General features: G+C 43.8%; 3 protein-coding genes across 3 annotated transcripts in view; 1 reads left to right on the forward strand and 2 right to left on the reverse strand.

The window, feature by feature from the left end:
• Positions 1 to 12,600: 12,600 nt before the first annotated feature.
• Positions 12,601 to 42,326, reverse strand: MRPL37 (mitochondrial ribosomal protein L37). The gene is made up of 7 exons (XM_082264891.1): positions 41,964 to 42,326; positions 38,779 to 38,962; positions 37,219 to 37,334; positions 31,945 to 32,130; positions 27,295 to 27,449; positions 18,970 to 19,173; positions 12,601 to 12,737 (listed from the first exon to the last, which is right to left on the reverse strand). Exons 1-7 carry the CDS (start codon positions 42,292 to 42,294, stop codon positions 12,660 to 12,662), a joined length of 1,254 nt encoding a protein of 417 aa, XP_082121017.1. The 5' UTR covers positions 42,295 to 42,326; the 3' UTR covers positions 12,601 to 12,659.
• Positions 42,327 to 44,360: 2,034 nt separating this feature from the next.
• CYB5RL (cytochrome b5 reductase like) lies at positions 44,361 to 66,752 on the forward strand. The gene is made up of 6 exons (XM_082264924.1): positions 44,361 to 44,525; positions 46,267 to 46,415; positions 50,492 to 50,579; positions 61,273 to 61,377; positions 63,072 to 63,275; positions 66,266 to 66,752. The coding sequence occupies exons 1-6, from the start codon at positions 44,385 to 44,387 to the stop codon at positions 66,467 to 66,469; spliced, it is 891 nt and encodes a 296-aa protein (XP_082121050.1). The 5' UTR covers positions 44,361 to 44,384; the 3' UTR covers positions 66,470 to 66,752.
• Positions 66,753 to 70,974: 4,222 nt separating this feature from the next.
• Positions 70,975 to 72,089, reverse strand: part of LOC309561909 (dynein light chain Tctex-type 5-B-like) — a 32,755-nt gene continuing 31,640 nt past the window's right edge. Inside the window, exon 5 of the mRNA XM_082265972.1 lies at positions 70,975 to 71,499. Within this exon, the coding sequence (XP_082122098.1) occupies positions 71,152 to 71,499 (348 nt within the window). The 3' untranslated portion in view covers positions 70,975 to 71,151. The remainder of the gene's footprint in view (positions 71,500 to 72,089) is intronic.

The raw sequence follows: 72,089 nt of genomic DNA on the forward strand, positions 1-72,089 counted from the left end.
AGTAAGTGCATTTGATATGCTCCATTATTCATGTCCACAAGTGCCCGCCAATAGCAGAGAAGCTTGGGGGCACTTTCCACCGCATGTAAAGGAGATCAGCTGGGGATCCCTGTTCATGAGGGCACTTGGGTGTTTCTACAACCCCACTAAAACAGCTTAAGTGGGGTTCAATAGACCCTGTGGATGATAAATTAAGATAGTTGCTGGGAAGGAGTTAAAGACACTAGGGGCACTTGTTCTAAGAGATTCTGCCAGGAATCATTGGCTACGATTCCCAGGTCCCTTTCTCACCCTCCTTGACCTGGGAGTACAAACCACTTTTATGTAATTTCTTTGCTCATTTAGTTCTAAGGGAAGGTAATGGCATAGATTATACAATAAAGTGTTACTAAACCCAGGACCCCCCTGCATTCACTAAATCTGGTCTCCCACGGTAGACGGAACATGGAAATTAAGTTTTTTATTAACCATAAATTGCTAAATACTGCTTCTCATCAGCAGTATATAGCAGTCTTGTGACTTCTATCAGTGTCTGATAAAGCTTGTAGGAGGAGTTTTCCCCTGATTGTCCTATGAGACTTCAGGACCCCTGACCCTGTCTGTACAGTGTTGATTGGCCCTGAGCTGACGCACCAAACTGAGCACATGCAGTCTGACTCCATAGACTGTGCTATCAGGAAATTATCAGGGGACAGTGGAAATGGGGGAGGTTTAGAGAAGACAGGATCAAACACCCTTTTTACACAATGCAGAGGATTACCCCTTAAATTCCACAGTGAGTATAACAAGCATGCTTTACTGCATATACACCCTGATTTTACTGTTGTGGGTTTAGTAACACTTTAAGTTTTATTTTCTACGATTTCATGGCCAGTGCATGCCTATTTGGGGATACTAGAAAAGCGTGAATAGGAAAAGCTGGCAATAAGTTTCTTTGAAGATCCTGGTTAGTGGGTATATATCTGGGTCACAACCCATATTCCTTTGGTATACCAGTATCCAAATCCCTCTAATTTGCAAAGTTCCTATTGGTGTCCATTTATGAAACTGAATTTTTTTCACCGTTCACTTCTCGGCAGTTCTCCGGGGAAAATTATCATCTCTGGCACCCTTTTTATGAAGCAGTGAACTTCAGTTCTCACAGGGTGAACAGAGGAGAAGTTTTTCCTTGGAGAACGGCTGAGATCTGTATAGAAGTGAATGGGCCGCCTGTAATCTTGTGAGACAAATCGAGATTACAGTACGAGAAACCATGTAAAAAGCAGTGATAGATTATCACTGCTGAGTACAAGTGGGCTCGATCCCCACTAATGTTAATAAAAAAATTAGTCCCCCTACATACATATACTGCAAAAGCTGGCAATAAGTTTCTTTGAAGATCCTGGTTAGTGGGTATATATCTGGGTCACAACCCATATTCCTTTGGTATACCAGTATCCGAATCCCTCTAATTTGCAAAGTTCCTATTGGTGTCCATTTATGAAACTGAATTTTTTTCACCGTTCACTTCTCGGCAGTTCTCCGGGGAAAATTATCATCTCTGGCACCCTTTTTATGAAGCAGTGAACTTCAGTTCTCACAGGGTGAACAGAGGAGAAGTTTTTCCTTGGAGAACGGCTGAGATCTGTATAGAAGTGAATGTGCCGCCTGTAATCTTGTGAGACAAATCGAGATTACAGTACGAGAAACCATGTAAAAAGCAGTGATAGATTATCACTGCTGAGTACAAGTGGGCTCGATCCCCACTAATGTTAATAAAAAAATTAGTCCCCCTACATACATATACTGCATACACACATACATTTTATATATACACACATGAAATATATAAATGTATGTGTATATATACATAAATATGGCTATGGGGACATAATTACTGTGTTGGGGGGGTCTGAACAAGGAAGAAGGAAGTCGATAATCTTCCTCCTTCCCCCTCAGTTCTCCCCTGATTCACCACCTTCAGGCTGGTGAATCCGGGAGTGTGAATTCTGAAAAGGATCACCAGTGAAGTGCAGAGATCGCAGCTTCATAACCTGGCCATTTCTGTGTCTGTCAATGACAGATTCTCCGTGTGTAGAGATGATCAGCGGAGAACATGTTCTCCCCTGATCATCTGTTTCATAAACCAATAAAGATCGGAAATGAGCTGCGATCAGCAGGATCACTGCTCATCTCAGTTTCATAAAAGGACACCTTAATCTGGGATTGTCTCATAGGGACTTGTATACTGAAAGGCAATTATAGTTCATGATACGTTTCATTTCTTCTCAAACCCTTTGATGCCAACTTGGGCCCAACATTATTGGTAATACAGACCCAAATGTGCCGGAAGACTGTACCTAAAAGAGTCTGTCAACAGGATGGCTTGGATAGGAGTGGCTAAATTCCCAACATCCCAGCCTGCAAAATGTTGCAACTGAGCCTCCAACAAGCAAACTATAGGATGAGGGACAGCCAAGCCGCCCTCCGTTTTAGGCAATTGTAAAATTGGTAATTTGATTTGCAAAGGCCAAAGCCCTAGAATCAGTGCGAAAGATATATTTTTCTAAACCACTTATATGGTATCCAAATCAGAGGCGTAATTAGAACCTTCAGGGCCCCAGTGCAAGAAACCATAAAGGGCCATTCCCACTGATCCTGGGGCCCTTTACTCTCGTTGCAGGGTCCTTTCACAAGTTCTGCAGTGGGCCTCCTTCTTGCCATCTTGGGGCCTCCCCACGGTGGTGGAATGCCAGGGCTTGGTCACGAGTGTGACCTTTGTGATCCTGGAAGTTCACCCACTGGGGTCAGTAGTTTTTATTTTTTGGTATTTTAATTGTATTATTATTATGTTTTTTACAATATCACTATGTATGACTGTCCATTCAGAAAAAGGAGCTGGTAAATTAAATTTCTCTTACGTCCTCCGACAGTCGCCGCCCCTCATAAGTCATCACTATTGGGTATTGACTTCCGCTCCGCAGGAGTAACTAGGCATAAGACTTAGTCAAAAGAACAAAAGCATTTAGCATAGACACACCCATGGGGGCTGTCCCACTGGTCAATACCCCCCTGCAGTAATCCCTCCCAACTCAGTTTGTGTCTGCCTAGCATCAGGAGTAGTCAGGCTTCCCTGTGCTGGGGCTTCGGTCTCAGCCTTTCTAATCTTTTCTTTGATTTTTATTTGCAAAATGTCAGTTTTTTCTTTGCTTTACTAGCTGTTTAGGATCTTCAGATGAAGATGGATCATGCGGAGCTGGGAATCGGACTGGCCGCCCTGGCTCTCCAGGGCAGAGGGTCAGATGGATCCCCAGCCTGCCATCGAGCGTTCGGCTATGGTTCGCCCTGGCGCTATGAACGACCCATCCCTGCTCGCAGCAGGGATGCAGCCTGTGAGGTGGCTACCTCACTGGACACATCTGCGGTTCTGTGCTGCAGTGTCCTGTGTTTTTGGCTGAAGGCATTCCCTGTCATCTGACAGAGGCTTTCCGTTCATAGAGGCACCCCACACCATCTGGTACAGGTAAGTACTTTCTGTGTGGGGACCTCTGTCTGGGGTGGCAGTCCTGTGTTGCTGTGTGTTCCCCATGTCTGTGCGTTTGTGGGGCTCCCTGATGCGATCCCTGCGGGGGTCTTCTTTAATACACTGCTGGCACTGTGTGGTGTGGGGGCCCCTCTCCTGTGTCACTTAGTGTTTGGGAGGTGCAGACTGTATGTGAGGTGACCGCTGCGGCTAAAAACAGCGCGGTCCGCCATTTTGGATGTGGGCAGCATGTCTGGCTTCACTGTGGATTTTGCTATAGCTTGCTATGTAGTGATTTTGGCGCCATCTTGTGTGTGGCAGAACGATCGTTCCGAGCACATGTCGGCGGCCATCTTGCCGAAGCCTTCCATTCATTCCTATGGGCAGCCATTTTCCCTGGGCCTTGCAGCTTATAGTTCAGCTTCTGGTGACCTCACTTCCTTTTCCTCTGGAGCAGCGATCGGTGTGGTAACACTCTGTGGGGCTCTGCAGACTGTCTCTTCCATATCTCTCTGTTCTATCCTACCTGGCTCAGTTTTGTCCCTTTTGGGGGGGTCTGTGTACACTGTGTTTATAGCGGTGGGCTGCGCTATCCGCAGCGCTTTTAAAGGGCCAGTACTTTTACAATTTTTTTTTTTTTTTTTTTGCAATGGACTCTCAGGACAGCAAATTCCCCCCAGCCTTGGTGGGGACCCCAGTTCTGCTGAACCCCCCGTTATACCTAATTTGGCCGCTGTGGTGGCGTCTTTGGTGTCAAAAATGGAGGTGCTGATGGCTGAACGTGCTGCTAGGAAAAGGCCCAGATTATCTTTCTCCTCTGATTCAGATGGTGATGTGGCTGGCGTGCCCTTGTCAGGGTCTCGCTCGTCCCTGGACCCTCTGGGGTCTGAGGGGGAGGCAGAGGTGGAGGGGGTTGAGGAATCTTCCCCGGGGTCGCCTGAGGAACGCGCACACATGGATGATTTGATTTCTTCTGTGAAAGAAACACTGCATTTGGAGGATGAGCCCACTCCTCCGGCCGTTGTGTCCTCATTTGGTACACATAGGGCACGCAAGTCGGCGCAGGTTTTTCCCTGTCCCGCTGAGTTTCATCACACAGTGAATGAACAATGGCGCAGTTTAAAACGCCCCTTCACGGTGCCTAGTCGGTTTAAACTGCTGTACCCCTTTGCGCCTTCTACGGATGCGCGCTGGTGCGTGGCTCCCAAGGTGGATCACGCTGTGGCCGTGTTGAACAAGGTTACTCTGGTTCCCATTGAGGATACCCCGGTGTTCCGGGATCCTACGGATAGGAGTTTGGAGTCTCTTGCCCACAATGCCTATACGGTGGCGGGTTCCATGCTCAACCCTATTTTTGCTTGTCATGGTGGCTCAGGCGGTGGCGGACTGGACTAAGGTGCTTAGACGCACACTAGTGTCTGATTCTGCCCCACCTGCTGCGCTGGAAATGATGGACCAAATTCATCAAGGGGTATTTTTGTGCGATGCGGCCTTAAATGAGGCCCCTTTAGCTGCACGCCTGTCTAGTGTCGCGGTGCTAAACCGTCGACTGAACTGGCTGAAGAGCTGGTCGGCTGACCAGATGTCACGGAAAACGGTGGCTGATTTTCCCCTATGCTGGGTCTCGCCTTTTTGGCGAGGCCTTGGATACTTTGGTGAAAGTAGTCACTGGGGGCAAGAGCACTCTGCTGCCCCAGAATCCGAAGAACAAGTCCTTTCGCGGCAAGCGGGGTCCCGCCTTTAGACCCACTCAGGGGTTCTTTTGTGCCTTTAAGTCACAATTCAAGGGCAAGCCTTTCAAGGGCCAAGGTGGCCAGAAGAAGCCCTGGGCGGGTAAGCAAAAGTCTGGCCATGCCGGCACGGCGGCTCAGCCTGCCTCTGCCTGAAGGGGTGCCCTCACCCGTTTCAGGGGTGGGGGGACGTTTGCGCGGTTTCCTCCAACCTTGGCTGCTCTGTATTCTGGACAGGTGGGTTCAGGAAATCATTCGATCACGATACAAGATCGAATTCCTTTCCCGGCCGGCGGACAGATTATTTCCCTCAAATCTTCATTTGACCCCAGGGCGTTTACAGGACCTGCATCAAGCAGTGCAGGACCTCTTGGTCCAGGGGGTAATTGTCCCGGTGCCTCATCGGGACAGGTTTTGGGGGTTTTACTCCAATCTGTTCACTGTGCCCAGAAAGGAGGGCAAGGTGCGTCCTATCCTGGACTTAAAAGCTTTGAACCGCTTTGTGCGCGTTCGGAAGTTCTGCATGGAATCCCTCTGCTCAGTGGTGGCCTCCCTGAGTCCAGGGGAATTCCTGGCCTCTATCGACCTGAAGGATGCGTATCTGCACATCCCCATTTTCGAGGGTCATCGGAGGTACCTTCGGTTCGCCATTGCGGAGGACCATTATCAGTTTGTAGAGTTACCTTTCGGTCTCGCTTCGGTTCCAAGGGTCTTTACCAAAGAGCTGGCGCCTGTTCTGGGCCTGTTGAGGGCACAGGACATTGCGGTCTTGGGATATCTAGACGATCTTCTGTTAAGATCGAGTGCCAGTCAGAACCTGACGTGCGATCTGTCGACTACGGTACAGACGCTACAGGAGTTTGGTTGGACCATCAACGTTCAGAAGTCGACTTTGTCTCCTTCGGTTCGTCTTCCCTATCTGGGAATGGTTCTGGACCTTGAGTGAAGGTTTTTCTGCTGAAGGACAAGCTCCGGACCCTTCAAAACGAGGTCAGGTCCCTCAGGGACAACCAGTCCTCGTCGCTCAGGACCTGTAGGCGGTGCCTGGGGTTGATGGTATCAGCCTTCGAGGCGATTCCATTTGCTCAGTTTCACACTCGGTCTCTCCAAGCAGAGATCTTGGCCAGGTGGGACAGGCTTCCTCAGTCCTTGGATCTGAGGGTTTCGTTGAGTCACCAGACCAGAATGGATCTTCTGTGGTGGCTTCAGTCCCCGGCTGTGTCAGAAGGAAAATCCTTCTGTCCGTTGCTGTGGACCGTGATTACCACAGATGCCAGCCTTTCGGGCTGGGGTGGAGTCCTGGGCAACCTGTCTGCCCAGGGCACTTGGTCGGAGGAGGAATCCTCCCTTCCAATCAACATATTGGAATTGAGAGCGATCAAACTCTCTCTTCCAGTGGTCGGATCGACTTCGGGACCGTTCTGTTCGGGTACAGACGGACAATGCTACTGCGGTGGCTTACATCAACCACCAAGGGGGCACCAGGAGTGCCCGGGCGGCCCGGGAGCTGACCAACATTCTGTCTTGGGCCGAGACTCATGTCCCGGCAATAGCAGCAGTTCATATTCCGGGTGTGGAGAATTGGCAGGCCGACTATGAGTCGCCAGACCCTGGACCAGGGGGAATGGTCCCTACACCCGGAGGTCTTCCAAATGCTGTGTGCGAAGTGGGGATCCCCGGACGTGGATTTGTTCGCGTCTTGGCTAAACCACAAGGTGGAAAGTTTGTGGCAAGAACGCGCGATCCGCGGGCGGATGCCTCGGATGCGTTGGTGGCCCCTTGGCATCAGTATCGTCTGATGTATGCCTTTCCTCAGATTCAGTTGTCCAGGTTCCTTCGCAGGCTAACCTCGGAACTGCACTTGGTGATCCTAGTGGCGCCGTACTGGCCACGCCGGTCCTGGTATGCCGACGTTGTTCACCTGGCGGTCGAGCCTCCTTGGCGGCTGTCACTGTGGGAAGATCTACTGTCTCAGGGACCGATCTTCCATCCTGCTTTACAGTCGCTGGCTTTAACGGCCTGGCTGTTGAAAGCCCGGTCCTGAGAGACAGGGGGCTCTCCCCAGAGGTCATTCCTACTTTAATCAAGGCTAGGAAAGCCTCGTCTGGTAAGATCAATTACCGTACATGGAAAGCTTATTTTGCCTGGTGTGAGTCCAGGGGGTTTTCTCCTCGCTCATACTCGGTGATGAGTGTTGGCTTTCCTTCAGACTGGTGTGGACCAGCGCCTGGTGCTGGCCACGATAAACGGCCAGGTTTCTGCACTGGCTGTTCTTTTTCAACGCCCTGTGGTGTCTGATTCCTTAATTCGCACCTTTATTCAAGGTGTGCGACATTTGGCTCCTCCCCGGAGGGAGCCTTTACCTCCATGGGACTTGAACTTGGTTCTGTCTGTATTACAGCGTTCTCCCTTTGAAAACATCCGGGAGATATCGTTACCTCTGCTGTCTAAAAAGGTTGCCTTTCTAGTGGCGATCACTTTGGCTCGCAGGGTGTCAGAGTTGGTGGTGTTGTCTTGCTGCTCTCCTTATTTGGTGGTTCACAAGGATAAGGTGGTCTTGCAACCTCATTTGTTTTTTTCTCCCTAAGGTGGTCTCTGATTTTCACCTTAATGAAGACATTGTTTTGCCTTTGCTCTGTGCAAAGCCTAAGCATCCTAAGGAGGTTGCGTTGCATTCTTTGGATGTTGTCAGGGCGATCAGGGTATACCTGTCGTCCACTGAATCCTTTCGGAAATCGGATTCCCTCTTAGTCCTTCCTGAGGGACCTCGGAAGGGCATGGCTGCGTCTGCGGCGACCATTGCCAAATGGATCAGATAGACCATTGAACAGGCCTATGCTTTGAGGGAACGGGTTCCACCCTTTCCTGTTAAGGCGCACTCTACCAGATCATTGTACGTCCTGGGCCTACCGGCATCAGGCCTCGGTGGCCCAGGTGTGCAAGGCTGCGACTTGGTCGTCGGTGCACACCTTTTCCAAATTCTATACGGTAGATGTTCTGGCATCAGCTGATGCCTCCTTTGGGCGCAAAGTTCTCAGTGTGGCAGTGCCATAGGGGACCCTTGTTTTTTTTGTGGGTTCCTGGCTGTTGGGGTTGTTTATCCCCTGGGTTATTTGCTTTTCTGGGTTGTTGCTCCTGTTGAGCACTTTTCTGTTGCCCAGAAGGTTCTCTTACTGTGCGTGTAAGGTTCCTTTCTCTGATGTGGGTACTGCGTTGCCCACCCCTCATGTCTACACTGCTTTGGGACATCCCAACAGTGATGACTTTATGAGGGGCGGCGACTGTCAGAGGACATCAGAGAACAGAATTTTTGTAAAATGTTACCGTAAAATTCCTCTCTCTGAGTCCTCTGACAGTCCCCGCCCCTCTTTTGGGGGTTTTTCTTGTACACCTACAGCTATTCTACCAAACTGAGTTGGGAGGGATTACTGTAGGGGGTATTGACCAGTGGGACAGCCCCCATGGGTGTGTCTATGTTAAATGCTTTTGTTCTTTTGACTAAGTCTTATGCCTAGCTACTCCTGCGGAGTGGAAGTCAATACCCAATAGTGATGACTTATGAGGGGGCGGCGACTGTCGGAGGACTCAGAAAGTTGGCTAGCCTGACCTCCTTCATAAACCTTTTACACCATAAACATAGATTGGGTGGGTAAACACCAAGATTAGTGAGGATGTTACTGGCAGAGAGATCATAGGTGCTTGCCATGTGTAATCCACAACTAAAAAAGCTTTACAAATCTCAAGATGAACACTGAGGCCACTATGGGATTAAATATATCTCAAATGTACAATGTATGAATTGCCCTGTACTGCAAATTTCTGTTATTTGTAGATCAGGCATGTAGCAGCAGCACAGCTGGGTCTGGTTGACGTCTTTGTTTGCTTAACCAACCAAGTTGATTTCTATGTACTATTCCACTCATTGGGCCCAAAAGACTATTGCTGACTAAAAAATAGTGGCATATAAAAATATTTACACTGTAACAATTATATGCCAAATAGACTGTTTAGAATGGGAAACATTCCTTCATCTATTTGTCACAGCTCAGTCAACCAAACCTTTTTCCACATTATATGGCATTGCAGGGGCAGGGGGCAGCATGTAGAGAAATCACTGTCCTCCTTTTTCCTCCTGTAGCGGCAGGAGGAAAATGGAGGAGATTGGTTCCTCTGTATGCTACCCCCACCACTCCTCCTATCCAGTTCACTTGTGTTCTGCTGCATGGGATGTGTCACAATAGAGAACCAGGAAGGGGTCAGTAAATAACAGAATTTTTGTAAAATTCCTTTTGTGCTGTTGGCATGTTGTTAGCTACTCAATTGGTCCATGCACATTGGTGACTTTCCTCTGAATCTATGTAGTAGAACTCCAATTCAAAAAAAAAAAATAAAAAATAAGGACGCTGTGTAAAATCTACATAAAAGCAGAAGGCAATGATTCGAAAATCTCAAAAAACTCATTCACAATAGAAAACATATCAAATGTTTAAACGGAGAAATTGTACTTTTTGAAGGAAAAAAAAAATATCCAGGTTTTAGAGCAGCATATGCTCCCATCCAGATGCTGTTTTTTTTTTTCTTTTTCTCCAATAGAATAATGCTAAACTGCATCTATGACAACAAAGTGGCTTTCTAGTAGAAGAGGCCAGGTGCTTAACTGGCCTGTCTACAGTCCAGACTTTAAGAGCCGGTTCACACTACTTGGTCGCCTGACAAGTAGCTTCCAATGCTGTGCAATGGAACCGTTCTAATCAGAGCGACTCAAGTTGCTCCGACTTAGAAAAAGGTTCCTGCACTATTTTTTGGCTAAGTTGGAGCGACTTGCATTGACTTTCATTATGAGAAGTCCTTTGCAAGCCGCGATGAAGTGGTGCTGCACGGGCGACTTCAAAGTCGGGCGACTTCAAAGTCGGGCGACTGAGTTGGATTAGTGTGAACCAGCTCTTATAGTTAGTTTTGAAACTAGACTATATATATATATATATATACATACACACACACACATACATATATACACACACTACCCTCATGTTTGAATAGGGGATGTTTTGATTCAGCAGCACACTGTAACATTTTCAATTTTTTTTTTTTTTGTGGGGAGAATGGCTATTTAACTGGTAGCATTTTCAAGTCTAATGAACTCTAAACAATTGTATAAAGCAGGGGTCTCCTAACATTCTAAACAAAGGACCACTGTCCAGTCGTTAGTGTTACAAGGTCTTAGGTGTGAATGGGGAGCAGGTGTGTTAAATTTGGTGTTATCACTCTCATTTTCTCATACTGGTCACTGGAAGTACAACATGGCACTTCATGGCAAATAACTCTCTAAGGATCTGAAAAAAAAAAAAAAAACTGTTCTCTACATAAAAATGGCCTAGGCTATAAGAAGATTGCCAAGACCCCGAAACTGGGGGCCAAAACCATACAGCAGTTTAACAGGACAGGTTCCACTCCGAACAGGCCTTGCCGTGGTCGAGCAAGGAAGTTGAGCGCATGTGCACAGCATCATATCCAGAGGATGTCTTTAGGAAATAGATGTATGAGTGCCCGTTGCTGCAGAGGATGAAGATGGTTCAGATGGTGTCACGTGTGTGTGGCGGCAACCAGGTGAGGAGTACAAAGACAAGTGTGTCTTGCCTACAGACAAGCATGGTGGTGGGACTGTCATGGTCTGGGGCTGCATGAGTGCTGACGGCACTGGGGAGCTACAGTTCATTGAGGGAACCATGAATGCCAACATGTACTGTGACATACTGAAGCAGACCATTTGGAGACTGGGCCCCAGGGCAGTAGTCTAACATAATGACCCCAAACACACCTTCAAGATGACCACTGCCTTGCTAAAGAAGCTGAGGGTAAAGGTGATGGACTGGCCAAGCATATCTCCAGACCTAAACCCTATTGAGCATCTGTGGGGCATTCTCACTTTTGTTGCCAGCAGTTTAAAAATTAATGGCTGTGTGTTGAGTTATTTTGAAGGAACAGCAAATTTACACTGTTAGCTGTACACTCACTACTTTACATTGTAGCAAAGTGTCATTTCTTCAGTGTTGTCACATGAAAAGATATAATAAAATAGTTACAAAAAAAATGAGAGGTGTACTCACTTTTGTGAGATACTGTAGCTCCTGAATAAAAATTGGCCCTAGTGTGTATGCATGTGAGTTAGGGACCTTAGATTGTAAGCCCCTTGAGGGCAGGGACTGATTTGAATATACAATTTATATGTGTAAAGCACTGCATAAACTGACAGCTGTTGATACAACAGAATATTAGAATGCAGTTTATTCCTAACTGCATACAGCTGTTTCACACTTGCTGGCCATCTTCAGTGCAGTACACGAAAACAGTGTCCATTGGGTAGGGTTTGAGGACCAACAAAGATGTATACCCAGACTGGTCCGGTTATACTTTGTCACTGGTTCCCACGCTGCAGCCCACAGGCCAGATGCGGAACTTTGCTTTAACTGAGCCTAGGGGCACTATTCTTCTTACTTATACCAAATTGGGACACTATTGGTTCCACTGACAGCAACAATAAGGTACTATTCCTCCCACTGACACCCAATATTGAAGCACTATTTCTTTCTTTAACACCCAACGATGGGGCATTATTCCTCTCATCAACACATAAGATGGGGCACTATTCCTCCCACAGACACCAATGAGGGGGCACTATTCCTTTCAGGGACATTAATCCACTTGCTGATCGAGCAATGTAGTTTTACATGATTCTGCACACCTGGGTAGGGGGTGCACCAGCCCACCCGGCTGTACTTTCCCACAGCACATGCTGATTCACTGGGTCCCGGCCAATGATAAACTGCCAGCACCCAGTGATCGGCTCTGTGCTTCCCCGAACACAGCTCTGTGAATGTAAACAACACAGAGCTGTGTTCAGTGACCGTATTTTCTACTCCTACTAGCAACAGCATGGTTCCCCTATGGTCAGTGATCATCTGGTCATTTGTTTAGAAAGTTCAAGGACCCGTGCCCTACTCTATAAAACCTGCAATTTCCATGCACAGCACTTATGCTAGCAACAAGTCTGAAACAGCTGCTGTTTGAAGACAAAAAAAAACAAAAGGTCAAGCTGTACCAGCAGTTATGAAGTACAGTTGGCCAAGGGACATAGGGGAATTATGACCATGCCCACTATCCTAAAATGAGAAAAACAACCCTTATTATGGGGATTTATGATGGAATGGGGCATGTAGATTTTATGTTCCAAGAAGGCGGTACTGTGCACCATATTGGTTAATTGAAGGGCCTTTTTGGTTCCTTAGCCTAAAATTATCTCTCATGAAAAACGTATTTCAAGCTATACATCTCCCAATTAGATGTTGGAAAATAAGAGATGACACAATGTTATATAAATATCTAATTTTTATTCCATAACCGGTATGTACAGATATCTTCCTGCTCATCTAGACTGCCCCATGCAGGTACATTGCCCAAAACTTCTGAAATGTTTCTGGTTTGAGTCCAGAGACTCCAGCAGGTACCTGAAAGAAGAAAAGGAAACATTATCACTACATCCAAAATATTTTTCTAGTTGTCCGCACAGTTCAGCTAATTTATATATTAACTAGCTCCTGCCAAAATAGTGTGGAAGTTGTTAACCACTTGCCAACCGCCGCAAGTACATATACTGCGGTGGTCAGCCCCGGCCAGGGAAAGTGACGTACCGGTACGTCACTCGCCTGCGAGCCGATAGGGGGCGAGCGTGCACTGCCGGAGGCACTCTCCCGCCACCACTCGCTCACTCACTCTGATCCCCGCGCGTGTGACCGGCGGGCTCGATGTCCGCCGGTCACTCGCGATCGTCAGTTACAGAGGGAGAAAGGTAGGCGGCTAATGTAAACAAAGCCGCCTGTCACTCTCCCTTGTGTAACAGCAGAGATCATACGGTCCTGCTATGTAGGATCGTAGATCTCTGCCGTTACATGAAAAGCCACATCCCTGCACAGTTAGAAGCACGCCCCTAGGGACACACTTAACCCCTCCTTCTCCAATAAAGTTAACCCCTTCCCTGCCAGTGTCATTTTTACAGTAACAGTGCATATGTATAGCACTCATTACTGTAGTAATGTCACTGGTACCCCCAAAAGTGTCAAAAATGTCAGTCAAGGGTCCGATCTGTCCGCCGCAATGTCGCAGTCCCGCAAGAAAAAAAAAAAAAAAATCGCAGATCACCGCCATTACTCGTAAAAAAAAAAAAACAAGAATTACAAAAATCTTTTCCTTAGTTAGTAAACGCAATAACTTTTGCGCAAACCAATCAAAATACGCTTTTTGCGATTTTTTTTTACCAAACATATGTAGCAGAAAACAAATTGGCCTAAAATATTAGAAAATTTTGATTTTTACATTTTTTTTGGGGGAATTTCATATAAAAAAAAATGTGAAAAATATTGTTATTTTTGCAAAATTGTCGCTCTTCTTTTGTTTATAGCGCATGATCAAAAAATCGCACAGGTGATCAAATACCACCAAAAGAAAGCTATGTTTGTGGGGAAAAAAAGGACGTCAATTTCATTTGGGTACAGCGCCGCACGACCGCGCAATTGTCCGTTAAAGTCACGCAGTACCGAATCTCAAAATACCCCCTGGTCAGGAAGGGGGTAAAATCCTCCGGGGCTTAAGTGGTTAACAGGCAACACCACTATAACACAAAGGAACTCCATACAAACTCTGTATTTCCAAAACTCACTTATCAAAATGCGTTTGCCAATAGCAACAAGTTTCTCCCTTTAAGTGTCAAGCTTGTAATTAATAAAAAGCACAGACAGTTCTACTCCCAGACAATGTGATTACCAATGCCCATGGTGATCGCAGGGCACCACAACTACATGGTAACTGTTTGTCTGTGATTGGAGCTAATAACTGGAAGTGTTGCTTGTGGGCATTGATAGATGGAAATAATCCAATAAACTTTCGCTGTAAATTGCTGCTGAATAAGTTAGTGCCATAAAATGCACTAATCAATGAAATATGAGCCCGTCTGCAGCATTGTTTCTCGGTGGTTAGCACGGATACCTCGGATCAATCCTCGCAAGGCCAATAATAAAGGAGATTGTATGTGAGAATTTCCTCCCACACCATATTATAAGCGGCTACTGGCCCTAATGTGTTGTTTGTGTATAGAGACAACAGGCCGAACGCTCTTTCGGGGGCTGAGAGGAATGAGAATGATTTAATGTACTCTGTAAAGAGTACATTGGAGCTATAGAGACAAAATTAGATACGTGACCCTCAAAGCTCTTTTTTTCATACTTCATACATATTTATACCTCCGGTTGGGCTATCTGCGCACATAGTGCGAGCTGTGAGACAGAAACCAGTAACAAAAAAAAAAAAAAAAATGAGCAAATTCTATTCCAACCAAATGCCCCAGCTAACCAGGTACAGCCATGTTCTCATTATAAAGCTTTCCATGGAGATTTTCTACCCAGTTGTGCATTCTGTATGGGATGTACGGGCACACAAATACACGGACAGTGTGCAGGAGACCTGCATGGCATCAGCGATCTGCTGATGGCTGGTGAAATGCTTTACAGGCTCCTACTACAAAAAATAATACATTTATTTTTTTTTTAGAAAAGTGAACTTATCCTTTAACCACTTCCGTACCGGGAGATTTCTGGCACTCCGCTCCTACATGTAAAAATCATCATTTTTTGCTAGAAAATTACCCGGAACCCCAAAACATTATATATTTTCTTTTTAGCAGAGACCCTAGGGAATAAAATAGCGGTCATTGCAACTTTTCATGTCACATGATATTTTCGCAGAAATTTTTCAAACGTGTTTTTTTTGGAAAAGAAACTGTGAATTAAAAAAAAAAAAAAAACACTAAAGTTAACACAATATTTTTGTATAATGTGAAAGATGATGTTACGCCGAGTAAATAGATACCTAACATGTCACGCTTTAAAATTGCGCACACTCGTGGAATGATGGCAAACTTCAGTACATAAAAATCACTATAGGGGCCGCTTTAAACATTTTTACAGCTTACTAGTTTAGAGTTACAGTGGAGGTCTTGGGCTATAATTGTTGCTCTCGCTCTAATGTTTGCGGCGATACCTCACATGTATGGATTGAACATGAACATATGTGGCCGTGATATACGCATGTGTTCTGCGTGCGGGGACGGGGGCACTTTAATTTTATTTTATTGTTTATTTTATTTTTTTATTTTTACACTTTCCCTTTAATTTTTTTTGTAAACATCCCTTGTAATAGGATCAGTGAATGACAGGTCCTCTTTATGGGGATATCTGGGGTCAATAAGACCTCAGATCTCTCCTACAGGCTAGAAAACCTGAAATTTAAAAAAAAAAAAAAAAAGAAATAAAAAACAAAAAAAAAACAAAAACAACAAAAGATCTCAGCTGAATGCCAAGATCAGTGCAGTATTGAAACTGCCAGGCCGGGCGTGACGTCATCACGTCGCGCCCGGGCATCCGAGAGTCATAGAGACTGCCAAGGACCATCTGGTCCTCGCAGTCTGTATGGTGACACTTCTGCTGGCGGCCGATTCCTTTTCCGGCTCGCCGCTCGCACGGGCAAGCCGGTAGAAGCACCGGAGGGTGGCGGGAGGGGGGGCGCCTGTAAGAACGATCAAGCAGCTGTTCAGCCGCTATGATTGTTCTTATGTTGAAGGGAATTGCCAGGGGAAAAAAATTATATCTGAATGATGCCTGCAGCTGCACCCATCATTCAGATATCCCCACTTAAACCCCAGGACGTCATATGACTTCCACCTAAGGGGAAGTGGTTAACACAGTAGTAAACTTTAAAAAAAAAAAAAAAAAAGATTTCCCCCTGCAAGGTAAAGGCATAATGTGCTAGTATTCATACCATACTAGCACCTTATGAAAGACATACCTTGCAACAAAGCCCTCCAGTGGCACGCTGTCGCCGCTGCAGAGGCTTCCATTTTCATCTGGTCTTCCTTCTGGGTTGTGGCCACTTGACTGGCTGAGCCGCGATGATGTCACTCCCACGCATGTGCGCAGGAGTCACGGCTGTAGCACAGAGCTCTGAAGGATTGACATGGGTTTGTCATTCCTGGGGAGTGCATGCGCTGGTGACATCACTGGCTGCTGCTCACTAGAATATCTCCTAATCAGTGCAGGTTTTGGAGATATTCATTTAACCTACTGGTAAGCTTTATTATAAGCTTACCTGTAAGTAAAAATAAAAAAGTACAGTTTACTACCACTTTAAAGTGACCCCTAAATAAATCCATAACCTGAGGGCCCTCTGCAAAAGAAGAAGTAAATAATTACTCTCCCGCTGCCCACACCTCCAATCTGAATCAATGGAAACTAGCAGCTAAATCATTTTTAGAAACTGACACTGCCAGAAGTGTCAGATCCCTGGTCCCTGCTGAGCTTGATGGTTCCCCCTGTTAATACCTACATCACTAATGCTGGCCATACACGTATAGATTTTCATTTGGAATTTTTCATTTTAAGAAAATTTGTTTGATTTTCTAATCGTTAGTGGGGTCAATTGGATGTCCGTTTTCGACTGCAGTGACAGGAAAATTCGAAAGGGCAGGAACTTTTCTCAGAAACTTTTCTCGATCAACTCATTTTCGGCCAGTGTATGTGGCTATCGCTCAGAAATTACATTCATTTTAAAATTGAATGTTAAAAGCAAAAGACAATTTGACGACATTTGGTCATTTATCGAATGTTCAAAGACTTTTCGTACGAACATTCTTGTCCAAAAATCTATACGTGTATGGCCAGCATAAGGCCGGGATCACACAGATGTGGCCGTGGGTTCATGCATGGGATCTGTTGCCTCCCTGTTCACCGTTTCAGATGCAAATTATATGCAAATTCTTGCCTGAATTCGAACCGCAAATGGAGCCAAAGACGCACTCCATTAAGAGCCGGTCACACTCTCCTGTCATGCAAATTGGATGCGGAAACCGGTATCCAATCCGCATCAGTGTGAGCCCAGCCTTAACCACTTTAAGACTGGAAGCATTTGCCCCCCTTAATGACCAGGCCACTTTTTTCAACTTGGTGTGACTTTAACTGACAATTGTGCGGTCGTGCAACACTGTACCCAAACAAAATTTATGTCCTTTTATTTCCCCACAAATAGAGCTTTCTTTTGGTGGTATTTGATCACTTGTGCGATTTTTATTTTTTGCGCTATACACAAAAAAAGAGCGACAATTCTGAAAAAAAAATCTATATTTTTCACATTCTGCTATATAACATTCCCAAAAAAAAAAAAAAAAATTAAAAATCAATATTTTAGGTCAATCTGTTTTCTGCTACATATTTTTGGTAAAAAAAAAAAAATCGCAATAGGCGTATTTTGATTGGTTTGCGCAAAAGTTACTGCATCTACTAACTAAGGGAAAGATTTATGTCATTTTTATTACTAGTAATGGCGGCGATCTGTAAATTTAGCAGGACTGCGACATTGCGGTGGACAGACCGGACCCCTAACTGACATTTTTTACACTTTTGGGGGGACCAGTGACATTACTACAGTAATCAGTGCTAAAAATATACTGTAATAATGACACTGACAGGGAAGGGGTTAACATTGTGAATGATCAAGGGGTTAAATGTAAGCCTAGGGGAGTGATTCTAACTGTGGGGGGGTGTGGCTTGTGGAATGACCATAGAGACCTGTGATCCTATATAGAAGGATCACAGGGGCTCTGTGATCATTCCAGGGAGAAGAACGGTCAGCTGTGTTTACAACTTCTCTCTCAGCGGGGAACGATCGCCGGGTGTAAGGCAGCAATCGGAGACACCTGCCTGCTGCATCGGCTTCCCCGCTGACGAGCGGGGGCGGAAGTGGGTGGTTGAAAAGTGGTTAAAGAACAATTCCAGGGAAAAGGTTTTTCTTGCATGCAGTGGCACGTTGTCCACACTGCATGGGTTAACTTCTTGTTTTTGTCTAGGGGTGAGGAGAGCAGAGATATACTTACCTAATCCATTGATCCTCCTAGCGCAAGACCAGTACTTGCTGCTCCAGCCCCCCCTCCCCCCTGCGCATGCTAGCATGGACTGCTCCTGATGTCATAACGCCCATTGACCAGCTCTGGACATAAGGACAGCAGAAACAGTCTACCGCTGGATGTGGGGGAGAGCTGTTTTCTGGAGGATCAAGTATAGCCTTTCTGTGCGCCCCAAGACAAAAACGAGCAGCTAAGCCATGCAGTGTTTCTTTCTCGGAGTTCTGCTTCAAGGAAACAGTAGTAAAGTAAGGCCAGTGGGAGGATCCACTGAGTACAGCAGGAGACCCAGAAATTCAACATACCAAAAAAGTGTCAGATTCGGAGAGCAGTCATTTCCTATGACCATAGCAGTGATGGCTGACACAGGAGGTTGGAGGAAGAGTATCTGCTCCCTTCTTTTGCAGGGGTCACTTTAACTGTTCCAGTCCGCTGCCAATTCCTGCTTTTGTTTCTGCCCACATTAGAGTAATGGTTTTACTTTTATTCAGAATGAACCATAATATAAGATATAATAAAATTCAGGAGGAGAGTAAGAACGCCTATGGATGGATGGATGGATGGATGTGGCATGTGTGCAGCTTTGGGAACTCAAACTACGCAGGCTGATCTGAATGATAAAGGCAGCCCACAACCTATAGGAACCACCAACATAAATGCATGAGACATGGGTTTGGATCATAAACTCTCCCCCTCTATTGTGGTAATAGCATTACAACCTCCTCAACACTACTTACCACAACCACTTTCCTTTTGATTTTCGCTTTGCCTGCCACGGTATCATACAATGCCTGGTCTCCATCCATCCAGACAATATTCTTTATGCCATCACTAGACTCTAAATCCAGCGTGTTCAGTTGCAGAACCATAAAGTGGAAGAGCTGTCCGTCTGTACCTATGCTCTGTACCACAATGGGCTTCTCCAAATTCTTCACATCCTCCTGAAAAAAGCAGAGAACAATATTAGAGAAGCTATGTTAATCAAAGCCTGTGCATCACTGTTATTTTAAAGTGTATGTCAGCGCTGCACGATTAATCGTTAAAAAAAGAGCCGTTCTCTGCAAAGAAGAAAAAAAAAACGGCCGGAAAAGTTTATCACAACATTGCTCAGGGCTGAGAGATAAAGAGAAACGTATCATTTTGTTCTTTTAGTTTAAAGGGATGAACTTCGGTCTGTAAATGAGGAAAGTTTAACTACTAAAGCAGTTGTATACTCAAAAAAAAAAAAAAAAAACCCTGCAAGACAAAGGCATAATGAGCTAGTATGCATCGCATACTAGCTCATTATGAAATACTTACCTTAGAACAAAGCCCCGACACAGTCGCCCGGACACCGCCGTAGGAGCGGACAAGATCCCTCGGCATCTCTTCCGGGTTCGGCGGATCCGGCGCTGTGAGTGGCCGGAGTCGCGATGACGTCACTACCGCGCATGCGCACGGGGGATTAACTTCCCGGCAAGGAACTCTGAAGGTCCGCCTTGCAGGTTGAATATCTCCTAAACCGTGCAGGTGTAGGAGATATTAATTTTACCTACAGGTAAGCCTTATTATAGGCCTACCTGTAGGTAAAAGTCACAAAAATTAGTATACTACCGCTTTAAAGACTAAGCCCATTTCTGACAATTGTTGCTTACAAGTTAAAGTCAGTATTTTTTGCTAGAAAATTAATTAGAACCCCCAAACATTATATTCAGTGGATATAAAAAGTCTACACACCCCTGTTAAAATGTAAACATCCTTTGTGACAGTAATAGGCAATGACAGATACTCTTTATGGGTAGATTGGGGGTCTAAAAGACCCCAAACCTCTCCTCTGCATTTAAAAGCATTCAAAACGCCAAGTTGGCCTGTTTTAAATGCTGTAATTTTTTTCTAAAATCTGGCGCCTTTAAGGCTCCAGTACCCAGAAATGATGTCATGACATTGCTTCCGGGTTTTTACTTAGGAGACCCGATCAGAGCCAAATGAGGCTTTGTTTGGGTCTTCAGCCAGCCGGCAGACGTGGCGGCTGGTTGCTCGGGTCTCCCGTGGGATAGGAGACCCAGGTGAGCCATGGGAGGGGGCATCCACTCTTTGTAATGACAATCAAGCAGCTGCTCAGCCGCATTGGTTGTCATTACAAAAAAGCCAGCCAATCGTATCGGCAGGTTTTGATCGATACTTAAAAAAAAAAAAAATAAAGGAATATCGGCCTCCGATTAATGGCCTCATCAATAATCGGTCGATCCCTATTGCCAAGTCAAGATGTGTCATGCTGATAGACTCATACCCAAAAAGAGTGCTGGAATAAAATCAAAAGGTGCTTCAACAAAGTATTAGTTTAAGGGTGTGCACACTTATGCAACTACATTATTTTAGTTTTCTATTTTCATTTCCTTCCCCTAAAATATTTTCTGCTTTTTTTTTCAACTGAGATGATTTAGCTTTGTCTCATTATTTTACAGTGTGTAGACTTTTTATATTCACTGTATATATATATATATATATATATATATATATATATATATATATTTTTTTTTTTTTTTTCAGCAGAGACTTTAGAGAATAAAATAGTGGTCGTTGTAATATTTTATGTCACACTGTATATACGAACGCAATTTTTGGGGAAAAAATACACTTAGATGAATTAACAAAAACTAAAAAGTAAAATTAGCCCAATTTTTTTGTATAATGTGAAAGATGATGTTACGCCAAGAATCGTGATTTTTTATTTTAAGCAAAAGAATTGTGATTCTCATTTTACCCAGAATCGTGCAGCTCCTGTGTAATTTCTAACCATAAACAAAAAAAAAAAAAACCTGTTAATCTTGCCTGAAATCTTGTGAACTGATGACTCCCTGAGCCCTCTGTCTCTGTTGAGTGTTGGCATTATCTCTGCACACTACAGAGCACCTCCCCCCATGTTATGGAAGGAATTGGGAGGTATAGTCTTGTCCTGATGGGACTTCACTGCTCCTCAGTGCACATTGTATGGCAAGCGAGCATTGTCCCTCAAGGACAGGAAGTGTATTACTGACAGAATGCCAAAAGAAAAAAACAAAAAAGCGTGGAAAAAAGTTAATGCAGTCACCTCCACACCTAAGGACAGGTAAACTGCAATATGTTAAAGTGATTGTAAAGGCAAAAAAGTCAAGGCTCTTAACCATTCTAAGTTCCATCCAAATAAAAAAGTAAATTTGGGTTTACATACACTTTAAATTAGTGTTCCTAGGTTTAGATACACTTTACCTGTCACAAAAAAAATACAGTGGATACTATTGCTGACCTCCTTACATATTATTATTATACAGGATTTATATTGCGCCAACAGTTTGCGCAGCGCTTAACAAAATGAAGGCAGACATTACAGTTACAATACAATTTGGAACAAAAGATTATTACAGATGATAGACTCAAAAGCATGAAAGCTGGAGTATCAGCATGCAGCCAGATGACTAGAATTTTCATATAAATAAATTTGCAATGCCAGACTCCATGTTTTTCCTATGACAACGTTTCCTTTGAATGTGTATTATCATCAGGCACGTGTAATAGACTTCAGCCTTTTCAGAACACAAGGGAGATAAAGTTGTTAGTGACAAGATGTGGAAATTGGGTGGAGAGTAACTATCTATCAAAGAAAAATGCCGGCACAGTCCCCTGAGAATAAAATGGCAAAAGTAAACCAAGTCCTACAGGTGGACCCTGTGGACGAGGATTTTAGTGTGCCCAAGAGTATCAATTAGATAAAATACAGATTATAAAAATATAAATTTTAGTGAAGGTAAGATAGTAAAAACATCATGTGAGAATACAGTATCTAGAAGGTGTATTGCAGCACATCTTTTAATGTGATGGATCGACGCGTTTCACCCACACTTTGGGCTTCCTCAGGATCCAGATGTGTTGCAGGCTTTCTCAAAGTATATATATATATATATATATATATATATATATACACACATACACACCCCCAATAGAAACACCAAACTAAAATTCAACAGCCATGCCATAGAGCATGTATTGAGATTGTCAAAAATGTACACTGCGTATGCGCAGAGAGAAGAAGCTCACAGGCCCCCTCAAATAAAAAAATACCAATAGACCATAAGTGCAAGACACACAAGGTTCAAAAAACACATAGCTACCAAGAATCATCTCTGGTTAGAGCTACATGTCAAAAAGAAGGAATATTTTCATATAAAGGAAACACACTGTTCAGCATCCATGCTGACAGCAAGCTGGCCGAAAATTGAGGGTATGTATAAATATATATGTGTGTACTTTGAGACAGCCTGCAACACATCAGGATCCTGAGTAAGCCCAAAGTGTGGGTGAAATGCGTTGATCCATCGCTTTCAGCATGGGCTGCAATACACTTTCTAGATACTGTATTCTTGTATGATGTTTTTACTATCTTGCCTTCAATAAAATTTATATTTTTATAATCTGTATTTTATCTAATTGATACACTTGGGCACACTAAAATTCCCTTTCCACCTCATCCACAGGGTTCACCTGTAAGACTTGGTTTACTTTTGCCTCCTTGTTAGTGAGAAGAGACATTTTCCTTACCATGGTGGACTTTCTGTAAGGTATTCTCACTGAGTGCCGGTTCACACTTGTGCGATGCGGGAACGCTGCAAATATGCAGCGTGTTCCCGCATCGCATCCGCACATCTGGCAGTTCACACTGCCATATGCGATACGCAGGGGGTGTCAATTAAATGTTAACGACACCCCCAGTTTGATCGCATATCGTAGTGCGATCTGACAGTTCGCACAGAATCGGATCGCACTAGTGTGAACCACTGTGCGATCCGATTCTGATGCGGCTGAAAAAATGCCTCATGTGCGTCTTTGGTGCGGATACAGTGCGAATTCAGCCATACAAAGTGTATGGCTGAATTTGCATCCGCACATGAGATCGCATGTAATGAAGGAGCAGTGCACTCCGAATTACATGCGATCTTGCAAGCCGCAAAAATGTGAACCGGCACTGATGGAGAACGCTGGAAACTTCTATAGAGAGAAATATGAAGGCTGCCATTCCCATCCTTCCAGGGAGAAGGTTGGATGCTGATCTTTGCTTTCAAGGCAGAACTTCTGATCTTTGTTCTTCCTCCAGGCCAGTAATGTAGGAGCTACTGAATCCATTAGATCAGCAGCAAGTAGGATTTTCAGGAAGAAGGGTCAGCAATGGCAGCCTGCAGATTTGTATCTATATTTCTCTATGGTTTCTTTGCAATGGCTGATGGAGACCCGACCTTGCCCAATGCACTTTGTATTAATATATAGTTTAAAAAAAATATGTATGGGAACTATATATTAGTATGTGTATATATATATATATATATATATTTATTTAATTTTTTTTTAATAAAGGGTAATCTTTATGTAACACACAAATAAATGAAAAGAAAAGCTCACTGTGCCAGAAATACAACGATGGAGATGTTTGATCTTGCTATGTAATTCCAGAGTAAGCACGATCCATAAACACGATTAATAACAATACAAAAATAGATCCACTTTGTATTGCTTAGTAATCAGAGTCTATGGCTTCCTGGGTGGACAGCCTATTGGTTAGTGAGGCCTGCCTATATTACAGTGATAAGCCAATAAGGAACTGGGTCAATATTTGTTTAGTACGCCATTCCAGGAAACCGGTCATTCAGGTGCTTATCTTTGACACAGGACACTATCAGGGAATTAACCAACTGTCAAAAACTGTCAGCAGACAGTTCTCTGTGCTCAAGGAACCGATTGCTCTTAAAGCAGAACTTTACTCATAATATTTATTTTAGCATACATTCCGCATTAATAATTATGCTCCCAAAATTAGTGTGTGCTGTAAATTGCCTCCAGCATTGCTCCAGTTTCTTCTTCTTTCTTCTCCATGGTTCAGGATTTGGACACACACTCCCACAGACAGATACCTGGCTCGAAGGAACGCTAACATTTTGTCAAAGGGTAAATGAGGGGAAGGAGATCACATGCGTATGACATCATCATCAGTTCCAATCAGATAATTGTCATCTCATGTTTAAAGTGGTTGTATATGCTAAAGGCTTTTTACCTTAATGCATTATTTGGATTAACCACTTGCCGACCAGTCACATTGACTGTACTGCGGCAAAGTGGCTCGTTCCCGCCCAGCGACGTAGACCTACGTCGCTGGACTCCTCCCTTTGTGGGCGGTGCGCGCGCGCCGCCGGAGGCTCGCTCCCGCTGTATTCAGTTACAGCGGGAGTCGGGCCAGGGGAGGAGCGGCGGTGATCACCGCTGCTCTTCCCCGATCGTCGGGGAATCGAGTCTGGAGATCCGCCCGCTTTTGTAAACCAAGAGGGCGGATCTCCTAAGTGACAGACAGGGTCAGATTGCAGGGTTCAGCATAGCTGTGTCACTCAGTCACCTCCCCCCACACACGTTAGTAAGCACCAGGCATACATTAACCCCTTGATCACCAATAAAAATTAACCCCTTCCCTGCCAGTGTCATTTTTACAGTAACAGTGCATATGTATAGCACTGATTACTGTAGTAATGTCACTGGTACCCCCAAAAGTGTCAAAAATGTCAGTCAAGGGTCCGATCTGTCCACCGCAAAGTCGCAGTCCCGCAAAAAAAAAAAAAAGGACAGAAATCTTTCCCTTAGTTAGTAAACGCAATAACTTTTGCGCAAACCAATCAAAATACGCTTATTGCAATTTATCAAAAATATGTAGCAGAAAACAAATTGGCCTAGAATGGTAAAACATTTTGATTTTTAATTTTTTTTGGGGGGGAATTTCATATAAAAAAAAATGTGAGAAATATTGTTATTTTTTCAAAATTGTCGCTCTTTTTTTGTTTATAGCACAAAAAGTAAAAATTGCACAGGTGATCAAATACCACCAAAAGAAAGCTCTGTTTGTGAGAAAAAAAGGACATAAATTTCATTTGGGTACGGCGTTGCATGACCGCGCAATTGTCAGGTAAAGTCGCACAGTGCCGAATCGCAAAAAGTGGCCTGGACGTAAGACAGCAAAATGCTCCGGTGGTAAAGTGGTTAAGGTAAAAAAAACCTTTTTAGTGCAGCTTCCCCCTGCTAAATACTTACCTGAACCCGATTTCGATGTGGCACTGCTCTCTCTTCCTCCTCACTGGAGTTTGAGTTCAGCTGGAGGCCACTGGCTCCTGCTGTTGTCAATCAAATCCAGTGAGGAGAGAGCGGGGGGTAGTGGGGCTGAGCCACTTTGTGTGTGTAAATAGATCAGGACCGAGCCAGCACAAGAGCCCCAATAGTAAGCAGCTTGCTATGGGGGCACTTAGAAGGCAGGAGGAGCCAGAAATGCCAGTGGGGGACCCCAGAAGAGAAGGATTGGGGCTGCTCTCTGCAAAACCATGGCAAAGAGCAGGTAAATAAAAGATAAGCCACGCACAGTCTCTCTTTTTTTTTTTTTTTTAATTGTGACAGCGAGCAGGGGAACAAGATCCCCCACCCGCTTTCACAACAGGAGATCGGGGGATGTTAGTGCTACAGTAACATGTTACACCCTCAATATGGGTGCAACATGTTATGAAAGCCAAACATTTTTTAAGCAACAAGAATTTTACGTGCGCTGTAACTATACAAAGAGACCACCCCAAAAAGGTCTCTATAGAGCGATCAATGAAATCACAAATATGTCAGCATATCAAATTTATTTCAAAAATATACATTCTCAAATAAAATGTGATACATACATACATACATATATATATACATACACAAACACACACACGCACATTAGTACAGCATGTACCCCAAATCTGCCCTACTATACTTTGCTATCACCATCTTAAGCTATGAGCAAACAACAGTTGTGGAAGAACTGACCTGGGTGGGAGGGGGGGGTTGGGGGGACTCTTTAACCACTTGGCCACTGCTCACATTGCTGCTACTGCAGCAATGTGGCTCTTTATCGTCCAACGACATAGACCTACGTCGCTGGACTCCTCCCCCTGTAGGCGGCGAGTGCCTCGGGGAATCGAGTTTGGAGATCCGCCCGCCTCTGTAAACAGAGCGGGCGGATCTCCTAAGTGACAAGGAGTGACAGATTGCAGGGTTCAGCGTAGCTGAACATCCGATCTGTCCCTGACTCACTGTCCCTGTCCCTGAGTGTCATTTTTACAGTAACAGTGCATATGTATAACACTGATTACTGCAGTAATGTCACTGGTACCCCCAAAAGTGTCAAAAATGTCAAGGGTCCGATCTGTCTGCCGCAATGTCGCAGTCCTGCAAAAAAAAAAAAAAAAAAAACATCGCAGATCGCCGCCATTACGCGTTAAAAAAAAAAACACCAAAAATGACAGAAATCTTTCCCGTCGTTAGTAAACCCAATAACTTTTGCGCAAACCAATCAAAATACGCTTATCATGATTTTTTTTACCAAACATAGGTAGCAGAAAACAAATTGGCCAAAAAATTTTAAAAAAATTTTGATTTTTACATTTTTTGGGGGGGAATTTCATATAAAAAAAATGTTAAAAATATTGTTATTTTTTCAAAATAAATGCTCTTTTTTTGTTTATAGCGCAAAAAGTAAAAATTGCACAGGTGATCAAATACCACCAAAAGAAAGCTCTGTTTGTAGGAAAAAAAGGACGCAAATTTAGTTTGGGTATGGCTTTGCATGACCGCGCAATTTACAGTTAAAGTCGCACAGCGCCGAATCGCAAAAAGTGGCCTGGACGTAAGACAGCAAAATCCTCCGGTGGTAAAGTGGTTAAAAAGTTATTGGTCTGTCTCTTCTGCTACCTTATAGTTCTTCCTTCACTTTATGGTACTGTCCATTTTTTTCACTGGATGTCTCCCTAACACTTTTTGTAGCACTGTTTGCTTACAGCTTCAGACAGCGACTCTTGTGTAGCATAGCAGAACAGATTTGGGGTACATTCTGTACTAATGTATATGTACATATCACAATTTGCTACTATATCTTTCTGAAACTTATCTGATGTGCTAACATATTTGTGATATGATATACTTAGCCACCTCACCTAGACCTTGCTGCTTGTCAGAAATTGAAGCTACCTATAGCAAAACACAGAACTCACCCCAAATAGCATCTTCGCTTTAGCCACAGCGCTCCCAAAAGCAGTCATAATCATTTTGGCGCGGAGCTGGTCTGGCAGGAATCTTGCTTTGGTGCTACAAGGATCCAGAAGGTATATAGTATGTAGGTGACTAAACGGGTAGCCATCTTTAAATCCTGTAGCAGAAGGATCAAAACATTTCAAAGACAATCAAAAGGAAAAAAACAGAATGGATTGTTTTATTTCTATAAAAATGTATGTAATGTAAAATAAGAATTCTAGTAAAAAGAATGCATTATTTGTATCAGTTTCCCCTCTACAGCAATTTTTTCATTTTTTGTTAAGTCAGCAATTTTGTCAAAAAAGCAAAACCCCCAGAACTATACTTTCAGAAAGCAGAGGCAATTTTGCGTCAAACAATATTGGTTTATCAAATATATATTTTTAGGAAAAATACACCAAAATATATTTTATTGCACACAGACCCAATTTAAAATGTTTGTTAGCCTGAAAAAAAATAAAAAATAAATCAGATCCTGTTCCCTTAAAGCCTGTTATACAGCACAGTGCTGCTTGTGCTAGGTAATTTGGCCCACCGTATCACCTGAAATTGTAGATACAAAACAAAGAAAGGGCGCACCAGCCTAGCGCATTATCCTCAGCGAGTTTATTGGTAATAAAAAGATAAAAATCAGCTACTCACAAACATGCGTGAAAGTCAAGCATATCGATTCCATAAAGCAGCATCATTACAGAAGTCCGATATCTCATGAAAGCAGAGGGCTGACGCGTTTCGAGGCCGTGCCTCTTCCTCAGAGCCTGGAGGCCATGACCAAGTCCATGGCTTAAATAAGGTAAACTAAGCCTCCACATGACCCTCGGAGATGTGGGAGGAGGTACCACCCATGTGGGCGTGGCTACACAGTTAATTGCCCAAGACGTGACAGATTTTAATCAGTAGGCCCTATGGATCCACTGGCTCAGTTGGTATATTAGCCAATCAACATCATCTTCCTAACTCATTTTAGGTGGTACATTAAAAATTATACATTTGTAAATGATACATTGTGCATGGTACAATAAAATAATACAATAAAACATTCAATCAATGCAGTACAGACAAGCTCATCCTCCTCTCACGGTAACCTTGTACCAGATCTAATTTTCTCCCCATTGGCGCTCCGCATGATTATCAGCGTGAGTTCCTGTACTTAGGGTTTCTCGATAGATCACCGAGTTATTTCCTCTCATTCTCTAAGGTTTGTTTTGGGTAAAATGGTGAAAAATTATGGTACCCAAAATTATCAATAAGCAATACTTTGAATGCCTTTAGAGCTCATCAGTTTAGAGTAAACTGTAAACAACGGACCTAAAATTATTGCTCCCACTCTGACGATTGTGGTGACAAAGAACATGTGTGGTGCAAACACTGTTTACAGACATCTGAGCCCTGTGCTGTGTTTGCATTTGTAGGTAGAACAACAACTTACTTTAAATTTGTTACTGCAGTTTTTTTATGAAGCCTTTAGTTCTGCTTTAACAAACATTAAAGCGGTTGTAAACCCGAAAACGAAAAAAAAAAAAAAAAACTGCAAGACAAAGGCATAATGAGCTAGTATGCATTGCATACTAGCTCATTATGTATTACTTACCTTAGAATGAAGCCTTGACACGGACCCCCGGACATCGCTGCGGGCGCCGCCATGATCCCTCGGCGTCTCTCCTGGGTTCGGCGCTGTGATTGGCCGGAGCCGCAGGAGTGATTTTCCGGCAAGCTCCCGGCAAGGAAAACTGAAGGTCCCCCCGGACCTTCAGAGCGCATGCGCCGCTCACGTGAGCGGCTGCGTGCACTGCAAATATCTCCTAAATCATGCCGGTTTAGGAGATATTAATTGTACCTACAGGTAAGCCTTATTATAGGCTTACCTGTAGGTAAAAGTGTCAAAAAGTGGGATACTACCGCTTTAAGCTCTGTAGCTAAATATTTACCTCGGAAATTTACAGAGAGAACCCTACGGCTGATGTCACATGTGGAATTTTTTGGCAGCGCTTGCACCCCCATTTTTTTTAAGCGTTTTCTTGCTAAGAAAATTATTATGACTTTCTATGAAAACCCTAACTCTACAAGTGACATTCAGCAGTATTTTGTGTTGGCAGCAAAATCTGCAGAGACAATCGCTTACTATTATTTACCTCTTTAGCTTAGCTACAGATCACTGAAGGAGAGCGAATTATATGAGAACAACCCAATGCTGTAGCATTATCACAAGGAACCTGAGCAACTGAAATGGTAGCTGCCAGTCAATGGCATTAGCAATTTATAGAGAAAGATATATAATAGATAGATACTCAGCAATATCCCTATATATATATATATATATATAGTAGCGCAAACTTGTCAAGAAGCAAGTGCCAAAAAAATACTGTGCCCACTGCACAAAAGTCCAAAATGCAATAGATGTCACATAGGCAGCAGGAAAAAGTTCAGAAATGACTCAAACAGTCCATAATCCTTCACTCTATCTCCTGGGATGATAATGTACGAAGACGTGTTTCTCAAAAGGATCACCACCACCACCGTGCTCCAAGGGGGGAGGAGAATTGCCCACTCACCAGATGCTGTGGCCCAACCCACTTTCGTGTTTGAGCATTCAGGCTTATAATGATGGTCACTGGTCCAGAGTATCCACAACAGGAATCGCACCAGCGCAGTCAAAAAAAGCTCAGCAGCATATGGGGAGGAGAGAACATAATCCCAATAGCGTGATACCGTTTGAAAGGGTTTTATTAAATAAAATAAAACATAAGGTAACACACTCACATGTCTTGTATGTCATCCAACGCAAAAAATCCACGCCGCCTTAGGGGCGTGACCAGGCGATGTAACCAGGCTGTGTAAGAGGAGTTCGGATTACCCAGAAGGCGCGGCGTCCACGGCGTGGAGCCTGGACATCATCTCCCGAAGGGCATCCCTCCCCTATTCGTGACTGTTTTTTTGCGTTGGATGACATACAAGACATGTGAGTGTGTTACCTTATGTTTTATTTTATTTAATAAAACCCTTTCAAACGGTATCACGCTATTGGGATTATGTTCTCTCCTCCCCATATGCTGCGATTCCTGTTGTGGATACTCTGGACCAGTGACCATCATTATAAGCCTGAATGCTCAAACACGAAAGTGGGTTGGGCCACAGCATCTGGTGAGTGGGCAATTCTCCTCCCCCCTTGGAGCACGGTGGTGGTGGTGATCCTTTTGAGAAACACGTCTTCGTACATTATCATCCCAGGAGATAGAGTGAAGGATTATGGACTGTTTGAGTCATTTCTGAACTTTTTCCTGCTGCCTATGTGACATCTATTGCATTTCGGACTTTTGTGCAGTGGGCACAGTATTTTTTTGGCACTTGCTTCTTGACAAGTTTGCGCTACTATATATATATAGGGATATTGCTGAGTATCTATCTATTATATATCTTTCTCCATATGTTTTAGTTAAGTAGCTGCATAGCCAATTTATTTATTGGTGAGTGGTCCTCATTTGAAGCGCTTGGGATAGCTTATACCTTTATTTGGTTTTCGTTGGGCATTTAAGCTGTCATATTATATATTAGCAATTTATAGCAGTGATTATTCTTTGCTACAAAATCACCTGTTTAACATTATTTCTCAGCCAGCAATAGACTGATCGAAATTCGGCCGGTTCAGCAACGATTCATCTATGGGCAGGCATGTTGTACTAAAGTTGATCTATTAATCCAGTGGTCCTCAACCCTGGCCTACAGGGCCCACTAACAGGCCAGGTTTGCAAGATAACTGAAATACATCCCAGGTGATATCATTTGTTGCTCAGTGATTGCAGTACTCTAGTCTGCATCTCCCCAAGGTAATACTTAAAATCTGGCCTGTTAGTGGGCCCTGAGGACCGGAGTTGAGGACCACTGTATTAATCCACTTCAGCAAACCAATCAAAATACACACTTATTGCTATTTTTTTACCAAAAATATGTAGCAGAAAACAAATTGGCCTAAAATGTTAAAAAATTCTGATTTTTGGGGGGAATGTTATATAGCAGAATGTGAAAAATATAGTTTTTTTTCAGAATTGTCGCTCTTTTTTTGTTTATAGCGCAAAAAATAAAAAAAAAATCGCACAGGTGATCAAATACCACCAAAAGAAAGCTCCATTTGTGGGGAAAAAAAAGGACATCAAGTTTATTTAGGTACAGCGTCGCACGACCACGCAATTGTCCATTAAACTAACGCAGTGCCGAATCGCAAAATATGGCCTGGTCATTAAGGGGGAAAATCTTCCGGACCGGAAGTGGTTAATGTGTGGCCAGGCTTAGAAAAAAATATATATCCAAGCTTATTCATACTATTAAGCTGGATACACACTATACAATTGTCTTTAGATTTGTTTTCCTTTAGATTTACCAAAACCTAAACACTTTCAATTAGTATACAGTCAGGCAGGCCCATAGTTGAAGGTAAATTTAAAGGAAATCTAACAACAAAAGTTGTACAGTGTGTATCCAGCTTTATTCCTCTGCTTGCAGAAATAATTATTTTTATTTTTACACTGGAAGTGCGATATGTCACTTTAAAATTACAAATTTAGAGATAACTTTATTTTTTCAAATAGCCCGCCTGCTGAAGCTGCGAATCATACCTAGATGGTTTTGTTCCTCGTACACGTTCACCTCCTGAAGATCGATGGCAGGAGACAGTGGGTACAGGGACTCCAGGCCTTGCTGTTCTGTGACTTGGATGTCGCTGGGCGATGCCTGCGGTTCTAGAGCAGTTTTAGCGCTCATCACTACCCCAGTGATCCCTCTCAGAAGATAAAGCATGGATTCTGCAGAACAGATACAAGCGTCAGTATAGAAATAGTAGAACATGTAGAAAATACAGCTGTTTTCGTGACTCTACAAAGGTCAGAGAAATGCTTAGGCTGCCATTGATCACCTCTCCTTATAAAAATGCTCATTGCCTGGTGTCACACTGATTCATTGGCTTTAATATTGCGAGTCAGGGACCTGGGACAAACAGGCCAAACCAGGAGTTCCGTTTTCATTTGCTCAATGCTAGTTCATGGCCTACAACTTAGAAAAGACTGAAGCCAGATACAGTCTGGGACCCAGCACTGTCAGGCAGAAGTCTGCACGTGCGGTCAGCCTGGGGGCAGGCATATGCGGAGAACCATCGCTACTAAGGCTATCTAGAGAGTCATGAAGGGGCATCATGACTTATGAATGGTATACAGTCTAAACTATTCACAAGCCTGCCTTCATATATCCACTGTGGATTGCTTGAAAGTACAATACCCAGCATTGTGTGATACATTCCCCATTCCTACTAAGGTGGACTCTATGGTTGAGTTGGACAAGTGGGTCCCTAGGGGATTTAAAATAACTATAGCACATGAGCCTGACTATCTTGTTTCCCCTGGATCTATGAACCAGGAAGAGGAAATAAACTTTCTCTAAGGACAAGATGGAATAATTGCCATTGATATATGGGGGTTCTCTACTACCTACATGAGAGATTAATATAGACCAAATTCGACACTCATAATCACTATCTAACTTTAGGGATTGTGATTCTCCCTACCTGTCATCTAATCTTCGTCTACAGCAAGAAATATCGGTATTGCTCGGTCTCTCTGGCCCTGACGAAGCCTGATGCAAAACGCGTTGGCTCATTGGGACCCACAAACCAAATACCATCTAAGACTTCTCGCACCAACATTAGCTTGAAGCATGTATTGTTCGCATATGGAAATATTTCTGTGCTGTGGTTTTTAACTTATGTCTTGCATATAAGGGATGATTTATATGTACCTGCATACATCCCTGTATGTATACTTATGTTGTTTTAAATACATTTAATAAATAAATTCTATTTTAATGTATCTCTGGTTTTCCTTCTCCCTAATTAGCCTAGAAACCCCTACTTTATCTCTAGACAGTTATGGTTATATACTATTGGGGCATGGGCTTATTTTCACGGTAGTTTTTCCAATCTTTGTGAACTCATTTCTAATACAATACAATTTACAGCAACAAAACAAGCTCAATTTTTTATCATTAAACAATGTACTGCCTAAAGTGGTTCTAAAGACTGAAGGTTTTTCACATTTAATGCAGGGATCTCCAAACTACGGCCCTCCAGCTGTTCAGACACTACACTTCCCATGAGGCATTGTAAAACTCTGACATTCACAGACATGACTAAAGCATGATGGGAATTGTAGTTCCTGAACTGGAGGGCCATAGTTTGGAGACCCTTAATGCATTCTCTGCATTAAAGTAAAAATAAACCTGAGTGTATCTCCCCCCCCCCCCCCAAAATTACCTGCGCCTGATCTCAATCCAGCACTGTGCATGAGAGCAGCAGCTCTCTCCCTCCTCATTGGCTCCCACTGCTGTCAATCACAGCTAGTGAGGAGGGAGCGAGGGGCCGAACCGCACTGTGTGTCTATGCAGCTTGAGAGCAAGCCCACACGAGTGCTCCCATAACAAGCGGCTTGCTATGGTAGGCACTTAGTGGGTGGAGAGGGGCCAGGAGTGTAAAACCATTACATAGAGCAGGCAAGTATGACATGTTTTTTATTTTAAAAAAATGAAGGGTTTACAATCACTTTAAAGCTCCAGGAAAGCAGTTGTAGCTAGGCTGGAGTGGAGGAATCCAGGGGAATGATGTAATCAGTCTGACTACAACATTCTAACTATATAGCAAAGTCATGATAAAAGGTAGCAGTAGGGGGCGGATCTGTGTGAGAAGTACACACACCTCTTAGAACCTAACAACTACTGCATAGGCACCAACTTTTGAAATCTTTTGCAATTTAGGCAAAGGATTTTAGTGCAGGAAGTAGATACTGACCCTGAATGATGTCTGAACAAAGTTGGTGATGGCCTACTTGGGAGATGTAGGCACTGATTTCTGGAACGGTAATAAATATATCCAAGTATTATACTTAAATTAGCAGTTCAGCCTAAATCTAACTATCTCTAAATCTACGACCCCCTTCGACAAAGTCAGGAAGTGACGAAACGCATCAGGGGCGTGGTCACACTAAATACCGGAGATCGATCGGGTGAGCGGAGGTGTCTCACCGGAGTGTCCTGGATCCTAGCGCTGTTATACACCAAGCCGGAGCGTCCGGAACAAGTGAGAACCCCGATCCCCACTCATTGCGTTGATATGCTTGGTATATAAGTGTCCCATGTACGTGCATTATGGTTGAATTTGTTATGGAATAAAAGTGGTTTAGGTATTATTGCACTAGTCGGCTTTCCTCTCTTTTTACATGGCATATGTGGAGCGGCAGCTTGTTAGTCTCTAAGGACCCAATATTCCTCGTGGAGGGCAAAAAAGTTGGGGTGAGTGTTCTAGCTGAGGGGAGTGGAGCACAGAGGAGGTGGACCCTTTTGGTGAGTTTCTGTTCGGCTAACACTAGAATCTCACTGGATCATCATTACATCACCATTTTTTCATTTGTATTCATATATTATATAAATTTTTATACATATATATGTTTTTTTCACTGGATTATTTTCTATTGGACTATTGTTTGGACTGGATTCATAATTCAGTGATAATTTTTCACATGTATTTGAATTTTTCTCACATGTATTTTAGGTTTATATGCATGGATTTATTTTGATCACATATATTGTGTCTACACTGTAATTTGAGCGCTGCTAGGTGGGATCACACTGTTTCACTTTATTTGTCTTATTATTTTTATTTAAGCAGCAGCACAATCATTTTTCTGATGCAGGATCAGTTTACTAGCACAAGAGCCTGCAATATATATCTCTAAATCTACTTGAAGCCACATTTTAAGACTAACCTATCTAACCGCGTAAAGCAAAAATCCCTATACATACCTTTTCTGAAGCCGATCCAGTCCGGTCTCCAGTGGCTGCGGTGTGCAGGAGAAAGCTGAAAACGGCTGGGAAATGCCTGGAAAGTGATGTCATCCATAGAGTAACTATGGGGAATCCTTTGTCAGCTGCCTCTCCTGTACACTCTAACACACTGAAGCCATGGCTCACAGCTCAGCATGGGACCGGACCATATAGCAATTTTTTTCTTTACAGGGCTAAATAGGTTCGTCTTAGGCCCCTTTCACACATGTCTCCGTTTTTCTCAGCGGAAATCGATCCGCCGATCCCCGCTGAGCAGGCGTCGGATGAGAGCTCCCTCTCCGCTCTGTGTGCGGAGACGGAGGTGTCAGATCCCCACTGTCCTCGGTGGGGGAATCGGATGAGAACGGTCCGCCTGTCCGTTCTTATCCGATCTGCCAGGTGCATGGAAAATAGCGTTTCCATACGTCTGGATTTGACGGAGAGGATCGGACCGGATGTCAGCGGACATGTCTCCGCTGACATCTGCTGCCCCATAGAGATGCATGGGGCATCCGTTCAGATCTGCCTGAAAAACTGATGGTCCGTATGTGTGAAAGAGGCCTTAGAATGTTGCTGCGATAACATTTAGAGTTAGTTCAGTTAAGCTGAACTTCTACTTTAAAGGAGAAGTTCACCTTTGGAAATATGTTACACATTACACCATATTTAGGGTATAAGGTGTAACATACACCAGCAGTTCACCAAACCTCCCCCCCTCCACACAGCACCCCCTGGATCCTCCCCCAGTAATAGCAGGCAGGGTTTCTTTTCCCTGCCCCTGTCGTCACAATTTAAAAACAGTGCAGCTGTGCGGAGGTCCGCATCATAAATTCACAGAGATCTGTGAATATAAGGACTACAAGTTCCATCTTCCACCGCAGCAGGCAGCTTGTATTTTTTAATGAACTGCAAGGGTGCTGGTGAGCACTCTTGTAGTTCATTGATCTTCCTGCTCTTCTGTAACTATACGGCAGTAGTGGGGTCAGTATGAGAAGGATGGAGGATGAACACAAGAATGTTCTCACTGATCCTGACACCTACAAGTTACAAACAGCTGACAAACAGAAAACTTTTATTACTTCCTATTCTGAGCAAAACAAGCAAAAAATAGGGCTTCCAATGTGTAAACTGCAGGCACCTGGAAGTTGCCTATAGGAATGCCTGGGAGGTGGCAAGCAATCACCATCACAAGGAAGTATCAGAACATTGGGCTCAGAGCAGCCCGGCAATCAAGTTTGCAGGAAGCAGTTAAAGTTCCGGCCAAATTTTAATTTTTTTTTTTAGCAAAAAATACTCCTAGAATAGTCAGGGATAGTGCATTTAAACAACGATATCCTCTAACCTGTCCCCTGTTTAGTGTACCTGCAGCATGAATTACTTACCTTGTGAAGTTCTTGTCCAGCACGACCATCTGCGGTGTGGGCAGCTGAAGCCGCAGTGTCCCTCTTCCTGGATATCGCGAATCCCAGGATGCTATACCCTTGTCACTTCCGGGGCAGGCTCGTCATCCCACAGCTGGTTCCGTGTCATTGTGCATGCCCAGAAGCTGTTCTCCATCCATCGGCAGAGAATGACGCGCCTGCACTGGAAGGGACGAGGGACACCGTGCAGGCGCATTGACTCCTGGGATTGATGACACTCATCTCCCAGGAGTCAATGCAAAGCAGGAAATAACGTTGGCAGCCGCGGCCGCATAAGGAGGAAGTGCAGTGATTTTTCATTAAAATTAGGTAAGCGAACCAAAAAAAAAAAAAAATATCCAATTCGTTTTTAGAATGTGATGTTATGTATGATGGGAAGTTTAAAATGTGGCCGGAACTCCGCTTTAAACTGCTGCAATAGAATTCCAGATGTATTTCATCTGGAGAGATTTCCCTTCACTTCCTGTCCGAGGAAACAAATCTCCTTTACACATTGTATTACTTAGTCTTCATTTGTGCAAATATTAGCATAATTTGTGTATCATTTTTTCAACAAACATGGTTGATACACATTTTATTAGTACCAGGTCCCTGTATGGGACTTACCTCTTCTCCAGGATGCTGCTAGGCGATAATTTTCTATAAAACTCCTTTGCGAGAGGCCAGCATATGAAGGGCTCTGGGTCTGGCACAAATGCAGAAGACCTTGCAGCAGCTTTGGGCTTAAAAATTAAAGGAAAGTTATCACAGTCTTAATCATAAACAAATGTGCCGCACACACAGATAAGTACACAAATACAAAGCATATAAGGGAGCGGTGTTACCAGTATTGGACAGCGAAGGAGTAGCAGCAGACTGATGAAGTCATCTATTTGTCAACCTCCTATCTCACGTCCCATTAGTAATATGAAGGCTTGGAAGCCAGAAGGGGCAGAACAAAGAGCAAATGTTTTTAGCTGCCTATATGCCTGGATCTGACTACTAATGGCTTTTCCACTGCATGGAACCGAACGGTTCGGCTCGCTTTTGTGCTTTTCCACTGCATGGTACCGCATGGTACGGTGTAGGAGCGGTTCAGTACTGATTGGTCAGAGAATCGTTGTTATCCCACCCACTTACTTTAGTACTACTTTAGTGGAAAAGCAAACCATACCGTACCGTACCAAACTGTTCCAACACCGTACCATGCAGTGGAAAACCAAACCGGGCCAAGCAGGGCCAAGTAGAGCTGAGCCGGTACTTGCAGTGGAAAAGTGCCATAAGGCTACCATTGCTGACTTCCTTCTGAAACTATTACGGCGCTTTTCCACTGCATGGAACCGAACGGTTCGGCTCACTTTTGTGCTTTTCCACTGCTGGTACCGCATGGTACGGTGTAGGAACGGTTCGGTACGGTATGGCGGCGCTTTTCCACTACATGGAACCCAACGGTATGGCTCGCTTAAACAGTACCACCTCAGTTGTGGTTCCAACAGGGCCGTACCGGTACCACATCCCACAATCCTTTGCATGCAGCCTTGACTGTTTGTCACTACTAGCCACTGATTGGTCAGAGAATCATTGTTATCCCACCCACTTACTTTAGTACTACTTTAGTGGAAAAGAAAACCATACCGAACCAAACTGTTCCAACACCGTACCATGCGGTACCATGAAGTGGAAAACCAAACCGGGCCAAGCAGGGCCGAGTAGAGCCGAGCTGGTACTTGCAGTGGAAAAGTGCCATAAGGCTACCATTGCTGACTTCCTTCTGAAAGTTGACTGTCTGTCTCTGGCTTCAATACTTTGGTTGAACTGGATGGACTGATGTCTTTTTTCAACCTCACTAACTATGTAACTATGTAACTTTGAGCCCCTGACTGGGAACTAGTAAGCATTAAGGTTGAAACTCTTGATCTGCACTTTCTTTCTCCAGGCCAGTGACCGCAAAAATATTGAAGTTACTGGATCAGTATACCAGCCAAGAAACTATCATGTCCAGCTGGGGAGCCCACTGGTGGCAATCGGAGTATTCCCCTCATATCCAACAATGGCTGTAATTTGGAATTCTGGGAACCATGTGAACCCAACCCTGCCCCAGTTCATAGAGCCTGTTCAAGCTGGAAAGGTTTGGCAAGAGGCTGTATTATCAAGACCTAACTTGGTTGGTGAAGGTAGGACACTCACCAGTACTCTTCCTTGGGTCTCTGTTCCTCGATGGTGCTCCACAGGCAGGCACTGGATATTGTATTGTGTACCAGCTCTTCATGGTTCGGGAATGTGTATGCCGGATCTTCACATATACTCGTTATACCCTGTGGCAAGCCTTCAATTAAACTGGATTTGGTCAGCCAGAGGGCCTGCTTCACACCTGAACAAAGAGAGGATCATATTATCTATCCACGGGTGTTTACCACATAGGACTATGAAAATATTTACAGGCTTATTGAATAGGTGGAAAAAGTATTCATTATGTGCAAAGTACAGAGAGACATAGCAGTTGAAAAGTTCTTGTCGGTGTCCGTGTTGGGAAGATTTCTCCTCACTCTTCTAGAAAGACTTCTCACAGCCACACAGAATGCACACAGAATGCACACAGAATGCACACAGTATAGCGCTTTCCAAGCCCAGCTGTGGAACTTCCTTAGTTCTACCACTACACCAAATTGTCAGGATCACTAAAAACCTTTTATACCAGGGATATGCAAACTGTGACCCTCCAGCTGTTCCAAAACTACAAGTCCCATCATGCCTCTGCCTCTTGATGTCATGCTTGTGGCTGTCAGAGCCTTGCTATGCCTCATGGGACTTGTAGTTCTGCAACAGCTGGAAGGCCACAATTTGCATATCCCTGTTCTATACCGTCATTACCTCACTGGTCATAGAGGAGTGAAGAAGAGACCACATGCTGGTGGGATGGAGGAGGAACAGAAGAATGTTCTCACTGATCCTGACACCTACAAGTTGTCTCCTGGGATGGAAGCCTAGTATGACCTGAGATGTCCTGGAGAATGAAGTCCCATATACACAGGTAGGTGTGCGTCCAACTGGGACTATAGGACCAGCCTGAGAAATACTGTATGACCCTTTTCCAGGTCACCCTGCAAAACCCCCTCCCCCCACAGTTTACCATGATCACACCTTTTTGCTCCTGGCGCACCCTCTACCCTTTGATTACCATGCATTCCCCTCCACAACAAGCTCACCAACCACCTCCCCTCCAAGGTCATCCAGCATTCCCCACCACCCTCAGATCACCTACATCACTCAATAAGTTCTTCACTCGACCCCCAGTGTTACCCCACATTCTGCTTCATCCTCAGTTCCCCTTCACCCTGCTCCATCTTCAGGTCACATCACTCTCCACTTCACCCTTGGGTCACTGTGCACACTGCTCCATCAATGGGTCACCCTATGACCCGCTCCATCCTTGGGTCACTGCCCACACTGCTCCATCAATGGGTCACCCTATGACCCACTCCATCCTTGGGTCACTGCCCACACTGCTCCATCCTTGGGTCACTGTGCACACTGCTCCATCAATGGGTCACCCTATGACCCACTCCATCCTTGGGTCACCCTATGACCCGCTCCATCCTTGGGTCACCCTATGACCCGCTCCATCCTTGGGTCACCCTATGACCCGCTCCATCCTTTGGTCACTGCCCACACTGCTCCATCCTTGGGTCACCCTATGACCCACTCCATCCTTGGGTCACTGTGCACGCTGCTCCATCAATGGGTCACCCTATGACCCACTCCATCCTTGGGTCACCCTATGACCCGCTCCATCCTTGGGTCACCCTATGACCCGCTCCATCAATGGGTCACCCTATGACCCGCTCCATCAATGGGTCACCCTATGACCCCGCTCCATCCTTGGGTCACCCTATGACCCCGCTCCATCCTTGGGTCACTGTGCACGCTGCTCCATCAATGGGTCACCCTATGACCCACTCCATCCTTGGGTCACCCTATGACCCGCTCCATCCTTGGGTCACCCTATGACCCGCTCCATCAATGGGTCACCCTATGACCCGCTCCATCAATGGGTCACCCTATGACCCCGCTCCATCCTTGGGTCACCCTATGACCCCGCTCCATCCTTGGGTCACTGTGCACACTGCTCCATCAATGGGTCACCCTATGACCCACTCCATCCTTGGGTCACTGCCCACACTGCTCCATCCTTGGGTCACTGTGCACACTGCTCCATCAATGGGTCACCCTATGACCCACTCCATCCTTGGGTCACCCTATGACCCGCTCCATCCTTGGGTCACCCTATGACCCGCTCCATCCTTGGGTCACCCTATGACCCGCTCCATCCTTTGGTCACTGCCCACACTGCTCCATCCTTGGGTCACCCTATGACCCACTCCATCCTTGGGTCACTGTGCACGCTGCTCCATCAATGGGTCACCCTATGACCCACTCCATCCTTGGGTCACCCTATGACCCGCTCCATCCTTGGGTCACCCTATGACCCGCTCCATCAATGGGTCACCCTATGACCCGCTCCATCAATGGGTCACCCTATGACCCCGCTCCATCCTTGGGTCACCCTATGACCCCGCTCCATCCTTGGGTCACTGTGCACGCTGCTCCATCAATGGGTCACCCTATGACCCACTCCATCCTTGGGTCACCCTATGACCCGCTCCATCCTTGGGTCACCCTATGACCCGCTCCATCAATGGGTCACCCTATGACCCGCTCCATCAATGGGTCACCCTATGACCCGCTCCATCAATGGGTCACCCTATGACCCCGCTCCATCCTTGGGTCACCCTATGACCCCGCTCCATCCTTGGGTCACTGTGCACGCTGCTCCATCAATGGGTCACCCTATGACCCACTCCATCCTTGGGTCACCCTATGACCCGCTCCATCCTTGGGTCACCCTATGACCCCGCTCCATCCTTGGGTCACCCTATGACCCACTCCATCCTTTGGTCACTGCCCACACTGCTCCATCCTTGGGTCACCCTATGACCCACTCCATCCTTGGGTCACTGCGCACACTGCTCCATCAATGGGTCGCTCCACTCCACCCTTGGGTCACCCCACACACTCTTCCATCCTCTGGTCACCCCTGCCCTGCACCATCCTTAAGTCATTCCACCCTTGGGTCACCCTGTGCCCCATTCCATCCTTGGGTTGCTCCACTTCACCATCCTCGGGTCCAAGTCCCTCCACCCTCAGGTCACACAGTGCACTACTACATTCTCAGGTTGCCCCCGATCCATCTTCGGGTCGCCCCCCGATCCACCTGGGTCCTCCTTGGGTCACTCTGCACCCCTAGGCCATGAAACCCCACCCCACTCCGGAGTTCCCTGCCCCCCTCAGGGTCACCTTGCCCCTCTCCGTACCTCCCATCAGACGACATTTGGGGTTGAAGACATAGGCCTCGGTGCCCTTGTAGAGCGGCATGTCCTGGGCGGGCGGACATCGGTGGTGCCGGGGGTTGTGCCAGTCCGGGCTCCATGGGGGGAAGCTGGGCCGAGCCAACCAGGGGAGGAAATATCCCCGGTCAGCGTATGTGATCCGCTCCAGACCCGGGATTTCCGGGGGCTCCGTCCTCACCCGGGGCGCTGCTACCGTCCGCTGCTTCCTACTACACCGGGAGGACACACTGAGACAGCGGAGCCCCGGGCCCCGGACACACCGCCCGGACACCGGCTGCAGCATGGAGGCCGCCATCTTGGGGCGCTGAGGATGACGGGAAATGGGCTGTCACTGGAGGGAGAGAATCAGTGTGTGTGTATAGGAGGAAGCTGGGAGAATCATGTGTGAGTGAGAGCTACAGAGAATATCACTGCTCACCATTCTACTATACCTGGACTACAACACCTTCCCTACCCTAGACTACAATCTACTGTCCCTTCATCCTCCAACACTGTGCCTCTCCTAGACTACAATCACCTCCCATTCCTTCTCCAACTCTGTCCTTCTAGACTACAATCACCTCCCTTTCCTTCTCCAACTCTGTCCTTCTAGACTACAATCACCTCCCTTTCCTTCTCCAACTCTGTCCTTCTCCTAGACTACAATTCCCTCCCTTTCCTTCTCCTAGACTACAATCCTCTCCCTTTCCTTCTCCTAGACTACAATCCTCTCCCTTTCCTTCTCCAACTCTGTCCTCCTAGACTACAATCTACTGTTCCTTCATCCTCCAACACTGTCCTCCTAGACTACAATTCCCTCCCTTTCCTTCTCCAACTCTGTCCTCCTAGACTACAATCTTCTGTCCCTTCATCCTCCCAACACTGTCCCTGTCCTAGACTACAATCACCTCCCTTTCCTTCTCCAACTCTGTCCTTCTCCTAGACTACAATCACCTCCCTTTCCTTCTCCTAGACTACAATCCTCTCCCTTTCCTTCTCCAACTCTGTCCTTCTACTAGACTACAATCACCTCCCTTTCCTTCTCCTAGACTACAATCCTCTCCCTTTCCTTCTCCAACTCTGTCCTTCTACTAGACTACAATCACCTCCCTTTCCTTCTCCTAGACTACAATCCTCTCCCTTTCCTTCTCCAACTCTGTCCTTCTACTAGACTACAATCCTCTCCCTTTCCTTCTCCAACTCTGTCCTTCTACTAGACTACAATCCTCTCCCTTTCTTTCTCCTAGACTACAATCCTCTCCCTTTCTTCTCCTAGACTACAATCCTCTCCCTTTCTTCTCCTAGACTACAATCCCCTCCCTTTCTTCTCCTAGACTACAATCCCCTCCCTTTCCTTCTCCTAGACTACAATCCCCTCCCTTTCCTTCTCCTAGACTACAATCCTCTCCCTTTCCTTCTCCAACATGGTCCTTACCCTGAACTACAATCTACTGCTCCTCGATCCTCCAACACTATCCTTCTCCCTCCAACCCTATCTTTTTTATGGACTAGAATCCTCTCCCTCCATCCTCCAAACCTGTCTTTTTATGGACTATAATTCTCTCCCTCCTTCCTCTGAAACTGTCCCTCTCCTAGACTACAGTCCTCTCCCTCCATCATCCAAAACTTTTCTTTTCTGACTACTGTACTCTGTCCCTCCATCCTCCAAACCTGTCACTCTCCTGGATTACAGTTCCCTGCCCATCCATTCTCCAAAACCTTCCTTCCTCTGGACTACAGTCCTCTCCCTTCTACCTCCAAAACTGTCCTTTTCCTGGACTACAGTCCTCTGTCCCTCCATCTTCCCAAGCTGTCCCTTTCCTGGACCACCACCCTCTGTCCTTCCATCTCCCCAAGCTGTCCCTTTCCTGGACCACCATCCTCTGTCCTTCCATCTTCCCAAGCTGTCCCTTTCCTGGACCACCATCCTCTGTCCTTCCATCTTCCCAAGCTGTCCCTTTCCTGGACCACCACCCTCTATCCTTCCATCTTCCCAAGCTGTCCCTTTCCTGGACCACCATCCTCTGTCCCTCCATTTTCCCAAGCTGTCCCTTTCCTGGACCACCATCCTCTGTCCCTCTATCTCCCCAAACTGTCCCTTTCCTGGACCACCACCCTCTGTCCCTCCGTCTTCCCAAGCTGTCCCTTCCCTGGACTGCAGTCCCCTGTCTCTCCTTCCTGCAAACCTGTTAATTTGCCTGACCACGTCCTTCTTACAGTCTTTTCTACAAAACCATCCATTTCCAGGAGGCTCAGTCCCCAGTCCAAGTTCACTACAACTTTTCCTGTCCTGGACCCCATGCATCTGAGCTGCTTCTTTAATAAATGTTGGCCGTGTTCTATAAGACACTCTGTACTCTTCTATGCTCTGCAGGTGATGGCACTGACTGGCAGGAGTTGAGGCCTATGGAGCCCACCCCGGCTCAGTGCTGCGGCAGTGGCTGCTCCCCTTGTGTCTATGATATCTATCAAGCGGAGCTGGAATTGTGGGAGAAGGCCAAAGACCGGGGAGACCCCCAACTCCTCAGGAGAGCCAAAGACAAAGAGGTAATAACACGGATCTACACATACTACACGTGAGACACATTCATTGGCAGCATCCATCCACAGACTAGACATAGGCAGAACTCAAACATTTGTTTCGTTTCGGATAGATTCATTATGTTACTAATTTTGTTTTGTTGATACTTTTCGGAATTCATTTTGTTTATTTTCATTTAGTTTATTCATTTTCTAATATATTCCAAATTTTTAGAATGATTCAAATTCTGTGTAAAGAATTGCTGGTTGTTAAGGAGCAGACTGGGAAGCCGGCCGAGGTTTCCTTAGCAACCAATAACTCATTAGCTGTCAGCGGGATTCCCCACTGAGAGCTGAAATGTAAAATAAAGAATGCCGGCAATGAATAATTAAAAAGAAAACGAATAATTAATTAAAAAACAGCTTGGCCTCCCCCCAAATCCAGGCCCTTTGGGGGGGGGGGAGAACCCCACACCATTTAAAAAAAAAAAATTGGTGTGGGGTTCCCCTTAAAATGCATACCACACCCGAAGGTCCTGTTATGGTTTGGGGGGGGGGGGACCCCACGCTGTTTTTTTCCAGATGTTTTCATTGCCAGCATTGTTTTGTTTACATTTCGGCTCTCAGTGGTGAAGCCCGCAGACAGCTGAATCATCGGTTGTTAACCACTTGCCGACCGCCGCCCGACTATATACGGCGGCGGCCAGCCCCTCCCAGGCAAAGTGACATACCGGTACGTCACTATCCTGGGAGCGAATAGGGGGCGAGCGCACACCGCCGGAGGCGGGCCCCCGCTCGTACCCGACGAAGCCGGCGCGTGTGACCGGCGGACCCGATGTCCGCCAGTCACTCGCGATCGTTGGGTACAGAGGGAGAAAGGCAGGCGGCTAATGTAAACACAGCCGCCTGTCATTCTCCCCTGTGTAAAAGCACAGATCACTCGGTCCTGCTATGTAGGACCGTTGATCTGTGCTGTTACACACACAGCCACATCCAATGACAGTAAGAAACACGCCCCTAGGGACACACTTAACCCCTCCCTCTCCAATAAAGTTAACCCCTTCCCTCCCAGTGTCATTTTTACAGTAACAGTGCATATGTATAGCACTGATTACTGTAGTAATGTCACTGGTACCCCCAAAAGTGTCAAAAATGTCAGTCAAGGGTCCGATCTGTCCGCCGCAATGTCGCAGTACCGCAAAAAAAAAAATCGCAGATCGCCGCCATTACTTACGCAATAACTTTTGCGCAAACCAATCAAAATACGCTTATTGTGATTTTTTTTTTTTTTATCAAACATATGTAGCAGAAAACAAATTGGCCAAAAATGTAAAAAAATTTTGATTTTTACATTTTTTTGGGGGGGGAATTTCATATAAAAAAAATGTGAAAAATATTGTTATTTTTTCAAAATTTACGCTCTTTTTTTGTTTATAGCGCATGATCAAAAAATCGCACAGGTGATCAAATACCACCAAAAGAAAGCTCTGTTTGTGGGAAAAAAGGACGTCAAATTAGTTTAGGTACAGCATCGCACGTCCGCGCAATTGTCCGTTAAAGTCACGCAGTGCCGAATCGCAAAATAGGCCCTGGTCAGGAAGGGGGTAAAATCTTCCGGGGCTTAAGTGGTTAAATAGTTTGGACCAGCTTGACCCAAACAAACTATTTAAAGTCATAGTAAGCCTGGATTAAAACTTTAAGCACTTCCCCTACTCTTGGTCTGACAATGGATCCATCACTCAGACGGTTTGTGATCTTGACCCTTTAGAACCCCAGTGTGCTGCTGAGCTCAGAGACTTTCAGAGACTTCAGAATCTTATCGATGGAACAAGAAACTGAGGACACCAACCGGTACCGATTTCAGCTTCCTCCCGGAGCCAGTTTGGGATTGAATTTGGGACAACACCTTGTACTAAGGTAGGCTGTGATCTTCACAATACTGCACTAATATGTATGGAGATTTGTCCTTAATGTGATTGTAAAGTCTCTTTTAAAAAAACAAACATGTTATACTTACCTCCTCTGTGCAGTTGGTTTTGCACAGCGCAGCCCAGATCCTCCTCTTCTCGGGTCCCTCTACTGTGCTCCTGGCCCCTCCCTCCTGTTCAGTGCCCCCACAGCAAGCAGCTTGCTATGGGGGCACCCAAAAGGAGTTAAAGCTCCTTGTGTCCATTCAGACACAGAGCTGCGACCCGGATCAGGCCCCTTTTCTCCTGATTGGCTGACTGACTTTGTTTGACAGCAATGGGAGCCAGTCGTGCCGCGCTGCTGTCTCAGCCAATGAGGAGGGGAGTCCTGGGCAGCTGAGAAACTCCTGCAACATCACTGGATAAAAATGGGCTCAGGTAAGTATTAGGGGGGCTGAGGGGGGCTGCTGGACACAGAAGGTTTTTTTTTTATCTTAATGCATAGAATGCAAAAAGATAAAAAAATACCTTCTGCCTTTACAATCCTTTTTAAAGCACATTTTGAGGCTTCTCATGAGACCTCTAATGATGGATGGGGGGGGGGGGGTTCCTTTATTTGTGCATCACCATACTTTTTTGCTTACTTCATTTAATTAAGGCACATCATTTCTAAAAAGTTCAAAAACAACTTAAAGTGGAAATTTAGTCAGAAAAATAAGTCCTTCTAGATCCTTTCAGGCCGGCTTCTTTTGCAGGTTTAGCTATTGAAGAAGTGCGGTACATTAGACATGTGCAGTTCGTTTAGTTCTGAATTGAAATTTGGACAAATTTTCCATTTTCGGAAATACAGATGTATCAGAATTTTCGAATTACAATAGTTCAGAATTTAAATGAATCCGAGAAATAATTTAAAAATTTCAGACGAAATTTCAATAGTTTTTCGAAAAAATTTCGAATAGTTTTCAAATTTGAAAAGATTTCCAATTCAAAAACTTTTTTTTTTATTTCATATTCATTTTTATTGAAAATTTCAAGTTTTACATGTACAGAACATTAGAACAAGAAACAAACAATCTCTGCATGGCAAGTGAAAGACAAGCATCAATACAACGAACAGTGACCTGCGAATACCGTAATCATTTCCAATACATTTCATATACTAAAGGTAGGTACTGGGGCGTACAGCACGGTCTAGCCATCGAAGTTGAATGAGCCAGCAAGAGAGATTACTAGTATAAGTAAAGATAGAAAGGATATAGAAGAAAGAGGGGGAGAAGGGGAAGGAAGGTCAAGCACCAGGATGGTAGATACAGGTAAGGGCGTAAGTCCAACGTACAACCAGGACCTAGAAAGAGCATTTCACAATTCAAAAACTTTTTGAGTTCAAATAGTTTTCAATTTGTTTTCCAGTTTCCAAAGAGAATAAAATAGAATAAAAGTGAAGGAATATAATAGAAAAAAATAGAATAGAATAAAAAAAAAGCATAGAATAATATATAAAGAATATAACCATCTTCTGAAATTCTAATTTCAAATAGAATAAATTTGAATTTGAATACATAAGAAAAGAGTAGAATAGAAAAGAAAAGAATAGAATAGACTATAATAAAATAGAAAATAATAGAATTCAAAAACAATAGAATAGAATAAATATAACCATTTCCCAAAATCCAAATAGAATCAATTAAAATTTGAATGGAATAGAAAAGAATAGCTTAGAATAGAAAATAACAGAATAGTATAGAAAAAAAACAGAATAGAATAGAATAGAACTAATATAACCATCTTCTGAAATTCGAATTGTATATAGAATACATTTGAATTGAAAAGAATACAATAAAAAATAATAAAATAGAATAAAATAGAAAAACAAAAGAATTAAAAAAACAATAGAATAGAAAAGAGAGAATATAACTATTTTCCAAAATCCAAATAGAATAATTTCAAATTTAAACAGAATAGAAAAGAATAGATTGGAATATGAAGATGGTTATATTCTTTCTATTCTGTTGTTTTTTTCTATGCTATTCTGTTTTTTTCTATTCTTTTCCATTCTATTCAAATTGATTCTATTTGAATTTTGGGAAATGGTTATATTTTTTCTATTCTATTATATTCTTTTGGTTTTCATTTTATTCTTTTCTATTCTATTATATTTTTTTTCTATTCTGTTCCTTTTATCTTCTTTTCTATTTTATTGTTTTTGGAAATCGGAAAACAAATCGAAAACTTTTCGAATTTGAAAACTATTCGAAATTAATTCGAAAACTATTCAAATTCTAATTCGGAAAATTTGAATCGATTTGAATACAAAAAATGAAACTAAATAAACAGATTAAACAAATTTCTGCTAATAACGATTCTAAACGAAATAAACACATTTTTTTGTTCTGCACATGTCTACAGTACACTGCCAGAGTCTTTAATTTAGATTGTAACCCAAGATTCTCAACCAGGTGGGTTGAGGGGCTCCAGGGGGTTTGCTTATTGCAGAGGAAATTGGCTTTTCAGTTTCTTTACTGTTTTTTAAAGTTCGTTTTGGGACCTGAAGCCTGGAGACTTCTTTGATATCCGGGTAAGATGAAATCTCCAATTTTGGGTTTTCAGAATGCCAACAGAGGAGGTCTTAGTCCAGGAGTACAGATGGGAGCCAGAGCAGCAAGGGGCTGCCAAGTTTATGGATCAAGGTTCTGAGTGGTACTGTGTAACCTCCCGTGGGACCAGAGTAAAGGCCAGGAGGCTGTATTTGTGATTTATTTTTTTTTTTTTGATGGAAGACAAAATGTTGAATACCTCCGGAAGGGAAACTCATGTTATGGTGTTTTTCTGAACTTTCCTTTAATAAAATTGGGCAAGAAAAGCCCTTAATAAGAAGAAGAAAGTGAGTGGCTGAGTCGCTAAAGCTCCAAGTTTGGTGCTAGTTCTCACACTATGTTAAACATTAAAAATAAGTGCCTATACTGTTTAATATCCGGTAATAAACTGTCGCACCCTGCTCTGCACACAGTGGCTCTCTATTTTTTGCCACTGCGCTGAATTTGTAGAGGCTAATCTGCTAACAGCCTAAAAATTTACTGCTGTTCAGTGGCTCTGGGCTTCAGCAAAAAGGCAGCCTCTGGCAAGAAGAAATAGGAACAATGTTGGAGGCAATTAACAGCACACACTCATTTTGTTAGCATAATTATTAATGTAAAATGTATGTTCCTTGCTAAAGAACATTTTTTTTAGCAAGTTGTTATGGGTAAAGTTCTGTCTAAGCACAAGAGAAGAATAAATGAACATTTTAATACCTAAATGTTGCAGAAAGATCAATGGCTGTACCTTTACACCTTGTCGCCAGAGCCTCCCTGCCCTTTATGGGGTTTAAGATCCCGGGAGGCCGGGGGGGGGGGGGGTTGGGGGGTTATGATCATGTGATTGGCTGTCTTGGTGGTCAGAAAGCTCCCGATTGCAAGCAGCGATCAGGAGCTTTCTGTTAGCTGCCGGGTTACTGTGCCGGGAGTTCGCAGGGCATGCATTTTCGGCACAGCTGTTTTTGCAATATTGCATGCAAATTTTTTGCAAGCCCACTGACCAAGAGGCCGCATATGTGCAATCTGTCAGGGCCAAGAAGTTAAAGGAGTATGGACAGCTTTTTTCGGCTTTGCTTCCCTTATAGATTACAGGAGTGACGGTCGTTCTGCACTACTTTGAACTGTATTCAGCCAACAGCGGGCTAAAGTCTGCTGTTGGCTGACATCACTCGGCCTCTCAGCTGATACTGAGCCAATCCCTCCTGCCCCCTCCACAGCCCAATGCTCTAGTGAGTGCTGGAAGGGCAGAGCAGAGAGCTGATGACTTACAGTCATGGCTCTCTGCACAGAGCAGAGGGGAGAACTGAGTGATAAGCAGTGTATGATCTCTCATTTCTCAGTGCAGGGGTGACAAGGGACAGATGCAGCATTGGATTGATGCTGCATCCACCTAAGTGAGTATAAGGGTTTTTTTTGTTTGTTTTTGATATACCCCATATTTTTCTCTAGGGTTCTCCAAGCCCTGACTGAGAAACCCTGGTTTAGGTCTACTCACAGCTATTATTTCTTTCAGGGGAAGAGTGAATGGTTTGGATATACAAAGAGCGTATACACCCATCAGCTCCATAGATGCAAAAGGCTACTTTGATGTTTTAATCAAGGTAATTTTCATATCTTATACAATTATTTTATAAATTTGGATAGAAACCACTTATTACAGAGCACTCTGCACATAGAACCATTCACACCTGTCTCTGCCTCCTAAGCAGCCCACAACTAATGTCTGTAGCAGATTCATACAGATGCCATGGGGTTGATTTAGGTATACTGATCACTTTACAAGAGAGGTTGCACTTTGCAAGGGAATTTTCCCCTGAGCTTAGTGAATGTATTGAAATTTAACTTTGCAGGGAATACCCAATCATGCAAGGAAAATAAAAAGCATTTTTGCTTTCTGTGCTTTGCCTAAATTCACTCATCTCTGAGGATAATTCCCTTGGAAAGTGCAACTTCCTTTGCAAAGTGAACAATCTATTTGCCTTTAGTAAATCATCCCCTATTTATCTATTTATTTAGACTGGGTTCACACTGATGCGAATTGGATGCGGGTTTCCCCACATCTAATTCACTTAACAGAACCAGCTCTCAATGGAGCTGGTTCAGACAGCTCCGGGGCAGCCACGGTCCACATTGGAAAAGGGTCCTGTGTGTCTGTGGCTCCTTTTTCAGGTGTGAATTCAGGCAAAAATTCAGGCCTGATTCACACCTGAATCAGTGTACAGGGACGCACTGGACCCCCTGCTGTAACCCGCGGCCGCATCAGTATGAACGCAGCCTTAAAGAGTATGGCTAGCCAAAACGAATATTTATAGAAGAAATAAAGTCCACAAATACTCACATCTGCCCCAGTGAGACAACATTGCCATCGTGGCTATCTTCTCCCTGACTTCTTCTGGGTTTGAGGTCAACTCTAAAGATTTCCCATCACTTTCAGTCTTGCTGGTAATGGTCACCAGGACAAATAGAAGGATTAATCTCCCCTGCGGGGACACAAACCTAAATAATATTGGCAGAGAGTCTATGCTATCCAAAACAGGAAACAGATTTGCCTCTACATACAGTTTAAAGTAGTATTATATACTAGACATATTTTACTTCAATGCATTCTCTACATTACGGTAGAAAAATGCCACACTACCTCTCTTTTTCCACAGTCCCCAGGATGATTCATTTTCTTTTTCTATTCAGCCAACGGGCTGAATTAAAAAAACAGATTCCTCCATACCCACAGTGGCAGTGGATGGAAGAATCCCCCTCGCAGGGACATTGTACAGCCATGGCCAAAAGTTTTGAGAATGACACAGATAATAATTTTCACAAAGTCTGCTGCTTCAGTGTTTTTAGATCTTTTTTGTCAGATGTTCCTATGGTATACTGAAGTATAATTGCAAGCATTCCCCTGCTGTAGCAAATTGAATCATGCTTTGCTGGGGTTTTTTCGCCTTCCTCGGGATCAACTGCGGGTATAGGGTTGTGTATATGGGATTGTATGGTTGTGTTTTCGTTTTGTTTTTTTATTGGTTGAGCTAAATGGACTTGTGTTTTTTTTCAACCTGACTAACTATGTAACTATTTCATAAGTGTCAGGCTCGGTTCACACTGCCACGACTTGGGATCCGACTTGTTAGAGCCCAAGTCACGTGACATGTAAAATCCCATGTTAGTCAATGAAAGCTGTCTTAATTAACACTACTGAAGTCGCTCCGACTTCAGAAAAGTTTCCTGTACTACTTCAAGGAGACTTTTATTTTCTTCTATTCTATACTTTTATTAAAGTAATACTCAAGTCGCCTGGCAAAGTCAAACTGCAAGTCACACGACTTTCAGTTCGCAGCAGTGTGAACCAAGCCTCAAAGTGTTATTGACAATTACTTTAGGTTTATGCAGAGTAAATACTTGTGGGTTTTTTTCTTTTTTTGTTCACCTGCCTCTTGAGGATTGACCACAAATTCTCAATGGGATTAAGGTCTGGGGATTTTTCTGGCTATGGACCGAAAATTTCAATGTTTTATTCCCCAAGCTACTTAGTTATCACTTTTGCCTTATGGCAAAGTGCTCCATCATGCTGGAAAAGGCATTGTTCCTCACCAAACTGTTCTTGGATGCTTGGAAGAAGTTGGATGTTTTTGTACCATTCTTTATTAGAGGCTGTGTTCTTATTCAAAATTATGAGTGAGCCCACTCTCTCGGCTGAGAAGAAACCCCACACATGAATAGCCTTTACTGTTGGCATGACACAGGATTGATGGTAGCTTTCACCTTTTCTTCTCCAGGCAAGGTTTTTTCCGGATGCCCCAAACAATCGCAAAGGGAATTCATAAGAGAAAATGACTTTACCCCAGTCCTCGGCAGTCCAGTCCTTGTATCTTTTGCAGAATATCAGTCTGTCCCTGGTGTTATTCCTGGAGAGAAGTGGCTTCTTTGCTGCCCTTCTTGACACCAGGCCATCCTCCAAAAGTCTTCGACTCAATGTGCGTCCAGTTGCACTCACACCTGCCTGCTGCCATCTGCCTGTTAGCCTATGTGTCCATGCACGCTATAGCTGCTAACAGGAGTTTACAGACAGAAAAAAAACCCGTCAGTTTTGCGTTTCAGTAGAGGAACTTTTAAGCATAAAAAATGTCTGATGCGCCTAAACACGGGTAAGTGTATCTGAACACGCGTTAACGCTAGGTTCTTTCTGTGCTTGAGCATTTTTTCATTTCAGTGCCCAGAATAAATGAGTATTCTGGCCAATGAAATGAATAAATGCCAAAGCGCTTGACGCGCCTAAACACGCTTGTATAAACGCGGCCTAGGAGCTTTTGTGCAGCTGCTTTTCACCTGCCAGGACAAAAGCATTAAGAAGAGCCCCAGTGTACATGAGGCCTAATGGGGAGACTCCTCCATTGTTAGAATACGCCAACCGGCAGCTGCAGCCACCAATCAACAAGTTTTCTAACGTATTCATTTGACAGAAATTGATCTAACGATTGACATCTGTGAACAGGGACGGCTATGCAATGATTGAAATTCAGCAGATCCCTTCTGATCCTTCCAAATTTCTTCTATGGCCACCTCCACCAGTGGTTTGTTGTCGCTGCTGCTGGTCCCCACCAATCTGAGCCACTTGCCCAGTCTTCTGGGTTCTGGAGGTTAGTACTGAGGGCAGCATAGGGCTCCCGCTGCCTTCAGTCATTTTGCTGGGACAAGGCAGCAGGGGCAAGGTTTGCCGGGTGCTTTGTGTGTCTACAGATGCAGAGTCACATATCTCCTAATTAAAGATCAGACAGCCATTGTAGCTAACACCCAAACCCACTGCATTTGTTATCTTGATTTTTCCAATGTATTTGTTTTAAAAATGATTTGCCAGCCCAAAGTATTATTTTATATGTGGATAACGTGAGGAGAGGTGGGAGAGCCCTTATGATGTAGTAGATTCATTAAAAAACAAGAATTCAGTGCTTCCACAATGAAAGGAAAAAAGGTCAAAATGGACTTACAACTGTTGAGGCTGTGGTCACCCAACTATGGGGGAACAAATACTTCCCCCATAGTATATGGGTGTAGAAAACCTGCCTCCACACAGGGTCAGTGTGGTCGCTCTCTATGCCTTGGGCATTCCCATCCTGGGAGCTTTTAGGGGGTTCTCAGGTGAGGGAACGAAGTAGTAGAGTCAGCGCAAAAAGGGCCCGTAGGTAGTTTGATTGGCAGAGGCGCCAGATATGGTTGTTCAAAGGATAGGTACGAGTCGCCTGCTAGTATGAGCTGGTAGTGAGATCCACTTTTGGAATATTCTACTTGCCGACCAGTCCTTTGTCTGCTTGTCTTTAGCAAACTGTTTGCGGGCTTTCTTGTGCATCATCTTTAGAAGAAGCTTCTTTCTGGGACGACAGCCATGCAGACCAATTTGATGCAGTGTGCGGCGTATGGTCTGAGCACTGACATGCTGGCCCCCACCCCTTCAACCTCTGCAGCAATGCTGGCAGCACTCGTATGTCTATTTCCTAAAAACAACCTCTGGATATGACGCTGAGCATATGCACTCAACCTCTTTGGTCGACCATGGCGAGGCCTGTTCTGAGTGGAATCTGTCCTGTTAAACTGCTGAATGGTCTTGGCCACCATGCTGCAGCTGTTTCAGGGTCTTGGCAATTTTATTATAGCCTAGGCCATCTTTATGTACAGCAACAATTCTTTTTTCAGATCCTCGGAGAGTTCTTTGCCATGAGGTGCCATGTTGAACTTCCAGTGACCAGTATGAGAAAGTGAGAGCGATAACACCAAATTTAACACCCCTGCTCCCCATTCACACCTGAGACCTTTTAACACTAACGAGTCACATGACATCGGGGAGGGAAAATAGCAGTTTGGACATTTTCACTTAGGGGTGTACTCACTTTTGTTGCCAGCAGTTTAGACATTGATGGCTGTGTGTTGAGCTATTTTGAGGGGACAGCAAATTTACACTGTTATACAAGCTCTACACTCACTACTTTACATTGTAGCAAAGTGTCATTTCTTCAGTGTTGTCACATGAAAAGATATAATAAAATATTTACAAAAATGGTGAGGGGTGTACTCACTTTTGTGAGATACTGTATATACGTATTGCGGTCAGCAAGTGGTTAATGGCCGCTAGGTGGGATGTAGATTTTGTGGCAGTGATGTAATGTGAACTACACGAGATCCACCTAGATGACATCGAATCCACAAGCTCTACATTCCACCTAGTGGCCATTAAAGAATATTCCCCAAGTGGATCTATCTACCAGCTGATACTAGCTGGTGACTCGTGCCAATTCTTTGAACAACCACATCGGGCGCCTCTGGCAATCAAATTACCTAGGGGCCCTTTTTGCGGCTAACTCTTTCTACTACTCTAGCATTAGATTGTGTAATTAGCTTAATTGCCCAGTCATCCTATGGCATGCTGCAGTAAACTGTATACATGATGTAAATACAGACACATAATACTCATGTAATTGAAGAAACAGAAATGTATATAATATCAGCTGTCAGCACTCTTACTAACCTAAAGAATGGCAGGCCGTGTCTTCTGATATCCCTGTGTCACCTTACACCCCTGGCTATTCTACATTTCCTTTAAATGATATTTTATAAAACATTTACTGCACGTCCTGCGCCTAAAGTCCTAACTAACCTCCTAGGAAGAGTCTGTATTCCGCTCTACATTTCCAGCATTTTAAAGCTTTTACATAGAAAATATGTCCGTAATTTATACTCCTCTTTTATGAAGGTCACAACTTATAAATGAATTATTTACTTGATTTTTCAGTATCTGTTTAGTCTTTATTTTAGTGATAAATATTTGATTCAAAGTACTCAGCGTTCAAAGCATGCTAATTCTAATGATAATCCTTATAGGAAAGCCCAGTACAAGCTGCATATTTATTGTTAGCCTGTATATAACTGACAAAAGCCAGCCATAGACGCATCATAATTCCTGCTGAACTGGGGTAATGTTAAACCCTACCCCGTGGAAATTCCCTACCCTCGTCACTTCCGGGGCGAGTTCGTCATTCTTTAGCTGAGCCGCTTCACAGATGCAGGGGGGTAGGGAATTTACACGGGGTAGTGTTTTTTAACATTACACCGCGTCATTCATCAGCTGTTGCCGCGTGTCCCACTGCGCATGCCCAGCCACTAAATGAAATGATCTCGGCTCCAGCCCTGAGACTTCCCTGCGGCTGCGCGTCATTCATCAGCAGGTACGGCGTCCCAAATGATCTCTTCTCCAGGAAAATGTTAAAGCAGCGGGGTCTTTTAAATTTAAAAGTGATTTATATTTTCATAGATCCGCCGCCGCTTTTCCTGGAGCCAAGATCAGGGAAGTCTCAGGGTTGGAGCCGAGATAATTTCATGATCATGCGCACTGATCATGATCATTTCATGTAAAGAGAAGAGGGAAGCGCCTCTTGAGTGTGGTAAAAAGCAAAATTTATTACAAGACAATGTACTAACTTACATATAAGTAAGCTGGTAAGTGCATGGCTCTCCAAGGGCGGCTGCTGGAGATTGCATCCAAGTATCCAGGTGTCCAGGCGTAGGCTTAATGTCCAGGAACTGGTGGAGACTTAGCTCAATCGTTCCGGAAGTGCCGTGCAGCGGTGGAGACTTGTGCGGCGGCCGGGAGTCAGCGGAGGCGTCTGACGTCACAGGTAGGTGTGGGCAGTCTGGGCTTCACAACTAGTTTCAGAGCATGCGCGAGAGTCCTGTCCTGGACCTGCGCTCTCCTTTTTCAAGTGTCCAGACAATGGTGCTGAGCAGTGTATATACCCCTCGAGGGGGGTGTGTTCAATAACAATCAATCAATCAGTGCAGGTGGGAGCAATGAGAGTCTTACAGCAATGCAAGGAGTCAGATGGAGGACTCCCAGATGGGTAAATTAAAAGTTAAGAAATGTAAGCTTAAAATTATATAAAAGTATATAAAAGCTGTATGGGTGAAAATAATCCAATGGAAATAAAAGGAATATATTTGAAAAAGGAGAGCGCAGGTCCAGGACAGGACTCTCGCGCATGCTCTGAAACTAGTTGTGAAGCCCAGACTGCCCACACCTACCTGTGACGTCAGACGCCTCCGCTGACTCCCGGCCGCCGCACAAGTCTCCACCGCTGCACGGCACTTCCGGAACGATTGAGCTAAGTCTCCACCAGTTCCTGGACATTAAGCCTACGCCTGGACACCTGGATACTTGGATGCAATCTCCAGCAGCCGCCCTCGGAGAGCCATGCACTTACCAGCTTACTTATATGTAAGTTACTACATTGTCTTGTAATAAATTGTGCTTTTTACCACACTCAAGAGGCGCTTCCCTCTTCTCTTTATCTACTGCTCAGTCGATTTCACTCTCCCGGACAGCAGCCCTGAGTGCCTTGTGACCCATCCATCCATCCATCCTTGGATCCACCCCGTATCTGCTTATCCTTTTTTGGATTCCAGGCCATTTATTTCCCTTTTATCCTCAGAGACTTGCACAATGGATTTATAATCCCCACCTTGTGCTAATTGTCAGTACAGCCCCTAACAACACGCTGAATATTGTCCTGGCCATTCATTTAAGACATACCACTCCTTACTGTATTGTTATTGTATATTCCTCTGCATCATCTATGAGCGCCATACCACCTATATATCTCTATGATCATTTCATGTGAGCATGCGCACTGGGAAGCGGCTGATGTACTTGCACCGGAAGTGATGAGGGTAGGGAGTTTTCACGGGTAGCGTTTTTTCACGGAACACCGGCCCAATTTCGATCCATCTATGATCAGGCTGGTTGTACTGAAAGGGTAACTCCGCTTTCGTGGGGAAAAAAAATGTAAGAAAAAACTATATAGCGTATACAATTGCTACACAAGTCCTATTGTAGACTGGTATTAAAAATGACCTTTCCTTTTCAATCTGCAGCTGCTGTAATTTTCTGAAAATGTGATGCTATATGGCTACCTGGAGCTGTTCTGTACACAGAATGTATACTGACCACACCCCAGAAACATCCTGCTTGTGTGATTGGCTCACCAATTTCCCTAGAAGTCTGCACTAAGATACAAGTCAGATTTCTGGCATCCCCTGTAACAAAAATGTCATTTTTGGGGAGATACTCCCTGAAGGAACCCGTCTTATTGCACTTTTCCACTGCAAGTATCGGCTCGGCTCCACTTGGCCCTGCTTGGCCCAGTTTGGTTTTCCACTGCATGGTACCGCATGGTACGGTGTTGGAACAGTTCGGTACGATTTGGTACGGTTTGCTTTTCCACTAAAGTAGTACTAAAGTAAGTGGGTGGGATAACGATTCTCTGACCAATCAGTGGCTAGTAGTGACAAACAGTCAAGGCTGCATGCAAAGGATTGTGGGATATGGTACCGGTACGGCCCTCTTGGAACCACAACTGAGGTGGTACTGTTTAAGCGAGCTGTATCGTTGGGTTCCATGTAGTGGAAAAGCCCCGCCGTACCATACCGTACCGAACCGTTCCAACACCGTACCATGCAGTGGAAAAGCACAAAAGCGAGCCGAACCGTTCGGTTCCATGCAGTGGAAAAGCGCCATAAAAGGATGCAGGCCCAGCAGCTTTCCTCATTAGAGCCCTGCAGCTGCACAGTTGATTGATAATTATGAAACCACTCCCATTTGACCCACTCGGCACAGAGGAACAAATATTGATTTCTTCAGACTAGCAAAAGGTAGGAATCTGCAACAAAGTTTGTTAAAATCCCTGCAATGTACAGAGATCACCCAGAGGGGAATGTTTTTTTCTCAACAAAAGTGGAGTTATGCTTGAAGTCAATCTATCAGTCGGCTTTATTACAACCAACCTGTCAGTATTTTTTCCGTACAAATACTGCCACTGACTATAGCCAACAGCAGTAATCATTGTATTCCGAAGGGCGGGAAACCTCCCGCTGTTGGAATACAATAGCACAGCGGGAGGGATTCCCCCATCAACACTGAATGTGTTGATCCTCCACAAGCGAACAATTTTCTTTCCTTCAACTTGTGGTTGAAGGAAAGAGAATTGCTTAATATTTGGCCAGCCTTAGCCATACCGTCCCATCTCCTTCTAGGTGATGAGGGGTGTGTGTTCCTCCTCTGAATCATTCTACAATCTGTGTAATCTGATCTTTTCTGCTCTTAAAGGAGAGCATACATTTATTTTTTAACATTAGCGTTTGGATTCTTCAAAAATTAATATTACAAATTTAAAAATCATTCAGATTTAACAGGAGTGTAAATACGGTAATTGAAATTCAATGCGGAAATGAATATATGATTTGACATTTTGACCATGGATTCACTTTAAGGTCCATTTTACAGACCATGTACCATCTGAGCCTCTGGTGTTTGCTACTATTTAGAGCTTCGCCATCTGTAGAAAATATGAAATATGTAGTAAGGTTAACCTGATTAAAAAGTAAAGTAAAGAAGTAAAAAGTGATTTTTTTTTTTTTTTTTTTTTTTAGCACTGAACAATACAAAAACAATAAATACGAAAACAATACCTTCACGTCTTCTTAAAGACATATTCTTGTGGGTATGTGCTGGTGTTCAGTGGCTTTGTTCCAGAAGCTAAACATGATATGTAGAGCTTTTGGTGCATTTTGCCTTCATAGAAGTCTCAGTCGCACCTCTTTAATGACTCATTTGGATGATGTATTAATACGCTGTATTTGGCAGCACAAATGTGAACAGATTTCCCTAGACACTGGCAAAATATAGTTCCTTTAGTACTGGTCCCTGAAGAAGGATGAGTCAAGACATTTTTGTTCAGCCTTGTATTGTACAGGTAATCTAAAAAAATGTTCTTGGACCTTACATGTAGGCATGACTTTGACTGTCTACAGGCACCATTTTTGCTTCACTATTGTAGAATTATGAGTTCTTAAGTGTTCTGAGCTTTCATGTTCATACCTTTTATATATAGAGAGGCAGAGGAGGGGGATTTGTCAAAATGCTGCCAGCTTCTATTATTCCTCTGAAAATATGTAAGCTGGATTGCAGTAATTCAGCTACTTTGTAAAAAGTGAAGATATGCTATGAGTTAAACGAGGTGCATGACATCTCCTGGGCTTATCTCTATTATTTACAGTAAATCTGACAGCTTTATGGCTTTGCCAGAGCATACACTGACACTCGGAGCTGTGAGAGAAAAGAGAGCAGCTATGCCTGCCCCTCCTCTCTGGTGTCCATTCACAGAAGCCTTTGTATTTTGTGAATGAGCTCACATAACGCAAAGGCTTCTGTGATTGGTCAGGAGTAGGCGAGGGGCAGGCATAGCAGCTGCACCAATTAATGTTGAGGATGCCTAGAGCTGAAGCATCAGCTTCAGGCTCCCTGAACTACAGGGATAGCTGTCTTCTGGGAGTACAATAACACCTTCAGATGTAAATAATCATGATAAGGAGATGTCATGCACCTCTTTGGCTTTAACTCATAGTGTGCCTTCACTTTTAAGAAAGGAGCCGATTCCTGGAATTCAGCTTTAAGAACCACACATGGTTTCCTACTTTACCTAACTGTACAATCGATGCCTGAGAGGAGAGCAGTTGGCCAGAGATGTGAAATAATCACCTAGTCCCTCTAAAAAAAGCAAGACTAGGCGACTATAATCTCATGTCTGTGGCCTATTCGATACTTTAACCTATTCATAACATATTGAGGGAGGATTGTGGATTATGAATAAATATAGCAAAGATAGCGTAAAGATTAGACAAGCCTTTCTCAAAAAGGGCTCCATGGTACCTTATGGTTACATGGTACCTCCAGGTGTTGCTAGGGGTTCCGTGAGCAGTGAGGAATTGTGGTGTGACACTGACTAGAAATGCATTTAGACAATTTTCTACTGACATTCAGTGCAAGGAGTTACTTCTACACTAATCACCAACATAAAAGTGACTATACTGTTTAGCAGTATAAGTTGCAGTTTTCCAATGCGTGGCCCACACTGAACGCCATTGTAAGGGATGAAACATGATTTCATCTGACTGCTGATGTAAGGGAGTGCAATTTTTCTGGCCATTATTATTATTACCACTATTTAATTTCAGGATTCATGTTGAAAATTATTTTGTTTTATTGTTAGATATTAGGTACACCACATTCTTTATTTAAAACTTTCTACAATTCATTGATAATTTTTTTTAGCAGAGGCTCTCTAAGGCCTGATGGTCATTTCAAGGGTTTCTCAAAGGTAAACCAGTTGAGAAGAGCTGGATTAGACTATAAATATGTGTAATAAAGACATATGATCTTCCGGATCCCTTTAGTAATGGCTATGTCTATTATTATAGATCTATGAACATGGTCTGATGTCACAGTATATAAAATGCTGGAGAGAAGGAGACTCTGTATCATGGAGGGGACCATTTGGAGGCTTCCCATACAAGCCCAACAAGGTCAGATTCAAGGCTTCGAGTGTACAAGGTGCTTCTTCCTTTAAGTACAACTTCATAACTTGGTCTCATTGGTTGAATATTTTAGCCAATTACGCGCCTATTATTATTTTTTTTTTTTAATTAAACCATTAATTGGAATATGTAAAAAAGTCACTTTGTTGAGATTCAACTCTCAACTAAATAATTTTTGCAGTCCATAAATTACTGTCAGGGGCTGTGTGTGAACATGCACTAGTTAGGAGACAGACCAGCAATTCTTCCATGGGACTTAGGGATCTTTCAAAAGAATAAGGGAATGTTTAGGTAGAACACAAAAGGATCCTATGCACCGTCTCCACAGCGAAGCCGCGGCTGGCAGCTTGGCGTGGGATCGGGCCGGATCTGCTTCAAAAAAGGTATGCATACTTCTCTCTTCTTTACAAGGTTGGATAGGTTAGTGTTAGATTGTGGATGTCTGTAGATGCAGGGATTTTAATGTTAGGTTGGGCTTCTACTTTAATGTTGTCCAAATTGCAGCTGGAGTGTGCATTACCTTCCCGGAGACCATCTCAGTATCTGGGGTCCATGGAGATATCGCCACCCCTGCCTGTAGTGGCTCAGTATTTAATCACTTCTGCCTTGCAGTACTGGGGTCATCCATTCAAGCCTCAAACAGAAATCTATCTGCATGGAGTTTGCAGGTTTCCTCTGGGTACTCCGATTTTTTTTTACCACACTCCAAGATATGCTGGTAGGTTAATTGGCTCCTGTCTAAATTGGCCCTAGTATGTATGTATATTCGATAGGGACCTTAGATTGTAAGCTTCTTGAGGGCAGGGAGTGAAGTGAATGAATAATATATAAAGCACTGTGTAAATTGACGTTGTATTATAAAATATTTGTGATTAAATAATAACCAGTCATCAGTAAGGCCCCTTTCCGTTTTTCTCAGCGGGGGATCGAGCCGCCGATCCCCCGCTGAGCAGAAGGATGACAGCGGTGTCGCCGCGCTGTGTGCGGAGACACAGCTGTCAGTTCCCCATGCATCTCTATGGGGGAAATCAGATGGGAACGGACCGTCGGTCCGTTCTCATCCGATCCCATCCGCTGGATGGATGGAAAATAGGGTTTCCATCCGTCCAGATTTAACGGATCGGATCGGATGTCAGTGGACATGTCTCCACTGACATCCGATCCCCCATAGAGATGCATGTGGGGACCGTTCAGATCCGCCAAAAAAAACGGACAGGCGGATCTGAACGGTCCGCCTGTGTGAAAGGGGCCTTAGGCAAACAAACATGTAATCGATCTGCGATGCTAACAGACAAGGTTTGCACTGCCTTGTGTGTTTGACTCAAAAAGTGAATGCAAAGTGGAAGGTAATCAGAGCAGGCAGTGTCCAATCATTCTTATAACATTTCTATATTGGTTAGGAGGTATAATACCATTAAATGAGGTATTTTCATCGGGCCTATTCTTTACATTCTGTGGGCTTTGATGGATGATAGGACATGTAGTAGTATAGTCAAATACAGACCATTTCCTCTCATTTTTCAAAATTACAGGAACTGGGGTGGAAACAGATGTTTTTAATATCTTCAGATCAGAAGCATGAAAAAAAAAAAAAGGAACAAAGAATGCTAAATCCTTGCAATATATTAGAGATGCTGTTTTTTTCTAGAGTTTCACTTTACATATTATTTTTTATATCGTAGTTTGGCGAGATGCTTATGCTGTGCTCAGGAACGGGGCTGGCCCCAATGATCCCAATCCTGACTTCTGTCACTGACAATGAAGACGATGAGACCTTCGTCACACTAGTTATTTGTTTCAGGACTTATAAAAACATCTACATGAAGAATTTTCTGCAGGAACAAGCACGATTCTGGAATGTCAGACTCTTTTATGTCTTTAGTCAGGTCAGTATTCATGATTCACTTTTAGATCTTGGGTTACCTGGGCGCACAACTGGTCATTTGAAGTGAGCCTGTTCTCAGATGCTGCATTATTCTGCCAGTCTTAAAGTGTTTTTTTACCTTAATGTATTCTGTGCATGAAGGGGAAAAAAAGCTCTGTGCTGCCACCCCCAGACTCCCCCTTTTTCTTACCTGAGCTCAATCCGATCCAGCGATGTGCACAAGCGCAGTGGCTCCAGACGCTCTCGCTCTCCTCATTGGACAGATTGATAGCAGTAGCAGCCATTGGCTCCCACTGCTGTCAGTCAAAAGCTGTGACAGGGGGGTGTGGCCGAGTCTGTGTCAGTGGACACAGCAGCTGGACTCAGGAGCAAGCCCGCACTGGTGCCCCCACGGAAAGCAGCTTTCCGTTGGGGCACCTGATGAACAGGAGGGGCCTGGAGCACCAGAAGAAGAGGATCGGGACTGCTCTGTGTAAAACGAGTGCACAGAGCAGGTAAGTATAGGCATGTTTGTTTGTTTTTTTTTTTTGGGGGGGGGGGGTTATTTTAATCGAGCGTTTACAACCACTTTAATCATTAATAATGTTTTTTTTTCTGCAGAAATCACTGCTTTGATGCCTGTCTCGAGACCAATAAATGATCACATGATCGATACCAAAGGGGGCATGAAATCCTGATGTTAAAGCAGAACCTAATTGTATCTGAGCACTACAAACCAATAATGTTATTTAATTAATTTTCAACATTTTAAAGCAAACTCACCCATCCATCAATGTCGCTATTCTTTATTTTGTTAATAAGTCAGTGCAAAAAAACACCCCCCCTAGCATCTCTAGCCACAGCCACCTTTTAGTAAGGGCAGATGATTGATGTGCCTTTACTTCCTGGAATCCATCTGCTCTTAGTTTAGGTATACAGGAAGGAGGGCCTGCTTAGTTGAGAAAGTTCCTCCTCCACCAGATGAAAAAAGAAAATGCCATGAATACTCCTGGGATGTATGACATCTTTTTGAACTAGGCCAGAAACCAGGAAGCAACTGAAGAAATGTAGTCTATTTAATGTACTATTGCTAGCAGCACAAGGATAAAAATAGGTAATGTTGATTGAGAGAGTTTAGTTCCAGTAGAGGTAGCCAGTCGGCTTTTGCTGAATAGTTATCCTTCCCTTTGGGTGAGACCATACACATGTACAAATATCCACTCCGCCAACTCTAATCATTTTTATATTTTAATTTTGGATAGATTTGTAAAAAGTAAATACTGCTGGCAGATTTCCCCCAATTGGAGAGATACCATGTCCCTTCCTGTCCCTCTGACAGCCTGTGATAGGACAGAAAATAAAGAAAGCAGTTACTTGATTATCAGGGCTGGTAATCACAAAGAGTAATAATAACTTAATAGAGGTTCCCTTCCCTATTTTACTGGAAAAGGGTTTATTTGCAGTCTGAATCACCACTGGAGGAGTATTCTCATAATTTCCTGTCCCAACAAGGAAAATTTATCCAAGGGGCACAGAGCAGACTAAAAACCATAAAGGGGTTCTATGCTGTACCCAGTCTATGCAGTTTTGTCTTTGCTTGGCTTTAAAGAGACCCTGCCACCAACCTAAAAAACTGCAGGTAGAACTACAGAACAAGTATTTTAAATCCCTACTTGCAGTGTTTTTTTTCCCATTAACTTTTTTTTGGTTTTGTTCTTAAGTAGTTTTTATTGTAAAAGTAAGGAGATATTTTAGCACGTTCAATGTAAAGTCACTACAAGTGTGCAAGAAGGTTGACATTGAACAGTCAATGTAGCCTATACAGGGTCATGTGCTAATCATCTTTGGATAGTATAGTATAGTTGGTATACTATTGAGAAGTATTGTATAGTTTTCAACAGTGTACTTCAGGAATAATTCAGCTCCTGTAAAGTACTCTCAGTGGAAGGGAAAAAGGTTAGCATGGTTGAGGTGGGAGCTGTTAGCTGACCAAGTTATGAAGAGTGCTGGGGGATTCTGTAGGGGTAATTGTTTTAGGTAGGTGTGTATGGGAAGATGCAGTCTTGAGGGAGAGGGGGGCTCAGGTGTCCTTAGGGGGGATCAGAGGGGTATGACAGGAGCAAGGTCTCTAAGGCCATTTACCAGCTTCCCCACAAACATTTTTATTAACTTGCCATGTGCATAGGAACTTTCTTGGGAAACTTACCCATTTCAGAAAGTTTAAACTATATACCAGCCCATCTCTCCTTGCATGGTATAGCCATCTACTCTTCTGGGAGTGTCTAATTTATGTGCTGACCCAGCTCCTAGACCCCTCCCTTCAGCTCCTTACATAACCTTTTATGTAGCAGCTGGAAGAGGAGTGAAATAGAGTACTATAGTGTCACCTGAGTGATGGCTCTGAGTCTGCTGGAGCTGCTGATAACACAACAAAGATGGCAGTGCCCATCAGCAGTTTCGGGGCTTTTCTACACTTCTCTACAGGAATGTCTACACAAAGAAAACTTTTTCATGTAAATGACATAAAGCACAATAAATGCACTTAAATTTTAGTGAGAACATTGTTGATGAAATAATTGGTCTGGGGACCTGGTTCTCTAAGTATGGTATGTAAACTGATGACACACAAGGATGATATCAGCTGTAATTATATTAATATTCTGTAATGTGTATGTTGTTTTTGCAACCTATTGTTATTTTCAGCCATGTGACTGTTATGCATGTCTCTCTTTGCTGAAAATAATGGTCACTATGGCAAATAATCATTATAGTGAATTAAGACTCTTGTGTTGTCAAACATATGTCGACAATGGCAGATTGTAAGTTATCTGAAGTTCCTTATCTATCATTACCCTCCATTCTGACACAGAATGGCTTAGTCAAAGTTTTTGTTTGGATGCAATCCTTTGATCTACAAAGATTATCTGATGGTCTGGGGCTCAGGCTCATTAGCATATTGTGTTTGTTGTTCCCTTGTCCATTCCTTTCCATGATTTGAATCTTGTTTTGTAGGAACAATCATTAGAAAACCTTCCCATGAGCTACAAGAAGAACTCCAAGATTGGAAGGATCAACGCCACCTTTTTGGAAATGGTGTTAGGGACATGCAGGAGAAAACCCTACACACTTATCTGTGGTTCAGTCTCATTTACTGAGGACGTGATATGCATGGTAAATGAGCTGGGGCACAACAAGGACTCCATCTTTTCTTTCTAAATCGTTTACGTGTTAAAGGCAACCTGTCGTGATAGAATCATGGACAGATGGGTAGAAACAGAACGTGAGCGCTACACCCAATGTTAATGAATTTAGAAATCGAAATGTATTATTCCTTAATCAGGAAAATACTACCAATGCATTTCAGGAATTGCAAAGAAATGCCCTTCATTGGGACCTGCAAACTGTAAAGGACTGATAGCAGGAATATTAAAAAGGGTATACGGTAATTTTCCTGCTCATCTTATAATTTATTACAGGTACTTGTATAGTGCTGTAAATTTACACAACATATATACATATTGTATATTCACATCAGTGCCTGCCCTCAAGGAGCTTACAACCTAACTCACATACATGCACATACTAGGGCCAATTAGCCTGCCAGAATGTTTTTGGAGTGTGGGAGGAAACTGGAGTACCCAAGGGAAACCCAGGCAGGCACAGGAAAAACATACAAACTCCAGGCAGGTATTGCCAAGATTCGAACCAGCGACCCTAGTTCTGCTAGGTGGAAGTGCTAACCGCTTAGCCACTGCACTGTCCCCATCTTATCTTATTTTCCTGCTACCCCTGAAATACACTACCCAACAAGGTTTAGGGACCCTTATCTCTCAAAAAGACTGGCAAGATATTAATATAGTGAAAAGTTCAATTAATTTCCTAGCTACTGAAACCAATTTTAAGTTGCTTATACTTGGTACCCTCTTTTCTTAGTATCCTTTCCTGTGCTGTAGGGGTGGCAGTGCCAAAGGCACATTCAGACCTATCTGGTGGGACTGTCCAAAAAGCAAGCACTTTTGATCCTGTACCTACCAATTAGTCTATACTTTCCTAAATAGATCCTTCCTAAAGGAATCCAGTAGAAGTGCTCTTGTACCAAAAAGTTTTTTGCCCTGTTTTTACCACTGCCAAGCAGATGATTCCAAGGTCCAGGAAAAAAATCAAACCATTTCATGTTCCAGAAACTGAAATCTCGTATCATTTACTGTACAGTATGACTTTTAAAAAAAATGGCTGCTTTTCTAAATGACTGGCTGTCTACATTTCAAAACAATTGGGATCCATGAATCAAACACTACTTACAGGTGGACTTTGACCATGCTCTTCTTACATAGTTACTTAGTAGGTAAGGTTGAATAAAGACAATAGTTCATCCAGTTCAACCTTTGTAGGTGTACGTGTGTCAGTGTCGATAATCATTTCCTATATCCCTGTATGTTGTGTTCTTTAAGATTCACGTCCAAGAAACTTTTAAAGATATCAATACTCCCCGCTGACACCACCAATTGTGGAAGAGAGTTTCTCATCCTTTATTGCCCTGACAGTTACAATTTAATGCTGTGTTTTTGGACCTGAGCAGTCCCGGCCCAATCCCAGTGGGCTTCCCCTTCTTTCCCAATTCCCTGCCAATATTACCTTCTTAGGTTTCCTTTTCTCCTTCCTTCTCTTTCTATTTCTGTCCCCTTTGTTCTTTATCCTGAACCCTGTTTTCCATATCCCCCTCTCCAGTCCTTGTTTCCTCACCTTTCCCTTTATTTCTTAGTGGTTCGCCACACAGGCTACCCTACTTCCTTGGTCCTGCTATCCCCTAGGTTCCGATCCTTGGATTAAATATCCCTAGGATTACCATACTTAATTGCATTACAGTTGCCAAATAAGAACACTTTTCAGTACTACCATGTTAGTTACAAGCTTGTCTTACATATTGTTGTTTTAGTTGGAGTTTAACAATCTATGCAATCCATACTTAAAAATAACAAACAACAAATAAGTTAGGAAATTTAATTATGTGTAATAAAGATGTTCTTTGTATGTATGGATTGCATGGGTTGTTACCGACATGTGGTGAAAAATTCATGTCAGTAGCACCTGTAGAAATATATTTACCCAGAAAAATGGTGACATGTTCAATACTTACAGTATTTTACCCACTGTATATGTACACTAGAAGACATTCAGATTTGTGTTACTTGGCAGGCCTATGAACAACAACGCGTGGATTAGCCAAGCACATTTTTATTGCTATGGAAAGGGGAACAGGAGATTCTGCCGGCATTGCTTATCTCAGAAGGAAACAGTTTGATCAGAACAGGTTTTGTAAGCTGTCAACGTCAAATTACACTGCCAGAAAAAACGATGGTAGGTATCTACCTCACTCTTCAGGCTTTATTCACACGGCATATGTGTATTTTCTGCATGGAATGCAGGTTCTTGCTGGCAGAAGGTCCTGCATAAATATATTTGCCTAAAGTGCTTGCGTTAAGATGGGTACAATTCTTCTAATGACTTTACATGTGTATACGGGTCTACATGGGATCTGCAGATATATACAGCTCCAAATGGAGCACACCGCTTAACACAGCACACATGCTCATTTGTAGACCCAGCCAAAACCAACCCCATCAGGTGATGGTCATCTATTCTGTACAAGACAACCTTGAAAAAATCCATATGCATGGATGGACTCGCAGACACTGTATGTTTCCAGCATACAGTATACTCTCTTTGTTGTTCTAGTATTCCATTCCTATGAAATGTAACAAAAAGAACCTCAAAACTTTAGTGATGAGCGAAATAAATACCAAAGGTCAGAGATAAATAATTGTACAGTAGAGTGATTGTGGTAAGTGTAAAAGGGGGATTATAGAAAATGTATCCATTTCATTTAAAGTGGAACTTAAGAGTCGGTTCACACTGGGGCGACACGACTCTGTACTACTTCGGGGGCGACTTGTGCATTCCCATGCACCACGACTTCGGAGCGACTTGCATGGACTTCACATAATGGAAGTCTATGCAAGTCGCTCCGAGGTCGCCCCGAAGTAGTACAGGACCCTTTTTCTAAGTCGGAGCGACTTGTGTCGCTCCTATTAGAACGGGTCCTGTAGCGGTCAATGGACCGCGAGGGAGCGCGACTTGTCAGGCTGACAAGTCGTCTGACAAGTCGCGCTAGTGTGGACCGGCTCTAAGTCAGAAAATGAAGTCCTGCTAGATCACTTCAAGCTGGCCCCTTTGGTAGGTATAGCTATGAAAAATAAGTGCCTATACTGTTAAAAATCCAGTAATACTGGATCACCCTGCTCTGCACATGCTCAGTTGCTCTCTATGTTTAGGCACTGCTGAGTTTGTAGAGGCTGATCTGCTGACAACCTTAAAGCAGAATTAAACCCCCCTATCCATTAGGCCCTGTTCACACTAATGCGTTTTTCAGCTTGTAAAACGCTCAGCTCCGAATCTCCAAAACACCCAACAAGCAAACTTCCATTCATTTCAATGGCCCCTGTTCACATCTGAGCATTCTGTTTTGCCTGAAGCACAAAAAAGTATATGAGCTTCTTTTTGGCAGATTACAAGCGTTTTTGGACAAATACACTTCAATGGAAACACCTGACCTGAGCAGAAAAATGCTCGTAAAATGCAGCTCTCCACCCCTAATTTCCTCTCCTCCCCCTAGTGCTTTCTATTGGCTAAACAAAAACACCTGAAGCTGTAAAACACTTCTAAAACGCTTTTTAAAAGCTGTAAAAAAAAAAATAAAAAACTCATTTGCAGTCAGACCAGGGGGTGAATTTTGCTGAACAAAAATTATAATATATTGCAGCTTACCAGTCCTTAGACGTTTTGACTGCATTCTTTTTTTTTTCCAGACTTTTTCCCTTTATTTTCACCTGTTGATCCTGCCAGCACCACACTTTCAGTCTTATGGTGAAAAGGTTCTCCACACTTTCTTTCCTAGGGAGACAACACTCACTCATGCTACTGTATCTATGAAGGAGCTATGCTGTCATTCTAGGGTTTCTAGGCTGTTTGGCCCTGATTTGGACTACAGAACACTTTCCCTTCTTCTCATCTTCAAAACATAGTGTGAGTTGTTCTGCAGTTCACAAACATGAACAGGGCAGAGCTGATACAACTGCTTTTATATGTTAATGCAGGCGAGGCAGAGGGCACAAGAAGTTAGGAGCTCATTGGATTTTTGGCAGGATCAATAAGCGGGGTTTTGTTTCCTTTTTTTGTTCATCTGAAACAGATGCTTCCAAATGTATGTTTAAAAGAGATGTATGGGTTTTTTATCCATACTTACCTAGGTGGATGCAGCATCGGTCTGATGCTGCATCTGTCCCCCGGCACCTCTACACTGAGAACCAAGCAATCAAACGCTCGGTTCTCACAGTTCTGTGACCAGAGAGCTGCTGACTGTGAGTCACAGCTCTCCACTCTGTCCCTCCTCGCTCAATGAAGCGCTGAGCTATGGAGGGGGTGGGAGTGGCTGGCTCAGGCTTTCAGCGGCTTGCTGAGAGGCTGAGCCGGGTGTCAGTCCAGGGAACTAGCTGAATCCCAGCTCCGTGGTCCTGATGACGCAGAGCCTGGACCGACTCTGTGACGTCAGCAGAGAGCGGACTTCAGCCTGCTATTTGCTGAAAATGGGTCACAGGAGTGCAGAAGGAATTGCACTCCTGTGATCCATAGGTGAAGTACAGTACTTGTAAAGTAAGCTGTACTTTTCCTTTAACAGACCAAAAGGAAATGCATAAGAGGAATTATTTGCTGTAAGAACTCCTTATTGATTAGGGCCATTATTGTTTTTATTACTAGGTCAGATAACTCTCTAATAAATAGTAGATTACTCCGACCTATTAAATTGTAGACCAGAAAGCCTGCAATAGTGTTTAGGTTGTTCACTCAAAGTAGACGGCATACACAGTGACCACACAGAACATAGTGGAGTTCTCATAGTTGCAGGAAATGACATTATCCGAATACGAGTCCCACAGACATTGGCTTGTCATTAAAATGTCCTCCTGATTTTTACTCCCAATGGCCATATTGCAGATGAGCTTGTAGCGAGGTGGAGTGTACCTGCGCACCATTTTCTTTATGTCTTCACAAAGGTTCTTGGTGAGATCTCCAGATTTATCTGGGTCATAGGTGACATTTCTTAGCCTTGCTGTTAAAAATTCCTGGATGAGCTCTTTTACTTGAGCATAGGGGAATCTCTGTGGAGGGTTTGCAGAACCGGCAGGGACCTTAATAAAAGAAAAGTACATTAGTAGGCTTATTCAGTGAAGCATTGTTTTAGTGTAGTAAATCAGTAGTACTAGATCAGTGGCTTGTGTCAATGGCACCTGTTTGACAGTTTGAGACGCTCCGGAGCTTATTCAGAACTTATTGAGAGGCGCATTTGACTAACAGTTGACCTTGTTCAGACCTGCATCATACTAACAGTAGACCTCATTCTAATGTGACCAACAGTAGACCTCATTCTGATTTAACCAACAGTTGACCACGTTCAGACTTGCATCTGACCAACAGTAGACCTCATTCTGATTTGACCAACAGTAGACGTCATTCTGATTTGACCAACAGTAGACCTTGTTTAGACCTGCATTTGGCCAACAGTTACATAGTCAGGTTGAAAAAAGACACAAGTCCATCTAGCTCAACCAATAAAAAACAAAAAAGAAAACACAACCATACAAACCCATATACACAATCCTATACCCACAGTTGATGCAAAGGAAGGCGAAAAACCCCAGCAAAGCATGATCCAATTTTCTACAGCAGGGGAAAAAATTCCTTCCTGATCCCCCAGAGGCAATCAGATATTCCCTGGATC

The sequence above is a fragment of the Pelophylax lessonae genome (genome assembly GCF_965119305.1).
Source record: "Pelophylax lessonae genome assembly, chromosome: 8".
Classification (NCBI taxonomy): domain Eukaryota; kingdom Metazoa; phylum Chordata; class Amphibia; order Anura; family Ranidae; genus Pelophylax; species Pelophylax lessonae.

Coding starts and splice junctions, on each gene's coding strand:
- MRPL37 (XM_082264891.1), bottom strand. CDS start 42,294: ATGGCGGCCTCCATGCTGCAGCCGGTGTCCGGGCGGTGTGTCCGGGGC. Junction 38,963..41,963: donor CAAATGTCGTCTGATGGGAG/GTACGGAGAGGG, acceptor CTCTTTGTTCAG/GTGTGAAGCAGGCCCTCTGG. Junction 37,335..38,778: donor AGACCCAAGGAAGAGTACTG/GTGAGTGTCCTA, acceptor TTAATTTTTAAG/CCCAAAGCTGCTGCAAGGTC.
- CYB5RL (XM_082264924.1), top strand. CDS start 44,385: ATGGAGCCCACCCCGGCTCAGTGCTGCGGCAGTGGCTGCTCCCCTTGT. Junction 44,526..46,266: donor GGAGAGCCAAAGACAAAGAG/GTAATAACACGG, acceptor TTGACCCTTTAG/AACCCCAGTGTGCTGCTGAG. Junction 61,378..63,071: donor TCCCATACAAGCCCAACAAG/GTCAGATTCAAG, acceptor TTTATATCGTAG/TTTGGCGAGATGCTTATGCT.